General features: G+C 44.8%; 1 protein-coding gene and 1 long non-coding RNA gene across 2 annotated transcripts; one reads left to right on the forward strand and one right to left on the reverse strand.

The window, feature by feature from the left end:
* The first annotated feature begins 9,341 nt into the window (after nt 1–9,341).
* On the forward strand, nt 9,342–23,748 carry LOC109884077 (uncharacterized). Its single transcript, XR_002254292.2, has 3 exons — nt 9,342–9,433; nt 15,112–15,245; nt 23,641–23,748. It is a non-coding gene; the product is annotated as an uncharacterized LOC109884077 (long non-coding RNA).
* Nucleotides 14,201–37,868, reverse strand: LOC109884076 (5,6-dihydroxyindole-2-carboxylic acid oxidase-like). Its single transcript, XM_031815003.1, has 9 exons — nt 37,763–37,868; nt 23,635–23,993; nt 22,531–22,639; nt 21,895–22,108; nt 21,002–21,206; nt 17,419–17,586; nt 15,128–15,307; nt 14,849–14,995; nt 14,201–14,522 (listed from the first exon to the last, which is right to left on the reverse strand). The coding sequence occupies exons 1-9, from the start codon at nt 37,774–37,776 to the stop codon at nt 14,323–14,325; spliced, it is 1,596 nt and encodes a 531-aa protein (XP_031670863.1). The 5' UTR covers nt 37,777–37,868; the 3' UTR covers nt 14,201–14,322.
* Nucleotides 37,869–72,089: the final 34,221 nt, after the last annotated feature.

A 72,089-nucleotide genomic window follows, 5' to 3' on the forward strand; every position in this document is an offset into this window, starting at 1 on the left:
TACCCCACACATCCTGTCTCAGACCTTATCTCCCCCAAGGCCCAACTCAGAAGACCCCAGATAAGATTGTTCAAAAACCTCTATTCTATTCCAGAAAAACAACCATTTGATGACACAACAGTATCATTACATCATCTTGTAATTTCGCTCTCACACTGTTCCTGGACTCTCTCCCACTAACGTTGTCCTCTCAAACCCTCAGGATACAGTGTTCCTAGACTCTCTCCCACTAACGTTGTCCTCAAACCCTCAGGATACAGTGTTCCTAGACTCTCTCCCACTAACGTTGTCCTCAAACCCTCATGATACAGTGTTCCTAGACTCTCTCCCACTAACGTTGTCCTCAAACCCTCAGGATACAGTGTTCCTGGACTCTCTCCCACTAACGTTGTCCTCAAACCCTCAGGATACAGTGTTCCTAGACTCTCTCCCACTAACGTTGTCCTCAAACCCTCAGGATACAGTGTTCCTAGACTCTCTCCCACTAACGTTGTCCTCAAACCCTCAGGATACAGTGTTCCTAGACTCTCTCCCACTAACGTTGTCCTCAAACCCTCAGGATACAGTGTTCCTAGACTCTCTCCCACTAACGTTGTCCTCAAACCCTCAGGATACAGTGTTCCTAGACTCTCTCCCACTAACGTTGTCCTCAAACCCTCAGGATACAGTGTTCCTAGACTCTCTCCCACTAACGTTGTCCTCAAACCCTCAGGATACAGTGTTCCTAGACTCTCTCCCACTAACGTTGTCCTCAAACCCTCAGGATACAGTGTTCCTAGACTCTCTCCCACTAACGTTGTCCTCTCAAACCCTCAGGATACAGTGTTCCTAGACTCTCTCCCACTAACGTTGTCCTCAAACCCTCAGGATACAGTGTTCCTAGACTCTCTCCCACTAACGTTGTCCTCTCAAACCCTCAGGATACAGTGTTCCTGGACTCTCACCCACTAACGTTGTCCTCTCAAACCCTCAGGATACAGTGTTCCTGGACTCTCTCCCACTAACGTTGTCCTCAAACCCTCAGGATACAGTGTTCCTAGACTCTCTCCCACTAACGTTGTCCTCAAACCCTCAGGATACAGTGTTCCTGGACTCTCTCCCACTAACGTTGTCCTCAAACCCTCAGGATACAGTGTTCCTGGACAGGTACAGTACAGGTAGGTTACAATGTGAGCATGTTTTTGTTCCAGGCAGCCCAACACACCTGATTTAACTAATCACCATACCTTGATTTTAGGCCAGTATAGCTGAATCAGTTTAGTTAGAGCTGGTCTGCAATAATAGTCTGGATATGCACAGTAGCTTTCCAGGACCCACACACAGGGTTAACTTTCCCTCCAAGCATCCTTCTCCAACTACCCGGTCAGCGGGCGAGAGAGGGCCGGTATCACCTCTGGGTCTTCCCTCCAAGCCTCCTTCTCCAACTACCCGGTCAGCAGGCGAGAGAGGGTCGGTATCACCACTGGGTCTTCCCTCCAAGCTACCCACATCTCTCCCCTAGTGCAGACTGGACACGCTGCTTCGCCGGGGTGTAGCCTGGCCGAGAGACAGGACGCTCTCTCCTGGCTAGTCACCCGCTGCCATCCCCAACCTCAGCTACACCTCCAGGTCCCAGCGCGTCGCCTCGATGCCGTCGTTGATCGACAGGAGCTGGCACATCAGACGGACGTCCATGCCCCGCAGGTGTGACTGTGTTGTTAGGAGAGGACAGGACAAACATGAGTTAGGGCAGGTGTGACTGTGTTGTTAGGAGAGGACAGGACTAACATGAGTTAGGGCAGGTGTGACTGTGTTGTTAGGAGAGAACAAGACTAACAGATGTGACTGTGTTGTTAGGAGAGGACAGGACTAACATGAGTTAGGGCAGGTGTGACTGTGTTGTTAGGAGAGGACAGGACTAACATGAGTTAGGGCAGGTGTGACTGTGTTGTTAGGAGAGGACAGGACTAACAGGTGTGACTGTGTTGTTAGGAGAGGACAGGACTAACAGGTGTGACTGTGTTGTTAGGAGAGGACAGGACTAACAGGTGTGACTGTGTTGTTAGGAGAGAACAGGACTAACAGGTGTGACTGTGTTGTTAGGAGAGAACAGGACTAACAGGTGTGACTGTGTTGTTAGGAGAGGACAGGACTAACAGGTGTGACTGTGTTGTTAGGAGAGAACAGGACTAACAGGTGTGACTGTGTTGTTAGGAGAGAACAGGACTAACAGGTGTGACTGTGTTGTTAGGAGAGAACAGGACTAACAGGTGTGACTGTGTTGTTAGGAGAGAACAGGACTAACAGGTGTGACTGTGTTGTTAGGAGAGAACAGGACTAACAGGTGTGCCTGTGTTGTTAGGAGAGAACAGGACTAACAGGTGTGACTGTGTTGTTAGGAGAGAACAGGACTAACAGGTGTGACTGTGTTGTTAGGAGAGAACAGGACTAACAGGTGTGACTGTGTTGTTAGGAGAGAACAGGACTAACAGGTGTGACTGTGTTGTTAGGAGAGAACAGGACTAACAGGTGTGACTGTGTTGTTAGGACAGGACTAACAGGTGTGACTGTGTTGTTAGGAGAGAACAGGACTAACAGGTGTGACTGTTGTTAGGAGAGGACAGGACTAACAGGCGTGACTGTGTTGTTAGGACAGGACTAACAGGTGTGACTGTGTTGTTAGGAGAGAACAGGACTAACAGGTGTGACTGTGTTGTTAGGAGAGAACAGGACTAACAGGTGTGACTGTGTTGTTAGGACAGGACTAACAGGTGTGACTGTGTCGTTAGGAGAGAACAGGACTAACAGGTGTGACTGTGTTGTTAGGAGAGAACAGGACTAACATGTGTGACTGTGTTGTTAGGAGAGGACAGGACTAACAGGTGTGAACTTGAACAAGAACAGATTTGAATACCTGATTTTCCTCCCCTCCCACTTATTCCATTCCAATGCCCTATTTTCTCTCTCTAAACATGTAAAGTTTAAACGGTATTATAGCCTATTAATGTAACTTCTTAGTAACATTTAACTATTTATAATAATCCAATTATGAGGACAGTAATTAACGTCTTTAAAACCAACTGTCCTCATTACATGTTGTTGTTCTTATGACAATAAAGCCTGTAAACACTCTACAGGACTTGGATAGACACTCTACAGGACTTGGATAGACACTCTACAGGACTTGGATAAACACTCTACAGGACTTGGATAAACACTCTACAGGACTTGGATAGACACTCTACAGGACTTGGATAAACACTCTACAGGACTTGGATAAACACTCTACAGGACTTGGATAAACAACTAAACACTCTACAGGACTTGGATAAACACTCTACAGGACTTGGATAAACACTCTACAGGACTTGGATAAACACTCTACAGGACTTGGATAAACACTCTACAGGACTTGGATAAACACTCTCTACAGGACTTGGATAAACACTCTACAGGACTTGGATAGACACTCTACAGGACTTGGATAAACACTCTACAGGACTTGGATAAACACTCTACAGGACTTGGATAAACACTCTACAGGACTTGGATAAACACTCTACAGGACTTGGATAAACAACTAAACACTCTACAGGACTTGGATAAACACTCTACAGGACTTGGATAAACACTCTACAGGACTTGGATAAACACTCTACAGGACTTGGATAAACACTCTACAGGACTTGGATAAACAACTAAACACTCTACAGGACTTGGATAGACACTCTACAGGACTTGGATAAACAACTAAACACTCTACAGGACTTGGATAAACAACTAAACACTCTACAGGACTTGGATAAACAACTAAACACTCTACAGGACTTGGATAAACAACTAAACACTCTACAGGACTTGGATAAACACTCTACAGGACTTGGATAAACACTCTACAGGACTTGGATAAACACTCTACAGGACTTGGATAAACCCTCTACAGGACTTGGATAAACAACTAAACCCTCTACAGGACTTGGATAAACAACTAAACACTCTACAGGACTTGGATAAACACTCTACAGGACTTGGATAAACACTCTACAGGACTTGGATAAACCCTCTACAGGACTTGGATAAACAACTAAACCCTCTACAGGACTTGGATAAACAACTAAACCCTCTACAGGACTTGGATAAACACTCTACAGGACTTGGATAAACACTCTACAGGACTTGGATAAACAACCAAACCCTCTACAGGACTTGGATAAACACTCTACAGGACTTGGATAAACACTCTACAGGACTTGGATAAACAACCAAACCCTCTACAGGACTTGGATAAACACTCTACAGGACTTGGATAAACACTCTACAGGACTTGGATAAACAACTAAACCCTCTACAGGACTTGGATAAACACTCTACAGGACTTGGATAAACACTCTACAGGACTTGGATAAACAACTAAACCCTCTACAGGACTTGGATAAACACTCTACAGGACTTGGATAGACACTCTACAGGACTTGGATAAACACTCTACAGGACTTGGATAAACACTCTCTACAGGACTTGGATAAACACTCTACAGGACTTGGATAAACAACTAAACTCTCTACAGGACTTGGATAAACAACTAAACACTCTACAGGACTTGGATAAACACTCTACAGGACTTGGATAAACAACTAAACACTCTACAGGACTTGGATAAACAACTAAACTCTCTACAGGACTTGGATAAACAACTAAACACTCTACAGGACTTGGATAAACACTCTACAGGACTTGGATAAACACTCTACAGGACTTGGATAAACAACTAAACACTCTACAGGACTTGGATAGACACTCTACAGGACTTGGATAAACAACTAAACACTCTACAGGACTTGGATAAACAACTAAACACTCTACAGGACTTGGATAAACAACTAAACACTCTACAGGACTTGGATAAACACTCTACAGGACTTGGATAAACACTCTACAGGACTTGGATAAACAACTAAACCCTCTACAGGACTTGGATAAACAACTAAACCCTCTACAGGACTTGGATAAACACTCTACAGGACTTGGATAAACACTCTACAGGACTTGGATAAACAACCAAACCCTCTACAGGACTTGGATAAACACTCTACAGGACTTGGATAAACACTCTACAGGACTTGGATAAACAACCAAACCCTCTACAGGACTTGGATAAACACTCTACAGGACTTGGATAAACACTCTACAGGACTTGGATAAACAACTAAACCCTCTACAGGACTTGGATAAACACTCTACAGGACTTGGATAAACACTCTACAGGACTTGGATAAACAACTAAACCCTCTACAGGACTTGGATAAACACTCTACAGGACTTGGATGAACACTCTACAGGACTTGGATAAACACTCTCTACAGGACTTGGATAAACAACTAAACTCTCTACAGGACTTGGATAAACAACTAAACACTCTACAGGACTTGGATAAACACTCTACAGGACTTGGATAAACAACTAAACACTCTACAGGACTTGGATAAACAACTAAACACTCTACAGGACTTGGATAAACAACTAAACTCTCTACAGGACTTGGATAAACAACTAAACACTCTACAGGACTTGGATAAACACTCTACAGGACTTGGATAAACAACTAAACACTCTACAGGACTTGGATAAACAACTAAACACTCTACAGGACTTGGATAAACAACTGAACACTCTACAGGACTTGGATAAACTCTCTACAGGACTTGGATAAACAACTAAACACTCTACAGGACTTGGATAGACACTCTACAGGACTTGGATAAACAACTAAACACTCTACAGGACTTGGATAAACACTCTACAGGACTTGGATAAACACTCTACAGGACTTGAATAAACTCTCTACAGGACTTGGATAAACACTCTACAGGACTTGGATAAACAACTAAACACTCTACAGGACTTGGATAAACAACTAAACACTCTACAGGACTTGGATAAACACTCTACAGGACTTGGATAAACAACTAAACACTCTACAGGACTTGGATAAACAACTAAACACTCTACAGGACTTGGATAAACACTACAGGACTTGGATAAACAACTAAACCCTCTACAGGACTTGGATAAACAACTAAACACTCTACAGGACTTGGATAGACACTCTACAGGACTTGGATAAACACTCTACAGGACTTGGATAAACACTCTACAGGACTTGGATAAACAACTAAACACTCTACAGGACTTGGATAAACACTCTACAGGACTTGGATAAACACTCTACAGGACTTGGATAGACACTCTACAGGACTTGGATAAACACTCTCTACAGGACTTGGATAAACACTCTCTACAGGACTTGGATAAACACTCTCTACAGGACTTGGATAAACACTTAGACACAATAAAGGTGAAAATAAAATGCTTACCATTTCTTGTCTTAGGAGTCGCATGTTGCTCTGCAGACTCTGGGTGGAGGACATGTCTTCGACATGGCCAGGCCAGTGTTGATGAATAGGTATATGAGAAACGAGACCAAGTCGAGACGCTGGACAAGGCGGATACGGTATAGTAAAGGCCGTTTATTCAAGAGTAATGATATCTGGCAATTACGTGCACGGCTCCTTTCGTCAAGTTCTCATGCGAACCATTGGAAAAAGAAAGAGGCCGGTCACAATCGTACAGTTAATTTTATACATTGAAATGACGTAGGTAGATTCTAGTAGTCCTGGCTTTCTGATAGGTTGTTTGCAGATGATAGACAGTCTCCTCCAGCCTGGTGTCAGTATCCCATCGGTTCTCGACGGAGTTCTTTGTCTTTGGATCCCATCCAGAAGGGGAGGGGCTGCGTGTGTGTGCGTTCCTGTCTTGGCAATCCTGTGTGTCTTTCCAGTGAGTGCGTGTGTGAGAGATTCTGTATGGCCCTTCCATGTTTTACTGTGAAAATACGTTGCTATGTGTTGTCACAGTTATAGCAATGCAATAGCAGTATGCTGGTCATTTGCATAGGAAATAGCACTTCATTACAAATCCCCCTTTTCAACGTCTCCTAAGAGACGTGACATGAATTAAAAGCAAGTAAAATGTATAGTCCCCCTCTTTACGTCTCGAAAGAGACGTGACAACTACTCATATGTGCATGTTTCAAACTCCACCAGAGGATCCTCCTGTTGTAGGAGGGGGAACATCAGTGCAGGGTCATTATTTGGTGGAATAGCAGAAGTAATAACACGAAAAAGCAGGGAGCGGGCACATGGGATGCAACAACAGCCACAGAGGGTTAATATAGCAATGAACACAGAGATAGAGACCAGAATAGTAGATACCAAGACCTTATATTTACCAAATGCATCCATCCAGGAGTCCCACATGCTGGTATCAACCCCAGAGTGGGATTTCATTTTACCATTAAGGGTACGCAGGCCTTCTAACGCCAAAGTGAGGCTGCCATCAGAGGCTGTGTTATTAGGGATAAATGTGCAACATTGCTCCCCAAACATAAAACATATCCCACCCTTCTCAGCCAGCAACATGTCAACGGCAATGCGATTTTGAAAAGCCATAAGTGAGGTGGCAGCCAGTTGACCATGTACGGCCTCAAAACCTTGTTGAGTCCAGTTACCAAATTTTTGGACATTGAAATGTATATAGTTAATGCGGTCAACATTTTTATTCACAGTGCACCACCAGCAGAGAGATGATTCAAAACCTGCGGCGACCTGGTCCACCAGCTTGTACTCATCAGGGACCCCCCTAGGAACCCCTATGGCATCAATATATGTGGGATCCCCACCAGTCGGGGCTGCTTCCCGCTTGGTTCTGGTAGGCAGAAACTGTGGGTCCACAGCCTGTATCCGGGTCACGGCACCAATGTAACAGTATAACTTTAAACCGTCCCCTCGCCCATACCCGGGCGCGAACCAGGGACTCTCTGCACACATCAACAGTCACCCTCGAAGCATCGTTACCAATCGCTCCACAAAAGCCGCGGCCCTTGCAGAGCAAGGGGAACCACTACTTCAAGGTCTCAGAGCAAGTGACGTCACCGATTGAAACGCTATTTAGCGCACACCGCTAACTAAGCTAGCCGTTTCACATCCGTTACACTCACCCCCCTTTTGACCTCCTCCTTTTCCGCAGCAACCAGTGATCCGGGTCAACAGCATCAATGTATAAAATTAACTGTACGATTGTGACCGGCCTCTTTCTTTTTCCAATGGTTCGCATGAGAACTTGACGAAAGGAGCCGTGCACGTAATTGCCAGATATCATTACTCTTGAATAAACGGCCTTTACTATACCGTATCCGCCTTGTCCAGCGTCTCGACTTGGTCTCGTTTCTCATATACCTATTCATCAACACCAGTCCCACTCGTCTCTACCAAGTCCTGTGTGGTGTCTTTCATCATCCTTCCATCTGGGGTAAAAGGAAACAGACTCTCTGGAATCTCCCGACCCATCTTTCTCTCTATCTCGCTCAGATCCGTTCCGATGGTAATATCCATTACATAGGAAATACACACTCTTCACCTGATAATAGTCCACGGTAATATAACGTCATAGACTACTGTTACGTAAAGTTGTGCTGTTCCAGGCCACGCGTGTAATAAACGCGTCAGAGATCTGGCTGCGACCAATGGAAAGATACATTCGATTCCCTCTCGATGCCAGCTGACTTGAACGTACTTTTGAAATGCATTTATCGGCGAACATAAAGATAATGCATTAACAAACATTAAATGTGGTAGAGGAGGAGATGCATTTCCATATGAGGAATTCCAGACGGCCAGTGGCAACCACAGGAATTCATGTTAACGTCATTCAGCCAGCCAGCCCTATAACTGTGGGAACGAAGCATAGACTGACACAAAGCTCGAGGGGTGGGTGTTCAACTGTGTGTGAACACTTGACTGTAGAGGTGAGTCACCCCGCTCAACACCATTGTGCTTAAACACGCTGCTCAATTTGACACAATCTGCATACATTCTAGTAAGATTTAGGACCTTTCAGCATTCATATTATATCATTACACACAATAATAATAATAAACATATTTGAATATTGGGAAAATAGTTGACTTCCCCATAAGCGTCACACCAATCAATAACAGTGCGCACTTGTGGCGTGCGACGTTCTTTGGCCGAATCATAGAGATACATAGAGGACTCGTCTTTGTATCTCTGCTATTAGGGCATATGTGACAGCATGGGCAACGCTATTGAGGCTTTTCTAATTTTAAAGTAGTCCATTTTCTTATTCGATTGGACATGACTCCAACAGGGTCACAAGGAGGGATCAGCCAATGAAGTTGAAAGTCCCACCCGGTTGACTACATTAAAATGGTGGAATCCCTCAATGGCGCGGCCTATGTTAATACATTCCTATTGGCTACTAGAGGCCTCTATCATTCTCTATGGGCTGAGCGCGAGGAAAACAGTTGATCAGAACCAGGAAATAGTCATGAGTTTGAACTGTTTGTTAGACCGCGCTAAACAACGACAAAACACGAGTAAGTTGCAAATATATGTATGTCCCAATAAATATAGACAATAAATATAGACCCCCTATGTTAATAACAAGTATGTGTTTTCCTACTGAATTGTAGGATGTGGAAACGGTGACAAATGCAGAAAAATGATAAAAACCTAAACGCACTTTGGACTGTCACTGTAGATCCCATTGTAGCCTATTGGGCTCGAGGAAGTCCTAAATAGCGATGTTACGTAGAGTAGCCTAAGAAAACACATTTACAAGTTGTAAATAGACAGGTTATATTAAGACGGGAATGTTTTAGTCCGTGAGCGGGTTGTCAAAAGAGGAGAATTTGCATTTTTCTAAATTTAAATGCGTAAGTGATTTCAGACCTACTGGCTACGGTCCACATCGTCTCTGGCAACCGGAATATATTAGTTTTCTTATTAGCAGGCGGCCAATTTTCATTTGAATAGTTTTTCTTCCATTACTGTCACATAAAGCATGTTAATGTGGTGCCTTGGGTTCAGACTAGCAGCTACAATGTCTGTCTGATGGGTGGTGCTGTGAAATGTAGGACAGTATGTCTGTCTGATGGGTGGTGCTGTGGCCTGTCTGATGGGTGGTGCTGTGAAATGTAGGACAGTATGTCTGTCTGATGGGTGGTGTTGTGGCCTGTCTGATGGGTGGTGGTGTGAAGTGTAGGACAGTATGTCTGATGGGTGGTGTTGTGTTGTGAAGTGTAGGACAGTATGCCTGTCTGATGGGTGGTGCTGTGAAGTGTAGGACAGTATACCTGTCTGATGGGTGGTGGTGTGAAGTGTAGGACAGTATGTCTGTCTGATGGGTGGTGTTGTGTTGTGAAGTGTAGGACAGTATGTCTGTCTGATGGGTGGTGCTGTGAAGTGTAGGACAGTATGTCTGTCTGATGGGTGGTGCTGTGAAGTGTAGGACAGTATGTCTGTCTGATGGGTGTTGTGAAGCGTAGGACAGTATGTCTGTCTGATGGGTGGTGTTGTGAAGTGCAGGACAGTATGCCTGTCTGATGGGTGGTGCTGTGAAGTGTAGGACAGTATGTCTGTCTGATGGGTGGTGCTGTGAAGTGTAGGACAGTATGCCTGTCTGATGGGTGGTGTTGTGTTGTGAAGCGTAGGACAGTATGTCTCTGGTGGGCGGTGTTGTGTTCTGAAGCGTAGGACAGTATGCCTGTCTGATGGGTGGTGTTGTGTTGTGAAGCGTAGGACAGTATGTCTCTGGTGGGCGGTGTTGTGTTCTGAAGCGTAGGACAGTATGCCTGTCTGATGGGTGGTGTTGTGAAGCGTAGGACAGTATATTCTCCACCAGAGTGCGCCCCATACACTGTTATGAAGGAACTGCTGACTACAGTAGTAGTCAGAGGCCCATATCCACAAAACCCCTCAGGGTCTCAGTCTCCGTGGAAACGGGCCAAAGGGTAGTGAATGTTATGAAAACACAGACCAAGCCGCTCGGGACACCGGTTTTCAAAACCAGTACAACTTTATTAAAGGAGGGAGAAGAAATACAAACAGCATAAACTATAAACAGGGTTCTGGTTTAATAGCACCCTAACCTAAATATAGTGCACTACTGTTGACCAGAACTCTATGGGTAACCCAGGGCACCCTAACCTAAATATAGTGCACTACTGTTGACCAGACCCTATGGGTAACCCAGGGCACCCTAACCTAAATATAGTGCACTACTGTTGACCAGAACCCTATGGGTAACCCAGGGCACCCTAACCTAAATATAGTGCACTACTGTTGACCAGAACCCTATGGGTAACCCAGGGCACCCTAACCTAAATATAGTGCACTACTGTTAACCAGAACTCTATGGGTAACCCAGGGCACCCTAACCTAAATATAGTGCACTACTGTTGACCAGAACTCTATGGGTAACCCAGGGCACCCTAACCTAAATATAGTGCACTACTGTTAACCAGAACTCTATGGGTAACCCAGGGCACCCTAACCTAAATATAGTGCACTACTGTTGACCAGAACTCTATGGGTAACCCAGGGCACCCTCACCTAAATATAGTGCACTACTGTTAACCAGAACTCTATGGGTAACCCAGGGCACCCTAACCTAAATATAGTGCACTACTGTTGACCAGAACTCTATGGGTAACCCAGGGCACCCTCACCTAAATATAGTGCACTACTGTTGACCAGAACTCTATGGGTAACCCAGGGCACCCTAACCTAAATATAGTGCACTACTGTTGACCAGAACTCTATGGGTAACCCAGGGCACCCTAACCTAAATATAGTGCACTACTGTTGACCAGAACTCTATGGGTAACCCAGGGCACCCTAACCTAAATATAGTACACTACTGTTGACCAGAACTCTATGGGTAACCCAGGGCACCCTAACCTAAATATAGTGCACTACTGTTGACCAGAACTCTATGGGTAACCCAGGGCACCCTAACCTAAATATAGTACACTACTGTTGACCAGAACTCTATGGGTAACCCAGGGCACCCTAACCTAAATATAGTGCACTACTGTTGACCAGAACTCTATGGGTAACCCAGGGCACCCTAACCTAAATATAGTGCACTACTGTTGACCAGACCCTATGGGTAACCCAGGGCACCCTAACCTAAATATAGTACACTACTGTTGACCAGAACTCTATGGGTAACCCAGGGCACCCTAACCTAAATATAGTACACTACTGTTAACCAGAACTCTATGGGTAACCCAGGGCACCCTAACCTAAATATAGTGCACTACTGTTGACCAGAACTCTATGGGTAACCCAGGGCACCCTAACCTAAATATAGTGCACTACTGTTAACCAGAACTCTATGGGTAACCCAGGGCACCCTAACCTAAATATAGTGCACTACTGTTGACCAGACCCTATGGGTAACCCAGGGCACCCTAACCTAAATATAGTGCACTACTGTTGACCAGAACTCTATGGGTAACCCAGGGCACCCTAACCTAAATATAGTGCACTACTGTTAACCAGAACTCTATGGGTAACCCAGGGCACCCTAACCTAAATATAGTGCACTACTGTTAACCAGAACTCTTTGGGTAACCCAGGGCACCCTAACCTAAATATAGTGCACTACTGTTGACCAGAACTCTTTGGGTAACCCAGGGCACCCTAACCTAAATATAGTGCACTACTGTTAACCAGAACTCTTTGGGTAACCCAGGGCACCCTAACCTAAATATAGTGCACTACTGTTAACCAGAACTCTTTGGGTAACCCAGGGCACCCTAACCTAAATATAGTACACTACTGTTGACCAGAACTCTATGGGTAACCCAGGGCACCTTCACCTAAATATAGTGCACTACTGTTGACCAGAACTCTATGGGTAACCCAGGGCACCCTAACCTAAATATAGTGCACTACTGTTGACCAGAACTCTATGGGTAACCCAGGGCACCCTAACCTAAATATAGTGCACTACTGTTGACCAGAACTCTATGGGTAACCCAGGGCACCCTAACCTAAATATAGTGCACTACTTTTAACCAGAACTCTATGGGTAACCCAGGGCACCTTAACCTAAATATAGTGCACTACTGTTGATTCGAACTCTATGGGTAACCAAGGGCACCATTCCCTCTATAGTGCACTACTGTTGACCAGCACTCTATGGGTAACCAAGGGCACCATTCCCTCTATAGTGCACTACTGTTGACCAGCACTCTATGGGTAACCAAGGGCACCATTCCCTCTATAGTACACTACTGTTGACCAGGGAACGTATGCTAAAGTAGTGCACTAGCCTAGTGGTTAGAGTGTTGGGCCAGTATGCTAAAGTAGTGCACTAGCCTAGTGGTTAGAGTGTTTGGCCAGTATGCTAAAGTAGTGCACTAGCCTAGTGGTTAGAGTGTTGGGCCAGTATGCTAAAGTAGCGCATTAGCCTAGTGGTTAGAGTGTTGGGCCAGTATGCTAAAGTAGTGCACTAGCCTAGTGGTTAGAGTGTTGGGCCAGTATGCTAAAGTAGTGCACTAGCCTAGTGGTTAGAGTGTTGGGCCAGTATGCTAAAGTAGTGCACTAGCCTAGTGGTTAGAGTGTTGGGCCAGTATGCTAAAGCAGTGCATTAGCCTAGTGGTTAGAGTGTTGGGCCAGTATGCTAAAGTAGTGCATTGTAATTAAGAATTTGTTCTTAACTGACTTGCCTAGTTCAATAAAGGTTAAATAAAAATATATTATATAGGCTATGGTCCCTGGCCTAAAGTAGTGCACTACATAGGGAATAGGGCCCCGGCCTAAAGTAGTGCACTACATAGGGAATAGGGCCCTGGCCAGAAGTAGTGCACTATATAGGGAATAGGGCTCTGGTCAGAAGTAGTGCACTATATAGGGAATAGGGCCCTGGTCAGAAGTAGTGCACTACATAGGGAATAGGGCTCTGGTCTAAAGTAGTGCACTATATATAGTGAATAGGGTGCCATAGGGCTCTGGTCTAAAGTAGTGCACTATATAGGGAATAGGGCTCTGGTCTAAAGTAGTGCACTATATAGGGAATAGGGCTCTGGTCACTAGTAGTTCACTATATAGGGAATAGGGCTCTGGTCACTAGTAGTTCACTATATAGGGAATAGGGCTCTGGTCACTAGTAGTGCACTATATGGGGAATAGGGCTCTGGTCACTAGTAGTTCGCTATATAGGGAATAGGTCTCTGGTCACTAGTAGTTCACTATATAGGGAATAGGGCTCTGGTCACTAGTAGTGCACTATATAGGGAATAGGGCTCTGGTCACTAGTAGTTCACTACATAGGGAATAGGGCTCTGGTCACTAGTAGTTCACTATATAGGGAATAGGGCTCTGGTCACTAGTAGTGCACTATATAGGGAATAGGGCTCTGGTCACTAGTAGTGCACTACATAGTGAATAGGGTGCCGGTGGAGACACATGATCTCTACACGACAGACTGGCTCTTGTCCGTCTGTCTGTCTGAGTAGCGACGGAAGGTCTCCCCTAGCAACGGCTCCAGTCCCTCAGCCGAGCGGAAGTAGCGAGCACGCATGGCACACGCCATGACCCCCGACACCACCGCAGCCACCAGCACCGCGGCGATGATCGCTATGGTGATGATCTCAGACAGCGTGTAGGGGCGAGCTGTACGGGGGTAAGAGAGAGAAGCAACAGTTGGCTCAATAAGATACATAGATATGAGAACAGCTGAATGTGCAGGTTTTTGCTCTATCCCTGCGCTAGGGTTATCAATATTACAGTTAACAATTAGACTACAGTTACGTCCCAAATGGTATCCTATTCCGTGAGTAGTCCACACGATTGGGAATAGGGCCCTGGTCTAAAGTAGTGCACTATATAGGGAATAGGGGGCCATTTGGAATATAACCATAGAGTTCAAATGTCATACAGTCTCTGTGTATGACTCACTGTGCTGTGTGACCTATGTTCTGTCTGTCTGTGTGACTCACTGGGCCATGTGACCTCGTAGGTGTATCCCAGGTTCTCGGGGGCTGTGACGAACATCTCAGCGTTGGTGACGGGTGGCCAGAAGGGAACCATGTTGAACTGTCTGTTGTGACCAATAGGAGCATCCTCCTCCGGGTACACTGCCTCCCCTGGGGGGACGATATGAACCTTAGCCGAGAGCTGGCAGTGGCTGGGTGTGGGTCTTCAGACGCTTTCCCCATTGGTCTGTTTGACTGAATTGTTTGTGTTCTGTGATTGGTTGCAGGTGTGACATACTATACCTGGGGCGTGTCGGCTCAGCCACTCATCAAAGATGGCGTCAGTGAAGGTGTGGAGCAGGACAAAGATGGGGTCGTTAGGGGACAGGTGTGTCTGCCCTCCTGTCCCGTTGAGGAACAGGTGAGCCAGGTTATGGAGGCTGCGCACCACTGGGTCATAGCCACCCTGAGGGGCACTGTAGCCTGGAGGGAGGAGAGGAGAGAGGGGGAGGAGAGGAGAGAGAGAGAGAGGGAGGGGAGGGGAGGGGAGAGGAGAGGAGAGGAGAGGAGAGGAGAGGAGGAGAGGAGAGGAGAGGAGAGGAGAGGAGAGGAGAGGAGAGGAGAGGAGAGGAGAGGAGAGACAGAGAGAGAGACAGAGAGAGAGACAGAGAGAGAGACAGAGAGAGAGAGAGAGAGAGAGAGAGAGGGAGGGGAGGAGAGGAGAGAGAGAGAGAGAGAGAGAGAGAGAGAGGGAGGGGAGAGAGAGAGAGAGAGGGAAGAGAGAGAGAAGAGAAGAAGGAGAGGAGAGAGAGGAGAGGGGGAGGAGAGAGAGAGGGGGGGAGGAGAGAGAGAGGGGGAGGAGAGAGAGGGGGAGGAGAGAGAGAGGGGGGGAGGAGAGAGAGGGGGGGGGGAGAGAGAGAGGGGGAGGAGAGAGAGAGGGGAGAGAGAAGAGAGGAGAGGAGAGAGGGAGAGGAGGGTTAGGAGGTTTGGGGTGGAGGTAGAGGAGAGGAGGGTTACTTGTGGGTCAGGATAGTTCCCTCACCCTCTACTGTGTTCCCTCACCCTCTACTGTGTTCCTGAATCCTCGCCCTCTACTGTGTTCCCTCACCCTCTACTGTGTTCCTGAATCCTCACCCTCTACTGTGTTCCCTCACCCTCTACTGTGTTCCTGAATCCTCACCATCTACTGTGTTCCCTCACCTTCTACTGTGTTCCTGAATCCTCACCCTCTACTGTGTTCCTGAATCCTCTACTGTGTTCCCTCACCCTCTACTGTGTTCCTGAATCCTCACCCTCTACTGTGTTCCTGAATCCTCTACTGTGTTCCCTCACCCTCTACTGTGTTCCCTCACCCTCTACTGTGTTCCCTCACCCTCTACTGTGTTCCTGAATCCTCACCCTCTACGGTGTTCCCTCACCCTCTACTGTGTTCCCTCACCCTCTACTGTGTTCCTGAATCCTCACCCTCTACTGTGTTCCTGAATCCTCTACTGTGTTCCCTCACCCTCTACTGTGTTCCCTCACCCTCTACTGTGTTCCCTCACTCTCTACTGTGTTCCCTCACCCTCTACGGTGTTCCCTCACCCTCTACTGTGTTCCCTCACCCTCTACTGTGCTCCCTCACCCTCTACTGTGTTCCTGAATACTCACCCTGTACTGTGTTCCCTCACCCTCTACTGTGTTCCCTCACCCTCTACTGTGTTCCCTCACCCTCTACTGTGTTCCCTCACCCTCTACTGTGTTCCTGAATCCTCACCCTCTACTGTGTTCCCTCACCCTCTACTGTGTTCCCTCACCCTCTACTGTGTTCCCTCACCCTCTACTGTGTTCCTGAATCCTCACCCTCTACGGTGTTCCCTCACCCTCTACTGTGTTCCTGAATCCTCACCCTCTACTGTGTTCCTGAATCCTTACCCTCTACTGTGTTCCTGAATCCTCACCCTCTACTGCGTTCCTGAATCCTTACCCTCTACCGTGTTCCTGAATCCTCACCCTCTACCGTGTTCCTGAATCCTCACCCTCTACCGTGTTCCTGAATCCTCACCCTCTACCGTGTTCCTGAATCCTCACCCTCTACCGTGTTCCTGAATCCTCACCCTCTACCGTGTTCCCTCACCCTCTACCGTGTTCCTGAATCCTCACCCTCTACCGTGTTCCCTCACCCTCTACCGTGTTCCTGAATCCTCACCCTCTACCGTGTTCCTGAATCCTCACCCTCTACCGTGTTCCTGAATCCTCACCCTCTACCGTGTTCCCTCACCCTCTACTGTGTTCCTGAATCCTCACCCTCTACTGCGTTCCTGAATCCTTACCCTCTACGGTGTTCCTGAATCCTCACCCTCTACCGTGTTCCCTCACCCTCTACCGTGTTCCTGAATCCTCACCCTCTACCGTGTTCCCTCACCCTCTACCGTGTTCCTGAATCCTCACCCTCTACCGTGTTCCCTCACCCTCTACCGTGTTCCCTCACCCTCTACCGTGTTCCTGAATCCTCACCCTCTACCGTGTTCCTGAATCCTCACCCTCTACCGTGTTCCTGAATCCTCACCCTCTACCGTGTTCCTGAATCCTCACCCTCTACCGTGTTCCCTCACCCTCTACGGTGTTCCTGAAGCTCTCTGAAGAGGTGGAGTAGTAAGGTGGGGTATCGAAGGTTTTCAGGTCCAGACAGTCCACTACATCCTGGGGTTCAGGCAGCCTCTGCACCATGGGTCGCGCCATGTTACCGGCTGGGTTCCTCCTGATGGGACTGGTCTCTGAATCTATAGGGTCATAGGTTAGGGGTTATGGGTCACAGGTCTCTGAATCTATAGGGGTCAAAGGTTAGGTGTTAGGCATTCACAGGTCTCTGAATCTATAGGGTCATAGGTTAGGGGTTAGGCATCACAGGTCTCTGAATCTATAGGGTCATAGGTTAGGGGTTAGGCATCACAGGTCTCTGAATCTATAGGGTCATAGATTAGGTGTTATGGGTCACAGGTTTATGAATCTATAGGGTCATAGGTTAGGGGTCACAGGTCTCTGAATCTATAGGATCACAGGTTAGGGTTTAGGGGTCACAGGTCTCTGAATCTATAGGGTCATAGGTTAGGGGTTAGGGGTCACAGGTCTCTGAATCTATAGGGTCATAGGTTAGGGTTTAGGGGTCACAGGTCTTTGAATCTATAGGGTCATAGGTTAGGGTTTAGGCATCACAGGTCTCTGAATCTACAGGGGTCATAGGTTAGGGGTCACAGGTTTCCAAATCTATAGGGGTCATAGGTTAGTCTTTAGGCGTCACAGGTCTCTGAATCAATACGGGTTAGGGGTCATAGGTCTCTGAATTTATAGGGCACAGAGGGTTGACATGTCAAAAACTTAACTTAGAGATGGTCAACGTCCACATTTAACATCGATGAATCACAAATGGCACCCTATTCACAGTGTAGTGCACTTCTGTTGACAGAACTCTATGGGTACCCAAGGGCACCATTCCCTCTATAGTGCACTACTGTTGACAGAACTCTATGGGTACCCAAGGGCACCATTCCCTCTATAGTGCACTACTGTTGACAGAACTCTATGGGTACCCAAGGGCACCATTCCCTCTATAGTGCACTACTGTTGACAGAACTCTATGCGTACCCAAGGGCACCATTCCCTCTATAGTGCACTTCTGTTGACAGAACTCTATGGGTACCCAAGGGCACCATTCCCTCTATAGTGCACTTCTGTTGACAGAACTCTATGGGTACCATTCCCTCTATAGTGCACTACTGTTGACAGAACTCTATGGGTACCCAAGGGCACCATTCCCTCTATAGTGCACTTCTGTTGACAGAACTCTATGGGTACCCAAGGGCACCATTCCCTCTATAGTGCACTACTGTTGACAGAACTCTATGGGTACCCAAGGGCACCATTCCCTCTATAGTGCACTACTATTGACTAGAACTCTATGGGTACCCAAGGGCACCATTCCCTCTATAGTGCACTACTGTTGACAGAACTCTATGGGTATGGTCATGTGATCACTGGTCAGGAAACTCACACGTGAGGAGGTACTGCATAGCTGTGTGCTGTCTATCTGTCCGTTTGAGTGTAATTCCACCTGATCAAAGAGAACCAGTAGACTGGCAGACTTCTTCCTCCTTAGCCTCATAACGCCCATATTAGGAAGTCACATGACCATAATGTGTTGTTCCCTGTGTACTGAGGTAAAGAGGATCAGCTTGGAGACAGACTGGAAAGCTACTAGATATCACTGAGCAGGTCACACACCCTCACTTCTCTCATCTTCTGTCAGGTCACAATTCTAACTCAATTCTCCCCAATCGATGCAATTTTGAATCTCTAGGAAATTGTAGGACATTTACTGAGACGAAAGTAGGGAGGAAGTGAGTGGGCCAGATTACACATACCAACCAGACTAATCTCCTAATCTGGAGTCATGTGAATGTAGATTATACTACTGATTCCTTAGTCCAGACCTTCAGAACCCTGTTGTTCATTGTGTCTTAGTTATAATTCCTTCCAAAGCCCAGAGAAATCACACGTCAGCACTACTTCTAACAGGTCCAACCAAAATCACTGTTACAGATGGTTCCCTCTATCCAGAGTGGCACAGTCTGGGGTGAGTTACTGTCAGTTTCCCTGCCCCAGATCAGTCTGGGGTGTGCTACTGTCAGTTTCCCTGCCCCAGATCAGTCTGGGGCTAGTTACCGTCAGTTTCCCTGCCCCAGATCAGTCTTGGGTTAGTTACTGTCAGTTTCCCTGCCCCAGATCAGTCTGGGGTGAGTTACTGTCAGTTTCCCTGCCCCAGATCAGTCTGGGGTTAGTTACTGTCAGTTTCCCTGTCCCAGATCAGTCTGGGGTTAGTTACTGTCAGTTTCCCTGCCCCAGATCAGTCTGGGGTTAGCTACTGTCAGTTTCCCTGCCCCAGATCAGTCTGGGGTTAGCTACTGTCAGTTTCCCTGCCCCAGATCAGTCTGGGGTGTGTTACTGTCAGTTTCCCTGCCCCAGATCAGTCTGGGGTTAGTTACTGTCAGTTTCCCTGCCCCAGATCAGTCTGGGGTTAGTTACTGTCAGTTTCCCTGCCCCAGATCAGTTTGGGGTTAGTTACTGTCAGTTTCCCTGTCCCAGATCAGTCTGGGGTTAGTTACTGTCAGTTTCCCTGCCCCAGATCAGTCTGGGGTTAGCTACTGTCAGTTTCCCTGCCCCAGATCAGTCTGGGGTTAGCTACTGTCAGTTTCCCTGCCCCAGATCAGTCTGGGGTGTGTTACTGTCAGTTTCCCTGCCCCAGATCAGTCTGGGGTTAGTTACTGTCAGTTTCCCTGCCCCAGATCAGTCTGGGGTTAGTTACTGTCAGTTTCCCTGCCCCAGATCAGTTTGGGGTTAGTTACTGTCAGTTTCCCTGCCCCAGATCAGTCTGGGGTGTGTTACTGTCAGTTTCCCTGCCCCAGATCAGTCTGGGGTTAGTTACGGTCAGTTTCCCTGCCCGAGATCAGTCTGGTGTTAGTTACTGTCAGTTTCCCTGCCCCAGATCAGTCTGGGGTTAGTTACTGTCAGTTTCCCTGCCCCAGATCAGTCTGGGGTTAGTTACTGTCAGTTTCCCTGCCCCAGATCAGTTTGGGGTTAGTTACTGTCAGTTTCCCTGTCCCAGATCAGTCTGGGGTTAGTTACTGTCAGTTTCCCTGCCCCAGATCAGTCTGGGGTTAGCTACTGTCAGTTTCCCTGCCCCAGATCAGTCTGGGGTTAGCTACTGTCAGTTTCCCTGCCCCAGATCAGTCTGGGGTGTGTTACTGTCAGTTTCCCTGCCCCAGATCAGTCTGGGGTTAGTTACTGTCAGTTTCCCTGCCCCAGATCAGTCTGGGGTTAGTTACTGTCAGTTTCCCTGCCCCAGATCAGTTTGGGGTTAGTTACTGTCAGTTTCCCTGCCCAGATCAGTCTGGGGTGTGTTACTGTCAGTTTCCCTGCCCCAGATCAGTCTGGGGTTAGTTACTGTCAGTTACCCTGCATCAGATTTAGCCTAGAGCTGGACTAGAAAAGCATGCTCAGTCACCAAGCACAGGGTTAGTAAAAAGGGTTAGTCATCACTGTTACAGATGGTTCCCAGAGTGTCGTAGTGTTTACAAGGTGTTACAGATTGTTCCCAGAGTGTCGTAGTGTTGACAAGGTGTTAGGACATATAATGCTCACTGTTACAGATGGTTCCTAGAGTGTCGTAGTCCTCTACACTCTCACAGATCACCCTCCACTGGGAGAAGACAGAGTTGGGGCTGAGGCTGTTCATATCGAAGACAGACCTGGCTCCTAGGAGGTCGTCAGTACACACCTCACACTCACTGCCGCCGATGGCAAAGTTCCAGTAGGGGAGGGCAAAGGTGGCATCACCCAACATGTCCTGGAGAGGATGGAGAGATGGAGGGGATGGAGAGGATGGAGGGATGGAGAGGATGGAGAGATTGAGGCATGGAGAGATGGAGAGATGGAGAGGATGGAGAGATGGAGAGATGGAGAGATTGAGGGGATGGAGAGATGGAGAGATGGAGAGGGAGAGATGGAGAGATTGAGAGGATGGAGAGATGGAGAGATTAAGGGGGTGGAGAGATTGAGGGGGTGGAGAGATGGAGAGATTGAGGAGATGGAGAGATTAAGGGGGTGGAGAGATTGAGGAGATGGAGAGATTGAGGGGGTGGAGAGATGGAGAGATTGAGGAGATGGAGAGATTAAGGGGGTGGCGAGATACTCGATTCTGATTGGTCGAGAGAGTGTTTTACAATGTTTGAATATACGACAATATTGAACACACACACACACACACACACACACACACACACACACACACACACACACACACACACACACACACTCTCTCTCTTTCTTTTCTCTCTCTCTCACACACACACACACACACACACACACACACACACACTCTCTCTCTTTCTTTTCTCTCACACACACACACACGCACACACACTCTCTCTTTCTTTTCTCTCTCTCTCACACACACACACACACACACACACACACACTCTCTCGCTTTTCTTACACACACACACATACACTTTGTACCCCCTTCTCTCACTCACCTGCATATCTCTCTCCAGCTGCAGCAGATGGAACCTGTGCCAGGTGACGAATCCCGGGCCTTCGTGAGAAAAGTCCACACCCCCAAAGCTAGCCTGCCCCGCCCCCATGTAGGTCTTGCTGACAGAGTAGTAGTGTGTCCACACAAAGTAGTTATAGATGGTGACGTTGTCAAACTGAGGGGTGTTACCGTCCGGACCGTACACTTCCTGGTAACTGTAGAGAGGTGAGGATTTATCAATGACAATGTGGCAAAGTGGAGTTTAATGCACAACCAAGCTCCCACCCAATTCTCTAATCTCTAGCCTCTAAATCTATAACCTCTATAGCCTCCAATTCTCTAACCTCTAGCCTCCAATTCTCTAACCTCTAGCCTCCAATTCTCATACCTTTCGCCTCCAATCTGTTACCTACAGCCTCCAATTCTCTAACCTCTAGCCTCCAATTCTCTAACCTACAGCCTCCAATTCTCTAAACTCTAGCCTCCAATTCTCCAACGAATGAGATTATATTTGATCTAAACAGATGAATGTTGAATGGTGATGAAGTTTCAGTTATTTGGTTCCGATGCACAATCAGATCGAAGCAATCGATCTGCGATCATTAAGATAAGATCACAGCACCATCAAACTGGTTACCGTCGTGTGCAGATGACCAGGTCAGGGTGGACGGTCCTCTTGGCCTGGTCCAGAGAGTTCACAAACGCCTGCTTCTCTGCTGAACTCATCTGCATCACATTCCTCCTGACTGGAGAGAGAGAGGGATGGAGGGAGGCAGGGAGGATGGAGGGAGGATGGAGAGAGGGAGGGAGGGAAGCAGGGAGGGAAGCAGGGAGGGAAGCAGGGAGGGAGGGAATCAGGGAGGAGGGAGGATGGATGGAGGGAGGGAGGATGGAGGGAGGGAGGGAAGCAGGGAGGGAGGATGGAGGGAGGGAAGCAGGGAGGAGGGAGGGAGGATGGATGAAGGGAGGAGGGAGGGAGGAGGGAGGGAGGGAAGCAGGTAGGTTGGAGGGAGGGAGGGAAGCAGGGGGGAGGGAGGGAGGATGGATGGAGGGAGGGAAGCAGGGAGGAGGGAGGGAGGATGGATGAAGGGAGGAGGGAGGGAGGAGGGAGGGAGGGAAGCAGGTAGGTTGGAGGGAGGGAGGGAAGCAGGGGGAGGGAGGGAGGATGGATGGAGGGAGGGAGGGACGATGGAGGGAGGGAGGGAAGCGGGGAGGATGGATGGAGGGAGGAGGGAGGCAGGATGGAGGGAGGGAGGGAGGGGGAGGGAGGGAGGGAGGATGGATGGAAGATGGAGGGAGGGAGGAAGCAGGGAGGGAGGATGGAGGGAGGATGGAGGGAGGGACGAGGGAGGGAAGGAGGAGGGAGGAGGGATGGAGTGAGGGTGGGAGGATGGAGGGAGGGAGGGACGCAGGGAGGATGGAGGGAGGGAGGGAAGCAGCAGGAGGGAGGATGGATGGAGGGAGGGAGGAAGAGGGGAGGATGGAGGGAGGGAGGGAGGATGGAGGGAGGGAGGGAGGGAAGCAGGGAGGGAGGGAGGAATGGATGGATGGATGGATGGAGGGAGGGAGGGAGGGTGGATGGATGGAGGTGGGGAGGATGGATGGATGGAGGAGGGAGGGAGGATGGAGGATGGAGAATAAATATATTTATTATCTATTTTATTTTGAAGGAAGTAGGAACGAGAGTGAAGAAAGAGACTATATCCAATCAGATAAATAAATCCACCTCCCTCTCTCTTACCCACAGATATCCTCTGATCACAGTTCGGTCCGGTGAGTCCATACCGGCACCGGCCACAGTTATACCCCGCAAAGCTCCCGTTACACCGGCACGTCCGGTTAAAGAACCTTAACGGCCAGCGTTCCCGGTCGTCCCGGCCGTCATGTGGGTACTGGGGGCCGTGGCGGTGGCTGTCGGCAGCTACGGCCACACACTGACCCCTCGCTGTGGCAGAACCACACTCGTCGTCCAGGGCTCCAGTGGGAGAGGGGCAGCACTGGCCGCTCCGTAGCCCCGCTGAGGTGACACATTCTCTGGGGAACTGTGCCAGGGTCCACGGGGTCAGAGCCACCACCACCAGGAGACCCAGACAACACATACTGGAGCAGGGAGAGAGAGATCATTACAACTCTGTATATCTACGTAATATGACATTTGTCTTTATTCTTTTGGAACTTCTATGAGTGTAATGTTTACTCTAAACGTTTATTGTTTATTTCACTTTTGTTTATTATATTCTTCACTTTCTTTGGCAATGTAAACATATGTTTCCAAGCCCTTGAATTGAATTGAGAGATGGAGAGAGAGGAAGTGAGAGACAGAGGAGAGCAGAGCAGAGATGGAGAGAGAGGAAGTGAGAGACAGAGGAGAGCAGAGCAGAGAGAGGAAGTGAGAGACAGAGAGAGAGAGAGGAGAGCAGAGCAGAGAGAGAGAGGAAGTGAGAGACAGAGGAGAGCAGAGAGAGAGAGAGAGGAAGTGAGAGACAGAGGAGAGCAGAGAGAGAGGAGAGCGTCAACAGGGATATGCATCAACAGCAACCTTGGAAAAATCCTCTGCATTATTATTAACAGCAGACTCGTACATTTCCTCAATGAAAACAATGTACTGAGCAAATGTCAAATTGGCTTTTAACCAAATTACCGTACAACAGACCATGTATTCACCCTGCACACCCTAATGACCGTACAACAGACCATGTATTCACCCTGCACACCCTAATGACCGTACAACAGACCATGTATTCACCCTGCACACCCTAATGACCGTACAACAGACCATGTATTCACCCTGCACACCCTAATTGACAAACAAACAAACCAAAACAAAGGCAAGTCTTCTCATGCTTTGTTGATTTCAAAAAAGCCTTTGACTCAATCTGGCCTGAGGGTCTGCTATACAAACTGATGGAAAGTGGTGTTGGGGGTAAAACATACGACATTATAAAATCCATGTACACAAACAAGTGTTTTTGGGGGGGGGGGGGGGGGGGGGGATCTGGCTAAAAATACTTGAATCAGTTATAGAACCCATTGCCCTTTATGGTTGTGGGGTCTGGGGTCCTGCTCACCAACCAAGACTTCACAAAATGGGACAAACACCAAATATATATTTTTATTTTTATTTAACTAGGCAAGTCAGTTAAGAACAAATTCTTATTTTCAATGACGGCCTAGGAACAGTGGGTTAACTGCCTTGTTCAGGACAACAGATTTTTACCTTGTCAGCTCGGAGATTCGATCTTGCAACTTTTCAGTTATTAATCCAACGCTCTAACCACTAGGCTACCCTGCCGAGAGCTGCCCTGAAACTGAGACTGCATGCAGAATTCTGCAAAAATTTCCCCCATGTACAACGTAAAACACCAAATAATGCATGCAGAGCAGAATTAGGCCGATACCCACTAATTATCAAAATCCAGAAAAGTGACCTTAAATTCTACGACCACTTAAAATGAAGCGATTCCCAAACCTTCCATAACAAAGCCCTCACCTACAGAGAGATGAACCTGGATAAGAGTCTCCTAAGCAAGCTGGTCCTGGGGCTCTGTTCACAAACACAAACACACCCTACAGAGCCCCAGGACAGCAGCACAATTAGACCCAACCAAATCATGAGAAAACAAAAAGATAATTACTTGACACATTGGAAAGAATTTACAAAAAACAGAGCAAACTAGAATGCTATTTGGCCCTACACAGAGAGTACACAGCGGCAGAATACCTGACCACTGTGACTGACCCAAAATTAAGGAAAGCTTTGACTATGTACAGACTCAGTGAGTATAGCCTTGCTATTGAGAAAGGCTGCCGTAGACAGACATGGCTCTCAAGAGAAGACAGGCTATGTGCTCACTGCCCACAAAATGAGTTGGAAACTGAGCTGCACTTCCTAACCTCCTGCCCAATGTATGACCATATTAGAGAGACATATTTCCCTCAGATTACACAGATCCACAAAGAATTCCAAAACAAACCCGAATTTGATAAACTCCCATATCTACTGGGTGAAATTCCACAGTGTGCATCACAGCAGCAAGATGCTACAGGCGTCACTACAGACCCTGGTTCAAATCCAGACTGTATCACAGCGGTCTGAGTCACTGCATCTCAGTGCTACAGGCGTCACTACAGACCCTGGTTCAAATCCAGGCTGTATCACAGCGGTCTGAGACACTGCATCTCAGTAGTAGAGGCGTCACTACAGACCCTGGTTCAAATCCAGGCTGTATCACAGCGGTCTGAGACACTGCATCTCAGTACTAGAGGCGTCACTACAGACCCTGGTTCAAATCCAGGCTGTATCACAGTGGTCTGAGACACTGCATCTCAGTGTGAGGCTGTAACACCATTGTAAATACAACCCATATTTATGCTTATTTATTTTCCCTTGTGTTCTTTAACCATTTGTACATTGTTACAACACTGTATATATATATAATATGACATTTGTAATGTCTTTACTGTTTTGAAACTTCTGTATGTGTAATGTTTACTGTTAATTTTTATTGTTTACTTCACTTTATATATTATCTACCTCACTTGCTTTGGCAATGTTAACACATGTTTCCCATGCCAATAAAGCCCCTTGAATTGATTTGCATTGAGAGAGAGAGAGACACAGAGAGAGATATGTAGTTAGAGAGTTGAAACAAAGGCTGGTCCATTTTTGAGTGCCAAGCCCAGCTCAGCCTCAGACTCCACACTCATCAGATATCAGATTATCACAAAGGATTGGAGATGTTTTCTTGCCCAAACGTATGCCAGCTTCAGCACATCCCTTTTATCTCTGAAATTAACCATTCCCTTTGTTATAATTCCCTTTATGATTCCCAATAATTCCCTTTCCCTCCGAATAACTTATCGAGCCAAAGACAACGAACAAGTTCTACTTTCTAAACCATTATCAAAAGTGTTCTACAGGCGTCACTACAGACCCTGGTTCAAATCCAGGCTGTATCACAGCGGTCTAAGACACTGCATCTCAATGCTACAGGCGTCAAATCAAATCAAATTTTTATGTCACTTACACATGGTTAGCAGATGTTAATGCGAGTGTAGCGAAATGCTTGTGCTTCTAGTTCCGACAACGCAGTAATAACCAACGAGTAATCTAACTAACAATTCCAAAACTACTGTCTTATACACACAAGTGTAAAGGGATAAAGAATATGTACATAAAGATATATGAATGAGTGATGGTACAGAGCGGCATAGGCAAGATACAGTAGATGGTATCGAGTACAGTATATACATATGAGATGAGTATGTAAACATAGTGTCACTACAGACACCCTGGTTCAAATCCAGACTGTATCACAGCGGTCTGAGACACTGCATCTCAGTAGTAGAGGCGTCACTACAGACCCTGGTTCAAATCCAGACTATATCACAGCGGTCTGAGACACTGCATCTCAGTAGTAGAGGCGTCACTACAGACCCTGGTTCAAATCCAGTCTATATCACAGCGGTCTAAGACACTGCATCTCAGTGCTACAGGCGTCACTACAGACCCTGGTTCAAATCCAGTCTATATCACAGCGGTCTAAGACACTGCATCTCAGTGCTACAGGCGTCACTACAGACCCTGGTTCAAATCCAGTCTATATCACAGCGGTCTAAGACACTGCATCTCAGTGCTACAGGCATCACTACAGACCCTGGTTCAAATCCAGGCTATATCACAGCGGTCTGAGACACTGCATCTCAGTGCTACAGGCGTCACTACAGACCCTGGTTCATATCCGGGCTGTATCACAGCGGTCTGAGACACTGCAACTCAGTGCTACAGGCATCACTACAGACCCTGGTTCAAATCCAGGCTATATCACAGCGGTCTGAGACACTGCATCTCAGTGCTACAGGCGTCACTACAGACCCTGGTTCAAATCCAGGCTGTATCACAGCGGTCTGAGACACTGCATCTCAGTGCTACAGGCGTCACTACAGACCCTGGTTCAAATCCAGGCTGTATCACAGCGGTCTAAGACACTGCATCTCAGTGCTACAGGCGTCACTACAGACCCTGGTTCATATCCAGGCTGTATCACAGCGGTCTGAGACACTGCATCTCAGTAGTAGAGGCGTCACTACAGACCCTGGTTCAAATCCAGACTGTATCACAGCGGTCTGAGACACTGCATCTCAGTAGTAGAGGCGTCACTACAGACCCTGGTTCAAATCCAGAATGTATCACAGCGGTCTGAGACACTGCATCTCAGTAGTAGAGGCGTCACTACAGACCCTGGTTCAAATCCAGGCTGTATCACAGCGGTCTGAGACACTGCATCTCAGTGCTACAGGCGTCACTACAGACCCTGGTTCAAATCCAGGCTGTATCACAGCGGTCTGAGACACTGCATCTCAGTGCTACAGGCGTCACTACAGACCCTGGTTCATATCCAGGCTGTATCACAGCGGTCTGAGACACTGCATCTCAGTAGTAGAGGCGTCACTACAGACCCTGGTTCAAATCCAGACTGTATCACAGCGGTCTAAGACACTGCATCTCAGTAGTAGAGGTGTCACTACAGACCCTGGTTCAAATCCAGTCTGTATCACAGCGGTCTGAGACACTGCATCTCAGTGCTACAGGCGTCACTACAGACCCTGGTTCAAGTCCAGGCTGTATCACAGCGGTCTGAGACACTGCATCTCAGTGCTACAGGCATCACTACAGACCCTGGTTCAGCGGTCTGACACACTGCATCTCAGTGCTACAGGCGTCACTACAGACCCTGGTTCAAATCCAGTCTGTATCACAGCGGTCTAAGACACTGCATCTCAGTGCTACAGGCGTCACTACAGACCCTGGTTCAAATCCAGTCTGTATCACAGCGGTCTAAGACACTGCATCTCAGTGCTACAGGCGTCACTACAGACCCTGGTTCAAATCCAGTCTGTATCACAGCGGTCTAAGACACTGCATCTCAGTGCTACAGGCGTCACTACAGACCCTGGTTCAAATCCAGGCTGTATTAGAGTCCCATAGTGAGATCCAGCGTCGTCTGGGTTTTGTAAACCGTCAATATAAATAATCATTTGTTCTTAACTGACTTGTTCAATAAAGTTTTTTTAAATGTTTTAAAATCCCAATCGCCAATAAGATTCTCAGTTTCTCTCAGTGATGTTTCACAGAATGGAAACTAGGTCCAGCTGTCTGACGAAGGAGAATCTCCTTCACCCATAAACTCAATCCGCTGTCTTTGTAGCCTACTATAAATAAACCAGCGATCTGTTGTTCTCCCATATAATACCAGACAATTTAAATGTCTATAGACCCATAAAATAAATATCAGTATATAATTCCTTATCAAGCCTGTCGCTGTGTTTCATTAGTTCGCTAGGCAAGTCAGTAAAGAACACACAGACTAGGAACAGTGGGTTAACTGCTTTGTTCAGGAGCAGAACGACAGAGATTTACCTAGTCAACTCGGGGATTTGATCTAGCAACCTTCTGGTTCCTAGTCCAACAGTCTAACCACTAGGCTACCTGCCGCCCCTCTAACCACTAGGCTACTAGGCTACCTGCCGCCCCTCGAACCACTAGGCTAACCCTCTAACCACTAGGCTACCTGCCGCCCCTCTAACCACTAGGCTACTAGGCTACCTGCCGCCCCTCGAACCACTAGGCTAACCCTCTAACCACTAGGCTACCTGCCGCCCCTCTAACCACTAGGCTACTAGGCTACCTGCCGACAATCGAACCACTAGGCTAACCCTCTAAACCACTGGGCTACCTGCCGCCCCTCTAACCACTAGGCTACTAGGCTACCTGCCGCCCCTCTAACCACTAGGCTACTAGGCTACCTGCCGCCCCTCTAACCACTAGGCTACTAGGCTACCTGCCGCCCCTCTAACCACTAGACTACCTGCCGCCCCTCTAACCACTAGGCTACCTGCCGCCCATCTAACCACTAGGCTACCTGCCGCCCCTCTAACCACTAGGCTACCTGCCGCCCCTCTAACCACTAGGCTACCTGCCGCCCCTCTATCCACTAGGCTACTAGGCTACCTGCCGCCCCTCTATCCACTAGGCTACCTGCCGCCCCTCTAACCACTAGGCTACCTGCCGCCCCTCTAACCACTAGGCTACCTGCCGCCCCTCTAACCACTAGGCTACCTGCCGCCCCTCTAACCACTAGGCTACCTGCCGCCCCTCTAACCACTAGTCTACTAGGCTACCTGCCGCCCCTCTATCCACTAGGCTACTAGGCTACCTGCCGCCCCTCTAACCACTAGGCTACCTGCCGCCCCTCTAACCACTAGGCTACTAGGCTACCTGCCGCCCCTCTATCCACTAGGCTACATGCCGCCCCTCTATCCACTAGGCTACTAGGCTACCTGCCGCCCCATTAACCACTAGGCTACCTGCTGCCCCTCTAACCACTAGGCTACCTGCTGCCCCTCTAACCACTAGGCTACTAGGCTACCTGCCGCCCCTCTAACCACTAGGCTACTAGGCTACCTGCCGCCCCTCTATCCACTAGGCTACTAGGCTACCTGCCGCCCCTCTATCCACTAGGCTACCTGCCGCCCCTCTAACCACTAGGCTACCTGCCGCCCCTCTAACCACTAGGCTACCTGCCGCCCCTCTAACCACTAGGCTACCTGCCGCCCCTCTATCCACTAGGCTACCTGCCGCCCCTCTAACCACTAGGCTACCTGCCGCCCCTCTAACCACTAGGCTACCTGCCGCCCCTCTAACCACTAGGCTACCTGTCGCCCCTCTAACCACTAGGCTACCTGCCGCCCCTCTAACCACTAGGCTACCTGCCGCCCCTCTAACCACTAGGCTACCTGCCGCCCCTCTAACCACTAGGCTACCTGCCGCCCCTCTAACCACTAGGCTACCTGCCGCCCCTCTAACCACTAGGCTACCTGCCGCCCCTCTAACCACTAGGCTACCTGCCGCCCCTCTAACCACTAGGCTACTAGGCTACCTGCCGCCCCTCTAACCACTAGGCTACCTGCCGCCCCTCTAACCACTAGGCTACCTGCCGCCCCTCTAACCACTAGGCTACATGCCGCCCCTCTAACCACTAGGCTACCTGCCGCCCCTCTAACCACTAGGCTACCTGCCGCCCCTCTATCCACTAGGCTACATGCCGCCCCTCTAACCACTAGGCTACCTGCCGCCCCTCTAACCACTAGGCTACCTGCCGCCCCTCTATCCACTAGGCTACCTGCCGCCCCTCTAACCACTAGGCTACCTGCCGCCCCTCTAACCACTAGGCTACCTGCCGCCCCTCTAACCACTAGGCTACCTGCCGCCCCTCTATCCACTAGGCTACCTGCCGCCCCTCTAACCACTAGGCTACCTGCCGCCCCTCTAACCACTAGGCTACCTGCCGCCCCTCTAACCACTAGGCTACCTGCCGCCCCTCTAACCACTAGGCTACCTGCCGCCCCTCTAACCACTAGGCTACCTGCCGCCCCTCTAACCACTAGGCTACCTGCCGCCCCTCTAACCACTAGGCTACCTGCCGCCCCTCTAACCACTAGGCTACCTGCCGCCCCTCTAACCACTAGGCTACCTGCCGCCCCTCTAACCACTAGGCTACCTGCCGCCCCTCTAACCACTAGGCTACTAGGCTACCTGCCGCCCCTCTAACCACTAGGCTACCTGCCGCCCCTCTAACCACTAGGCTACCTGCCGCCCCTCTAACCACTAGGCTACTAGGCTACATGCCGCCCCTCTAACCACTAGGCTACCTGCCGCCCCTCTAACCACTAGGCTACCTGCCGCCCCTCTATCCACTAGGCTACATGCCGCCCCTCTAACCACTAGGCTACCTGCCGCCCCTCTAACCACTAGGCTACCTGCCGCCCCTCTAACCACTAGGCTACCTGCCGCCCCTCTAACCACTAGGCTACCTGCCGCCCCTCTAACCACTAGGCTACCTGCCGCCCCTCTAACCACTAGGGCTACCTGCCGCCCCTCTAACCACTAGGCTACCTGCCGCCCCTCTAACCACTAGGCTACCTGCCGCCCCTCTAACCACTAGGCTACCTGCCGCCCCTCTAACCACTAGGCTACCTGCCGCCCCTCTAACCACTAGGCTACCTGCCGCCCCTCTAACCACTAGGCCACTAGGCTACCTGCCGCCCTCTAACCACTAGGCTACCTGCCGCCCCTCTAACCACTAGGCTACCTGCCGCCCCTCTAACCACTAGGCTACTAGGCTACATGCCGCCCCTCTAACCACTAGGCTACCTGCCGCCCCTCTATCCACTAGGCTACATGCCGCCCCTCTAACCACTAGGCTACCTGCCGCCCCTCTAACCACTAGGCTACCTGCCGCCCTCTAACCACTAGGCTACCTGCCGCCCCTCTAACCACTAGGCTACTGCCGCCCCTCTAACCACTAGGCTACCTGCCGCCCTCTAACCACTAGGCTACCTGCCGCCCCTCTAACCACTAGGCTACCTGCCGCCCCTCTAACCACTAGGCTACCTGCCGCCCCTGTAACCACTAGGCTACCTGCCGCCCTGTAACCACTAGGCTACCTGCCGCCCTCTAACCACTAGGCTACCTGCCGCCCCTCTAACCACTAGGCTACCTGCCGCCCCTCTAACACTAGGCTACTAGGCTACCTGCCGCCCCTCTAACCACTAGGCTACCTGCCGCCCCTCTATCCACTAGGCTACCTGCCTCCCCCTCTAACCACTAGGCTACCTCCGCCCCTCTAACCACTAGGCTACCTGCCGCCCCTCTAACCACTAGGCCTACCTGCCGCCCCTCTAACCACTAGGCTACCTGCCGCCCCTGTAACCACTAGGCTACCCTGCCGCCCCTCTAACCACTAGGCTACTAGGCTACCTGCCGCCCCTCTAACCACTAGGCTAACCTGCCGCCCCTCTATCCACTAGGCTACCTGCCTCCCCTCTAACCACTAGGCTACCTGCCGCCCCTCTAACCACTAGGCTACCTGCCGCCCCCTCTAACCACTAGGCTACCTGCCGCCCCTCTATCCCACTAGGGCTACCTGCCGCCCCTCTAACCACTAGGCTACCTGCCGCCCCTCTAACCACTAGGCTACCCTGCCGCCCCTCTAACCACTAGGCTACCTGCCGCCCCTCTAACCACTAGGCTACCTGCCGCCCCTCTAAACCACTAGGCTACCTGCCCGCCCCTCTAACCACTAGGCTACCTGCCGCCCCTCTAACCACTAGGCTACCTGCCGCCCCTCTAACCACTAGGCTACCTGCCGCCCCTCTAACCACTAGGCTACCTGCCGCCCCTCTAACCACTAGGCTACCTGCCGCCCCTCTAACCACTAGGCTAAACCTGCCGCCCCTCTAACCACTAGGCTACCTGCCGCCCTCTACCACTAGGCTACCTGCCGCCCCTCTAACCACTAGGCTACCTGCCGCCCCTCTAACCACTAGGCTACCTGCCGCCCCTCTAACCACTAGGCTACCTGCCGCCCCTCTAACCACTAGGCTACCTGCCGCCCCTCTACCACTAGCTACTAGGCTACCTGCCGCCCCTCTAACCACTAGGCTACTACCTGCCGCCCCTCTAACCACTAGGCTACCTGCCGCCCCTCTAACCACTAGGCTACTAGGCTACCTGCCGCCCCTCTAACCACTAGGCTACCGGCCCGCCCCTCTAACAACTACCTGCCGCCCCCTAACACTAGGCTACCTGCCGCCCTCTATCCACTAGGCTACATGCCGCCCCTCTAACCACTAGGCTACCTGCCGCCCCTCTAACCACTAGGCTACCTGCTGCCCCCTCTAACCACTAGGCTACCTGCCGCCCCTCTAACCACTAGGCTACCTGCCGCCCCTCTAACCACTAGGCTACCTGCCGCCCCTCTAACCACTAGGCTACCTGCCGCCCCTCTAACCAATAGGCTACCTGCCGCCCCTCTAACCACTAGGCTACCTGCCGCCCCTCTAACCACTAGGCTACCTGCCGCCCCTCTAACCACTAGGCTTACCTGCCGCCCCTCTAACCACTAGGCTACCTGCCGCCCCTCTAACCACTAGGCTACCTGCCGCCCCTCTAACCACTAGGCCACTAGGCTACCTGCCGCCCCTCTAACCACTAGGCTACCTGCCGCCCCTCTAACCACTAGGCTACCTGCCGCCCCTCTAACCACTAGGCTACTAGGCTACATGCCGCCCCTCTAACCACTAGGCTACCTGCCGCCCCTCTAAACCACTAGCTACCTGCCGCCCCTCTATCCACTAGGCTACATGCCGCCCCTCTAACCACTAGGCTACCTGCCGCCCCTCTAACCACTAGGCTACCTGCCGCCCCTCTAACCACTAGGCTACCTGCCGCCCCTCTAACCACTAGGCTACCTGCCGCCCCTCTAACCACTAGGCTACCTGCCGCCCCTCTAACCACTAGGCTACCTGCCGCCCCTCTAACCACTAGGCTACCTGCCGCCCCTCTAACCACTAGGCTACCTGCCGCCCCTCTAACCACTAGGCTACTAGGCTACCTGCCGCCCCTCTAACCACTAGGCTACCTGCCGCCCCTCTAACCACTAGGCTACCTGCCGCCCATCTAACCACTAGGCTACTAGGCTACATGCCGCCCCTCTAACCACTAGGCTACCTGCCGCCCCTCTAACCACTAGGCTACCTGCCGCCCCTCTATCCACTAGGCTACATGCCGCCCCTCTAACCACTAGGCTACCTGCCGCCCCTCTAACCACTAGGCTACCTGCCGCCCCTCTAACCACTAGGCTACCTGCCGCCCCTCTAACCACTAGGCTACCTGCCGCCCCTCTAACCACTAGGCTACCTGCCGCCCCTCTAACCACTAGGCTACCTGCCGCCCCTCTAACCACTAGGCTACCTGCCGCCCCTCTAACCACTAGGCTACCTGCCGCCCCTCTAACCACTAGGCTACCTGCCGCCCCTCTAACCACTAGGCTACCTGCCGCCCCTCTAACCACTAGGCTACCTGCCGCCCCTATAACCACTAGGCTACTAGGCTACCTGCCGCCCCTCTAACCACTAGGCTACTAGGCTACATGCCGCCCCTCTAACCACTAGGCTACCTGCCGCCCCCTCTAACCACTAGGCTACCTGCCGCCCCTCTAACCACTAGGCTACCTGCCGCCCCTCTAACCACTAGGCTACTAGGCTACCTGCCGCCCCTCTAAACCAACTAGGCTACCTGCCGCCCCTCTAACCACTAGGCTACCTGCCGCCCCTCTAACCACTAGGCTACTAGGCTACCTGCCGCCCTGTATCCACTAGGCTACCTGCCGCCCCTGTATCCACTAGGCTACCTGCCGCCCCTGTATCCACTAGGCTACCTGCCGCCCCTCTATCCACTAGGCTACCTGCCGCCCCTCTAACCACTAGGCTACCTGCCGCCCCTCTAACCACTAGGCTACCTGCCGCCCCTCTAACCACTAGGCTACCTGCCGCCCCTCTATCTACTTAGGCTACCTGCCGCCCCTCTATCCACTAGACTACCTTGCCGCCCCTCTAACCACTAGGCTACCTGCCGCCCCTCTGACCACTAGGCTACCTGCCGCCCCTCTAACCACTAGGCTACCTGCCGCCCCTTAACCACTAGGCTACCTGCCCGCCCTCTAACCACTAGGCTACCTGCCGCTAACCACTAGGCTACCTGCCGCCCCTCTAACCACTAGGCTACCTGCCGCCCCTCTAACCACTAGGCTAACCTGCCGCCCCTCTAACCACTAGGCTACCTGCCGCCCCTCTACCGTGAGCTACGCCTGCGCCCTCTAACCACTAGGCTACCTGCCGCCCCTCTAACCACTAGGCTACCTGCCGCCCCTCTAACCACTAGGCTACCTGCCGCCCCTCTAACCACTAGGCTACCTGCCGCCCCTCTAACCACTAGGCTACCTGCCGCCCCTCTAACCACTAGGCTACCTGCCGCCCCTCTAACCACTAGGCTACCTGCCGCCCCTCTAACCACTAGGCTACCTGCCGCCCCTCTAACCACTAGGCTACCTCCGCCCCTCTAACCCCTAACCATAGGCTACCTGCCGCCCCTCTAACCACTAGGCTACCTGCCGCCCCTCTAACCACTAGGCTACCTGCCGCCCCTCTAACCACTAGGCTACCTGCCGCCCCTCTAACCACTAGGCTACTGCCGCCCCTCTAACCACTAGGCTACCTGCCGCCCCTCTAACCACTAGGCTACCTGCCGCCCCTCTAACCACTAGGCTACCTGCCGCCCCTCTAACCACTAGGCTACCTGCCGCCCCTCTAACCACTAGGCTACCTGCCGCCCCTCTAACCACTAGGCTACCTGCCGCCCCTCTAACCACTAGGCTACCTGCCGCCCCTCTAACCACTAGGCTACCTGCCGCCCCTGTAACCACTAGGCTACCTGCCGCCCCTGTAACCACTAGGCTACCTGCCGCCCCTCTAACCACTAGGCTACCTGCCGCCCCTCTAACCACTAGGCTACCTGCCGCCCCTCTAACCACTAGGCTACCTGCCGCCCCTCTAACCACTAGGCTACCTGCCGCCCCTCTAACCTAGTACTGCGCTACCTGCCGCCCCTCTAACCACTAGGCTACCTGCCGCCCCTCTAACCACTAGGCTACCTGCCCTGCCGCCCCTCTAACCACTAGGCTACCTGCCGCCCCTCTAACCACTAGGCTACCTGCCGCCCCTCTAACCACTAGGCTACCTGCCGCCCCTCTAACCACTAGGCTACCTGCCGCCCCTCTAACCACTAGGCTACCTGCCGCCCCTCTAACCACTAGGCTACCTGCCGCCCCTCTAACCACTAGGCTACCTGCCGCCCCTCTAACCACTAGGCTACCTGCCGCCCCTCTAACCACTAGACTACCTGCCGCCCCTCTAACCACTAGGCTACCTGCCGCCCCTCTAACCACTAGGCTACCTGCCGCCCCTGTATCGTAGTGACATATCAATAAGATACAAATATACAGATCATACAAAATCAATGATGGTAAGTCAATAAATGAGTTAAATAGATGAATTAATTAACAACTAACCTGTTGCTGTCTCCTACCTGTTGTTGGCTCCTACCTGTTGCTGTCTCCTACCTGTTGCTGTCTCCTACCTGTCGCTGTCTCCTACCTGTTGTTGTCTCCTACCTGTTGTTGCCTCCTACCTGTTGCTGTCTCCTACCTGTCGCTGTCTCCTACCTGTCGCTGTCTCCTACCTGTCGCTGTATCCTACCTGTTGTTGTCTCCTACCTGTCGCTGTCTCCTACCTGTCGCTGTCTCCTACCTGTTGTTGTCTCCTACCTGTTGCTGTCTCCTACCTGTCGCTGTCTCCTACCTGTCGTTGTCTCCTACCTGTTGTTGTCTCCTACCTGTTGCTGTCTCCTACCTGTTGCTGTCTCCTACCTGTTGCTGTCTCCTACCTGTGGTAGTGCCTACCTGTTGTTGTTTCCTACCTGTTGCTGTTTCCTACCTGTTGTTGTATCCTACCTGTTGCTGTTTCCTACCTGTTGTTGTATCCTACCTGTTGTTGTTTCCTACCTGTTGCTGTTTCCTACCTGTTGTTGTATCCTACCTGTTGCTGTTTCCTACCTGTTGCTGTCTCCTACCTGTTGTTGTTTCCTACCTGTTGCTGTTTCCTACCTGTTGTTGTATCCTACCTGTTGCTGTTTCCTACCTGTTGCTGTCTCCTACCTGTTGATGTTTCCTACCTGTGGTTGTATCCTACCTGTTGCTGTTTCCTACCTGTTGCTGTTTCCTACCTGTGGTTGTATCCTACCTGTTGCTGTCTCCTACCTGTGGTTGTATCCTACCTGTTGCTGTTTCCTACCTGTGGTTGTATCCTACCTGTTGCTGTTTCCTACCTGTGGTTGTATCCTACCTGTTGCTGTCTCCTACCTGTGGTTGTATCCTACCTGTTGCTGTTTCCTACCTGTTGCTGGTTCCTACCTGTGGTAGTGCATGCTGTTCCTCTGTCTCAGTCCAACTGATCACCCACTAGGGACGGCCCATTGGCCCCTTCTCTCTCATATAGCCTACTGCTCACACACACACACTCTGCCGCATGACTAGGCCTTTCCTCCCTGAGCCCCACACACACACACACAGACACACTCTGCCGCATGACTAGGCCTTTCCTCCCTGAGCCCCACACACACACACACACACACACACACAAACCTCGCCTCGTGATTCAACCCAACCCAGCTGGAGGCCAATCTGGGAGTTCACTCACACACGGACCGCGTTCCACACAAAACACGAAACTTAACCCAATACAGAACATCAATAGACAAGAACAGATGAAGGACAGAAATACATTTAAATAAATATATTTAAAAAGGCCCCCGTAGCCACCACTATCAATAGACATTACAGATCAATAGACATTACAGATCAATAGACATTACCTATCAATAGACATTACCTATCAATACACACTACCTATCAATACACACTACCTATCAATACACACTACCTATCAATACACACTACCTATCAATACACATTACAGATCAATAGACATTACCTATCAATACACACTACATATCAATACACATTACAGATCAATAGACATTACAGATCAATACACACTACATATCAATACACACTACCTATCAATACACACTACCTATCAATACACACTACCTATCAATACACACTACATATCAATACACACTACCTATCAATACACACTACCTATCAATACACACTACCTATCAATACACACTACATATCAATACACACTACCTATCAATACACACTACCTATCAATACACACTACCTATCTAGGTGCTAGGTGCTTTATCTGTTTTCTGAAACCAGGTTTGTTGTTTATTTCAGCGATATGAGATGGAAGGAAGTTACATACAATAAGGGCTCTATATAATACTGTAGGCTTTCTTCAATTTGTTCTGGATTAGAGAATGGGGGGATGGACACAGGAACAGGGGAGGGAGAGAAGGGGAGAGGGACACAGGAACAGGGGAGGGAGAGAAGGGGGGGAGAGGGACACAGGAACAGGGGAGGGAGAGAAGGGGAGAGGGACACAGGAACAGGGGAGGGAGAGAAGGGGGGGAGAGGGACACAGGAACAGGGGAGGGAGAGAAGGGGGGGAGAGGGACACAGGAACAGGGGAGGGAGAGAAGGGGGGGAGAGGGTCACAGGAACAGGGGAGGAAGAGAAGGGGGGGAGAGGGACACAGGAACAGGGGAGGGAGAGAAGGGGAGAGGGACACAGGAACAGGGGAGGGAGAGAAGGGGGGGAGAGGGACACAGGAACAGGGGAGGGAGAAAAGGGGAGAGGGACACAGGAACAGGGGAGGGAGAGAAGGGGGGGAGAGGGACACAGGAACAGGGGAGGGAGAGAAGGGGAGAGGGACACAGGAACAGGGGAGGGGGAGAAGGGGGGGAGAGGGACACAGGAACAGGGGAGGAAGAGAAGGGGAGAGGGACACAGGAACAGGGGAGGGAGAGAAGGGGATAGGGACACAGGAACAGGGGAGGGAGAGAAGGGGAGAGGGACACAGGAACAGGGGAGGGAGAGAAGGGGGGGAGAGGGACACAGGAACAGGGGAGGGAGAGAAAGGGGGGAGAGGGACACAGGAACAGGGGGAGGGGGTGTCAGCTGACTGTGTAGATCTATAGAACTGAAGTCTGAACATCATGTGACAGATCTACTGGTCTGTTGGTCAGGTCCTCCATGGAGGTGAGCTGTAGATCCGTAATTTCTACCTCCTCCTCCTCCTGCTGCAGCTGCTGTTGGGTTAGAGAGGGGTCCAGGTCCCACGGGTCCAGAACAGCAATTCTAGAGGAGAGAAGGAAGTAGATTAAAGAAACAATAGGAGAGACAAGTAGGGTAGAAAATACAGAGAGAGAAGGACTGGGAGAGAGGGGAGAGATGGGGAAAGAGGAGGAGAGAAAGAGAAGAGAAAGAGAGGGAGATAGTGAGAGGAGCTGGGCGAAAGAGAGAGGGGTGAGGGGGGAAAGAGGAGGAGAGAGGGGAGAGATGGGGAAAGAGGAGGAGAGAGAGAGGGAGAAGAGAAAGAGAGGGAGATAGTGAGAGGAGCTGGGCGAGAGAGAGAGAGAGAGAGAGAGAGAGGAGAGGGGGTACAAGGAGGGGGAAGGAAGAGGGAGGATCAGAGAGAAAAAGTGAGGGAGAAGGAGAAAGAGAGAAAAATATAGAAAGAGGGAGAGAGAGAAAATGAAAGACAGAAAGAGACTACTTTTTCCAAATCTCTAACCTTCTTTCTTAGTGTACTTTCCTTGATGTGGATTAGGTCTGCAGTAAGGCAGTATAATACTCTGACTTCAGCTGGACTGAGGTCTGCAGTAAGGCAGTATAATACTCTGACTTCAGCTGGACTGAGGTCTGCAGTAAGGCAGTATAATACTCTGGTTTCAGCTGGACCGAGGTCTGCAGTAAGGCAGTATAATACTCTGACTTCAGCTGGACTGAGGTCTGCAGTAAGGCAGTATAATACTCTGGTTTCAGCTGGACCGAGGTCTGCAGTAAGGCAGTATAATACTCTGGTTTCAGCTGGACTGAGGTCGGCAGTAAGGCAGTATAATACTCTGGCTTCAGCTGGACTGAGGTCTGCAGTAAGGCAGTATAATACTCTGGTTTCAGCTGGACTGAGGTCTGCAGTAAGGCAGTATAATACTCTGGTTTCAGCTGGACTGAGGTCTGCAGTAAGGCAGTATAATACTCTGGTTTCAGCTGGACTGAGGTCTGCAGTAAGGCAGTATATTACTCTGACTTCAGCTGGACCGAGGTCTGCAGTAAGGCAGTATAATACTCTGGTTTCAGCTGGACTGAGGTCTGCAGTAAGGCAGTTTAATACTCTGGCTTCAGCTGGACTGAGGTAAGGCAGTATAATACTCTGGCTTCAGCTGGACTGAGGTCTGCAGTAAGGCAGTATAATACTCTGGTTTCAGCTGGACTGAGGTCTGTAGTAAGGCAGTATAATACTGTGGCTTCAGCTGGACTGAGGTAAGGCAGTATAATACTCTGGCTTCAGCTGGACCAACTAACTCATGTCATGTGACCTCCTGGGCACTGACTACAGATCAACAGGCCTAGAACAGACTTTACCCAAGACTCAGAGGCAGGAAACCATGTTGAGACACACAGGTAATAGATACAATGTCCACTGATATACACTGAGTTTATAAAACATTAAGAACACCTTCCTAATGTTGAGTTGTTACTTTTTAAAACTTTTATATAATTATATATTATATTTTATATTTTTTTATAAATAGCATTTGTTGGTTAAGGGCTTGTCAATAAGTATTTCACAGTGAAGTCTACACCTGTTGTATTCTGCACCTCACTATGTTGTTGTTGTTGTTGTTGTGTTGGGCGGTGGTCAAAAATGCTGGTTCTGAAGAGCTACAGGGCTGTGCAGGCTTTTGTTACAGCCCAACACTAACACTCTTGATTCAGCTTATTATTGTTATCTTGAGGACCGGTTGAATCGGGTGGTCTTCAGTGCAGGGTTGGAACTAAAGCCTGCACTCCCTGTACCTCTTCAGGACCAGGTTAGGAAACCAACATATCTGTATTGAGTAAAACACAGACTGCAGGTTTTAATTTTTTTTTACTACCCAACAATAAAATACAGACTGCAGGGTTTTGTTAGTAGCAAAACAACCTTTTTCTCTACTCTGATAAACCACAAAATGTTAAGCAAAGAATCATGGGTAATGTAGTTGCATGCACAATTCTTGAGATGAGTAAAAAAAAAAAGCTATGTAAATCGACATTCTCAGCCTCTTCTAGCCTTCTCACACTGCCCGGTAGAGCTCTTTCAATTCCAGCGTAAACATTGTTGTAAAAGAAGAAGAAGAAGAAGTATTGGAAGTAATTTTTTTGCGTCGTTAGCAAATAGGAATTTAAGGTGGGATATTTGTTTCAACGGTTAAAGGGTTGATGGGGGTATTATTTATTTTGTTTAACCTTTATTTAACTAGGCAAGTCAGGAACAAATTCTGATTTACAATGACGGCCTACCCCGGCCAAACCTGGACGATGCTGTGCCAATTGTGTACCATCATATGGGACTCCCAATCACGGCCTTGATGTGACACAGCCGGGATAATGTTAAGGTAATGTAGCTTCAGGACTCACTGTTGGCATTGTCCATCTCCGGCTGGTAGAGTCTCTTCATTACCCAGTGCTGTACGTGTCCCCTCCTCACACAGCCTGGCTGGGGCTGGGCTGCTACACAGAGACGCAGTTTCACACATCAACCCTGCATCCGAACCAGACACTTTACAGAAACCTCAACCCTCATTTTAACTCAAACCTCAATGTCCAAGAAAGAGAAGACATTTAAAGAAGGTGTTCCAGAATGGATATATTTCATAGTTCTAAGGTATAATGTTAAGGTGTTCCAGAATGGATATATTTCATAGTTCTAAGGTAGAATGTTAAGGTGTTCCAGAATGGATATATTTCATAGTTCTAAGGTAGAATGTTAAGGTGTTCCAGAATGGATATATTTCATAGTTCTAAGGTATAATGTTAAGGTGTTCCAGAATGGGTATATTTCATAGTTCTAAGGTAGAATGTTAAGGTGTTCCAGAATGGATATATTTCATAGTTCTAAGGTAGAATGTTAAGGTGTTCCAGAATGGGTATATTTCATAGTTCTAAGGTAGAACGTTAAGATGTTCCAGAATGGATATATTTCATAGTTCTAAGGTAGAATGTTAAGGTGTTCCAGAATGGATATATTTCATAGTTCTAAGGTAGAATGTTAAGGTGTTCCAGAATGGGTATATTTCATAGTTCTAAGGTAGAATGTTAAGGTGTTCCAGAATGGATATATTTCATAGTTCTAAGGTAGAATGTTAAGATGTTCCAGAATGGATATATTTCATAGTTCTAAGGTAGAATGTTAAGATGTTCCAGAATGGATATATTTCATAGTTCTAAGGTAGAATGTTAAGGTGTTCCAGAATGGATATATTTCATAGTTCTAAGGTAGAATGTTAAGATGTTCCAGAATGGATATATTTCATAGTTCTAAGGTAGAACGTTAAGATGTTCCAGAATGGATATATTTCATAGTTCTAAGGTAGAATGTTAAGATGTTCCAGAATGGATATATTTCATAGTTCTAAGGTAGAATGTTAAGATGTTCCAGAATGGATATATTTCATAGTTCTAAGGTAGAATGTTAAGATGTTCCAGAATGGATATATTTCATAGTTCTAAGGTAGAATGTTAAGGTGTTCCAGAATGGATATATTTCATAGTTCTAAGGTAGAATGTTAAGGTGTTCCAGAATGGATATATTTCATAGTTCTAAGGTAGAATGTTAAGGTGTTCCAGAATGGGTATATTTCATAGTTCTAAGGTAGAATGTTAAGGTGTTCCAGAATGGATATATTTCATAGTTCTAAGGTAGAATGTTAAGATGTTCCAGAATGGATATATTTCATAGTTCTAAGGTAGAATGTTTAATGTATTTCACATTCTTTACTAGTCCCTCATCTCTACCTCTTGTTCCAGGCTTAGTACAGTACCTACAGACCCACCTGTTAGTTTGGTTTCTACCTACAGACCCACCTGTTAGTTTGGTTTCTACCTACAGACCCACCTGTTAGTTTTGTCACGACACTTGAGGACGTAGACAAGGATGACAATGGTCTCTAGCACCAGAAACACAGCAGCAGAGATGGCTCCTATCTTCCAGGCTTCCAGACCTGATTCTGAACAGGAGATGAGAGGAGGAGAGGAGGAGAGGAGAAGAGAGGAGAGAGAGGTACGTTAACACAGCAGCAGAGATGGCTCCTATCTTCCAGGCTTCCAGACCTGATTCTGAACAGAGGAGGAGAGGAGAAGAGAGAAGAGGAGAGGAGAGGAGAAGAGAGGAGAGAGAGGTACGTTAACACAGCAGCAGAGATGGCTCCTATCTTCCAGGCTTCCAGACCTGATTCTGAACAGAGGAGGAGAGGAGAAGAGAGGAGAGGAGAGGAGAAGAGAGGAGAGAGAGGTACATTAACACAGCAGCAGAGATGGCTCCTATCTTCCAGGCTTCCAGACCTGATTCTGAACAGGAGATGAGAGGAGGAGAGGAGAGAAGAGAAGAGAAGAGAGGAGAGGAGAAGAGAGGAGAAGAGAGGAGAGGAGAAGAGAAGAGGAGAGGAGAGGAGAAGAGAGGAGATGAGAGGAGGAGAGGAGAAGAGAGGAGAGAGAGGTACATTAACACTGCAGCAGAGATGGCTCCTATCTTCCAGGCTTCCAGACCTGATTCTGAACAGGAGGAGAGGAGGAGAGGAGAGGAGAGGAGAAGAGAGGAGAGAGAGGTACATTAACACAGCAGCAGAGATGGCTCCTATCTTCCAGGCTTCCAGACCTGATTCTGAACAGAGGAGGAGAGGAGAAGAGAGAAGAGGAGAGGAGAGGAGAAGAGAGGAGAGAGAGGTACGTTAACGCAGCAGCAGAGATGGCTCCTATCTTCCAGGCTTCCAGACCTGATTCTGAACAGAGGAGGAGAGGAGAAGAGGAGAGGAGAGAAGAGAAGAGAAGAGAAGAGAGGAGAGGAGAAGAGAGGAGAAGAGAGGAGAGGAGAAGAGAAGAGGAGAGGAGAAGAGAGGAGATGAGAGGAGGAGAGGAGAAGAGAGGAGAGAGAGGTACATTAACACTGCAGCAGAGATGGCTCCTATCTTCCAGGCTTCCAGACCTGATTCTGAACAGGAGGAGAGGAGGAGAGGAGAAGAGAGGAGGGGAGATGAGAGGAGAGGAGAAGAGAGGAGAGGAGAAGAGAGGAGATGAGAGGAGGAGAGGAGAAGAGAGGAGAGAGAGGTACATTAACACAGCAGCAGAGATGGCTCCAATCGTACAAGCTTCCAAGCATCAGATTTTTACAATGTTATGTAGATGGGTAAAAAGCTGCTCTTGAAATATTTTTGCTATGTTTGTCAAAAGAGTAACGCAGAGGTCCTTCACAGTTTAATTGAGACTACAGCACAATCTTTCGAGATTCATTGTAAGATCTGATAACTGATCTCTTTGTTTCTTGGGGCCTAAAACTAGCAAATCCATTTGTCTGAGTTTGAAAGTAATACATTAGCCTCCATCCTCATTATGACTGAAACACCGGACACTAGTATATCTCCTGTTTCTGTAGGGAGACAGCTTGATGTACAGGACACCCCCTGGACAGGACACTAGTCTATATCCTGTTTCTGTAGGGAGACAGCTTGATGTACCAGGACACCCAATGGACAGGACACTAGTCTGTCTCCTGTTTATGTAGTGAGACAGCTTGATGTACCAGGACACCCCCTGGACAGGACACTAGTCTATATCCTGTTTCTGCAGGGAGACAGCTTTATGTACCAGGACACCCCCTGGACAGGACACTAGTCTATCTCCTGTTTCTGTAGGGAGACAGCTTGATGTACCAGGACACCCCCTGGACAGGACACTAGTCTATATCCTGTTTCTGCAGGGAGACAGCTTGATGTACCAGTACACCCCCTGGACAGGACACTAGTCTATCTCCTGTTTCTGTAGTGAGACAGCTTGATGTACAGGACACTCCCTGGACAGGACACTAGTCTATCTCCTGTTTCTGTAATGAGACAGCTTGATGTACAGGACACCCCCTGGACAGGACACTAGTCTATCTCCTGTTTATGTAGTGAGACAGCTTGATGTACCAGTACACCCCCTGGACAGGACACTAGTCTATATCTTGTTTCTGCAAGGAGACAGCTTTATGTACCAGGACACCCCCTGGACAGGACACTAGTCTATCTCCTGTTTCTGTAGTGAGACAGCTTGATGTACAGGACACTCCCTGGACAGGACACTAGTCTATCTCCTGTTTCTGTAATGAGACAGCTTGATGTACAGGACACCCCCTGGACAGGACACTAGTCTATATCCTGTTTCTGTCGGGAGACAGCTTGATGTACCAGGACACCCCCTGGACAGGACACTAGTCTATCTCCTGTTTATGTAGTGAGACAGCTTGATGTACAGTACACCCCCTGGACAGGACACTAGTCTATATCCTGTTTCTGTAGTGAGACAGCTTGATGTACAGGACACCCCCTGGACAGGACACTAGTCTATATCCTGTTTCTGTCGGGAGACAGCTTGATGTACCAGGACACCCCCTGGACAGGACACAAGTCTATCTCCTGTTTCTGTAGTGAGACAGCTTGATGTACAGTACACCCCCTGGACAGGACACTAGTCTATATCCTGTTTCTGCAGGGAGACAGCTTGATGTACCAGTACACCCCCTGGACAGGACACTAGTCTATCTCCTGTTTCTGTAGTGAGACAGCTTGATGTACAGGACACTCCCTGGACAGGACACTAGTCTATCTCCTGTTTCTGTAATGAGACAGCTTGATGTACAGGACACCCCCTGGACAGGACACTAGTCTATCTCCTGTTTATGTAGTGAGACAGCTTGATGTACCAGTACACCCCCTGGACAGGACACTAGTCTATATCTTGTTTCTGCAAGGAGACAGCTTTATGTACCAGGACACCCCCTGGACAGGACACTAGTCTATCTCCTGTTTCTGTAGTGAGACAGCTTGATGTACAGGACACTCCCTGGACAGGACACTAGTCTATCTCCTGTTTCTGTAATGAGACAGCTTGATGTACAGGACACCCCCTGGACAGGACACTAGTTTATATCCTGTTTCTATCGGGAGACAGCTTGATGTACCAGGACACCCCCTGGACAGGACACTAGTCTATCTCCTGTTTCTGTAGTGAGACAGCTTGATGTACAGGACACCCCCTGGACAGGACACTAGTCTATATCCTGTTTCTGTAATAATACAGTTAGTTACCTGTAGTCTGTAGTTATAATACAGGATACAGTTACCTGTTGTCAGTAGTTATAATACAGTTAGTTACCTGTTGTCAGTGGTTATAATACAGTTAGTTACCTGTTGTCTGTAGTTATAATACAGTTAGTTACCTGTTGTCAGTAGTTATAATACAGGATACAGTTACCTGTTGTCAGTAGTTATAATACAGTTAGTTACCTGTTGTCAGTAGTTATAATACAGTTAGTTACCTGTTGTCAGTAGTTATAATACAGGATACAGTTACCTGTTGTCTGTAGTTATAATACAGTTACCTGTTGTCAGTAGTTATAATACAGGATACAGTTACCTGTTGTCTGTAGTTATAATACAGGATACAGTTACCTGTTGTCAGTAGTTATAATACAGTTAGTTACCTGTTGTCAGTAGTTATAATACAGTTAGTTACCTGTTGTCAGTAGTTATAATACAGGATACAGTTACCTGTTGTCGGTAGTTATAATACAGTTAGTTACCTGTTGTCAGTAGTTATAATACAGTTAGTTACCTGTTGTCAGTAGTTATAATACAGGATACAGTTACCTGTTGTCAGTAGTTATAATACAGTTAGTTACCTGTTGTCAGTAGTTATAATACAGTTAGTTACCTGTTGTCAGTAGTTATAATACAGTTAGTTACCTGTTGTCAGTAGTTATAATACAGGATACAGTTACCTGTTGTCAGTAGTTATAATACAGTTAGTTACCTGTTGTCAGTAGTTATAATACAGGATACAGTTACCTGTTGTCAGTAGTTATAATACAGGATACAGTTACCTGTTGTCAGTAGTTATAATACAGGATACAGTTACCTGTTGTCAGTAGTTATAATACAGGATACAGTTACCTGTTGTCAGTAGTTATAATACAGTTACCTGTTGTCAGTAGTTATAATACAGGATACAGTTACCTGTTGTCAGTGGTTATAATACAGGATACAGTTACCTGTTGTCTGTAGTTATAATACAGTTAGTTACCTGTTGTCAGTAGTTATAATACAGTTAGTTACCTGTTGTCAGTAGTTATAATACAGGATACAGTTACCTGTTGTCTGTAGTTATAATACAGGATACAGTTACCTGTTGTCAGTAGTTATAATACAGTTAGTTACCTGTTGTCAGTAGTTATAATACAGTTAGTTACCTGTTGTCAGTAGTTATAATACAGGATACAGTTACCTGTTGTCAGTAGTTATAATACAGTTAGTTACCTGTTGTCAGTAGTTATAATACAGTTAGTTACCTGTTGTCAGTGGTTATAATACAGGATACAGTTCCCTGTTGTCAGTAGTTATAATACAGGATACAGTTACCTGTTGTCAGTAGTTATAATACAGTTAGTTACCTGTTGTCAGTAGTTATAATACAGGATACAGTTACCTGTTGTCAGTGGTTATAATACAGGATACAGTTCCCTGTTGTCAGTAGTTATAATACAGGATACAGTTCCCTGTTGTCAGTAGTTATAATACAGTTAGTTACCTGTTGTCAGTAGTTATAATACAGGATACAGTTACCTGTTGTCAGTGGTTATAATACAGGATACAGTTACCTGTTGTCAGTAGTTATAATACAGGATACAGTTACCTGTTGTCTGTAGTTATAATACAGTTAGTTACCTGTTGTCAGTAGTTATAATACAGGATACAGTTACCTGTTGTCAGTAGTTATAATACAGTTACCTGTTGTCAGTAGTTATAATACAGTTAGTTACCTGTTGTCAGTAGTTATAATACAGTTAGTTACCTGTTGTCAGTAGTTATAATACAGGATACAGTTACCTGTTGTCAGTAGTTATAATACAGTTAGTTACCTGTTGTCAGTAGTTATAATACAGGATACAGTTACCTGTTGTCAGTAGTTATAATACAGGATACAGTTACCTGTTGTCAGTAGTTATAATACAGTTAGTTACCTGTTGTCTGTAGTTATAATACAGGATACAGTTACCTGTTGTCAGTAGTTATAATACAGTTAGTTACCTGTTGTCAGTAGTTATAATACAGTTAGTTACCTGTTGTCAGTAGTTATAATACAGGATACAGTTCCCTGTTGTCAGTAGTTATAATACAGTTAGTTACCTGTTGTCTGTAGTTATAATACAGGATACAGTTACCTGTTGTCAGTAGTTATAATACAGGATACAGTTACCTGTTGTCAGTAGTTATAATACAGGATACAGTTACCTGTTGTCTGTAGTTATAATACAGGATACAGTTACCTGTTGTCAGTAGTTATAATACAGTTAGTTACCTGTTGTCAGTAGTTATAATACAGTTAGTTACCTGTTGTCTGTAGTTATAATACAGTTAGTTACCTGTTGTCAGTAGTTATAATACAGGATACAGTTACCTGTTGTCAGTAGTTATAATACAGTTAGTTACCTGTTGTCAGTAGTTATAATACAGTTAGTTACCTGTTGTCAGTAGTTATAATACAGGATACAGTTACCTGTTGTCTGTAGTTATAATACAGGATACAGTTACCTGTTGTCTGTAGTTATAATACAGTTAGTTACCTGTTGTCTGTAGTTATAAAACAGGATACAGTTACCTGTTGTCAGTAGTTATAATACAGTTAGTTACCTGTTGTCAGTAGTTATAATACAGGATACAGTTACCTGTTGTCTGTAGTTATAATACAGTTAGTTACCTGTTGTCTGTAGTTATAATACAGTTAGTTACCTGTTGTCAGTAGTTATAATACAGTTAGTTACCTGTTGTCAGTAGTTATAATACAGTTAGTTACCTGTTGTCAGTAGTTATAATACAGGATACAGTTACCTGTTGTCAGTAGTTATAATACAGTTAGTTACCTGTTGTCAGTAGTTATAATACAGGATACAGTTACCTGTTGTCAGTAGTTATAATACAGGATACAGTTACCTGTTGTCAGTAGTTATAATACAGGATACAGTTACCTGTTGTCAGTAGTTATAATACAGGATACAGTTCCCTGTTGTCAGTAGTTATAATACAGTTAGTTACCTGTTGTCTGTAGTTATAATACAGGATACAGTTACCTGTTGTCAGTAGTTATAATACAGGATACAGTTACCTGTTGTCAGTAGTTATAATACAGGATACAGTTACCTGTTGTCTGTAGTTATAATACAGGATACAGTTACCTGTTGTCAGTAGTTATAATACAGTTAGTTACCTGTTGTCAGTGGTTATAATACAGTTAGTTACCTGTTGTCTGTAGTTATAATACAGTTAGTTACCTGTTGTCAGTAGTTATAATACAGGATACAGTTACCTGTTGTCAGTAGTTATAATACAGTTAGTTACCTGTTGTCAGTAGTTATAATACAGTTAGTTACCTGTTGTCAGTAGTTATAATACAGGATACAGTTACCTGTTGTCTGTAGTTATAATACAGGATACAGTTACCTGTTGTCTGTAGTTATAATACAGTTAGTTACCTGTTGTCTGTAGTTATAAAACAGGATACAGTTACCTGTTGTCAGTAGTTATAATACAGTTAGTTACCTGTTGTCAGTAGTTATAATACAGGATACAGTTACCTGTTGTCTGTAGTTATAATACAGTTAGTTACCTGTTGTCTGTAGTTATAATACAGTTAGTTACCTGTTGTCAGTAGTTATAATACAGTTAGTTACCTGTTGTCAGTAGTTATAATACAGTTAGTTACCTGTTGTCAGTAGTTATAATACAGGATACAGTTACCTGTTGTCAGTAGTTATAATACAGTTAGTTACCTGTTGTCAGTAGTTATAATACAGTTAGTTACCTGTTGTCAGTAGTTATAATACAGTTAGTTACCTGTTGTCAGTAGTTATAATACAGGATACAGTTACCTGTTGTCAGTAGTTATAATACAGTTAGTTACCTGTTGTCAGTAGTTATAATACAGGATACAGTTACCTGTTGTCAGTAGTTATAATACAGGATACAGTTACCTGTTGTCAGTAGTTATAATACAGGATACAGTTACCTGTTGTCAGTAGTTATAATACAGGATACAGTTACCTGTTGTCAGTAGTTATAATACAGTTACCTGTTGTCAGTAGTTATAATACAGGATACAGTTACCTGTTGTCAGTGGTTATAATACAGGATACAGTTACCTGTTGTCTGTAGTTATAATACAGGATACAGTTACCTGTTGTCAGTGGTTATAATACAGGATACAGTTACCTGTTGTCAGTAGTTATAATACAGTTAGTTACCTGTTGTCAGTAGTTATAATACAGTTAGTTACCTGTTGTCAGTAGTTATAATACAGGATACAGTTACCTGTTGTCTGTAGTTATAATACAGGATACAGTTACCTGTTGTCAGTAGTTATAATACAGTTAGTTACCTGTTGTCAGTAGTTATAATACAGTTAGTTACCTGTTGTCAGTAGTTATAATACAGGATACAGTTACCTGTTGTCAGTAGTTATAATACAGTTAGTTACCTGTTGTCAGTAGTTATAATACAGTTAGTTACCTGTTGTCAGTGGTTATAATACAGGATACAGTTCCCTGTTGTCAGTAGTTATAATACAGGATACAGTTACCTGTTGTCAGTAGTTATAATACAGTTAGTTACCTCTTGTCAGTAGTTATAATACAGGATACAGTTACCTGTTGTCAGTGGTTATAATACAGGATACAGTTCCCTGTTGTCAGTAGTTATAATACAGGATACAGTTCCCTGTTGTCAGTAGTTATAATACAGTTAGTTACATGTTGTCAGTAGTTATAATACAGGATACAGTTACCTGTTGTCAGTAGTTATAATACAGTTAGTTACCTGTTGTCAGTAGTTATAATACAGTTAGTTACCTGTTGTCTGTAGTTATAATACAGTTAGTTACCTGTTGTCAGTAGTTATAATACAGGATACAGTTACCTGTTGTCAGTAGTTATAATACAGTTAGTTACCTGTTGTCAGTAGTTATAATACAGTTAGTTACCTGTTGTCAGTAGTTATAATACAGGATACAGTTACCTGTTGTCTGTAGTTATAATACAGGATACAGTTACCTGTTGTCTGTAGTTATAATACAGTTAGTTACCTGTTGTCTGTAGTTATAATACAGGATACAGTTACCTGTTGTCAGTAGTTATAATACAGTTAGTTACCTGTTGTCAGTAGTTATAATACAGGATACAGTTACCTGTTGTCTGTAGTTATAATACAGTTAGTTACCTGTTGTCTGTAGTTATAATACAGTTAGTTACCTGTTGTCAGTAGTTATAATACAGGATACAGTTACCTGTTGTCAGTAGTTATAATACAGTTAGTTACCTGTTGTCAGTGGTTATAATACAGGATACAGTTACCTGTTGTCAGTAGTTATAATACAGGATACAGTTACCTGTTGTCAGTAGTTATAATACAGTTAGTTACCTGTTGTCAGTAGTTATAATACAGTTAGTTACCTGTTGTCAGTAGTTATAATACAGTTAGTTACCTGTTGTCAGTAGTTATAATACAGGATACAGTTACCTGTTGTCTGTAGTTATAATACAGGATACAGTTACCTGTTGTCAGTAGTTATAATACAGTCAGTTACCTGTTGTCTGTAGTTATAATACAGTTAGTTACCTGTTGTCTGTAGTTATAATACAGTTAGTTACCTGTTGTCTGTAGTTATAATACAGGATACAGTTAGCTGTTGTCTGTAGTTATAATACAGTTAGTTACCTGTTGTCAGTAGTTATAATACAGTTAGTTACCTGTTGTCTGTAGTTATAATACAGGATACAGTTACCTGTTGTCTGTAGTTATAATACAGTTAGTTACCTGTTGTCAGTAGTTATAATACAGTTAGTTACCTGTTGTCAGTAAGTTATAATACAGGATACAGTTACCTGTTGTCAGTAGTTATAATACAGGATACAGTTCCCTGTTGTCAGTAGTTATAATACAGTTAGTTACCTGTTGTCAGTAGTTATAATACAGTAGTTACCTGTTGTCAGTAGTTATAATACAGTTAGTTACCTGTTGTCTGTAGTTATAATACAGTTAGTTACCTGTTGTCAGTAGTTATAATACAGTTAGTTACCTGTTGTCAGTAGTTATAATACAGTTAGTTACCTGTTGTCAGTAGTTATAATACAGGATACAGTTACCTGTTGTCAGTAGTTATAATACAGTTAGTTACCTGTTGTCAGTAGTTATAATACAGTTAGTTACCTGTTGTCAGTAGTTATAATACAGTTAGTTACCTGTTGTCAGTAGTTATAATACAGGATACAGTTACCTGTTGTCTGTAGTTATAATACAGGATACAGTTACCTGTTGTCAGTAGTTATAATACAGTTAGTTACCTGTTGTCAGTAGTTATAATACAGGATACAGTTACCTGTTGTCAGTAGTTATAATACAGTTAGTTACCTGTTGTCAGTAGTTATAATACAGATACAGTTACCTGTTGTCAGTAGTTATAATACAGGATACAGTTACCTGTTGTCAGTAGTTTATAATACAGGATACAGTTACCTGTTGTCAGTAGTTATAATACAGGATACAGTTACCTGTTGTCAGTAGTTATAATACAGTTACCTGTTGTCAGTAGTTATAATACAGGATACAGTTACCTGTTGTCAGTGGTTATAATACAGGATACAGTTACCTGTTGTCTGTAGTTATAATACAGGATACAGTTACCTGTTGTCAGTGGGTTATAATACAGGATACAGTTACCTGTTGTCAGTAGTTTATAATACAGTTAGTTACCTGTTGTCAGTAGTTATAATACAGTTAGTTACTGTTGTACAGGATACAGTTACCTGTTGTCTGTAGTTATAATACAGGATACAGTTACCTGTTGTCAGTAGTTATAATACAGTTAGTTACCTGTTGTCAGTATTTATAATACAGTTAGTTACCTGTTGTCAGTAGTTATAATACAGGATACAGTTACCTGTTGTCAGTAGTTATAATACAGTTAGTTACCTGTTGTCAGTAGTTATAATACAGTTAGTTACCTGTTGTCAGTGGTTATAATACAGGATCAGTTCCCTGTTGTCAGTAGTTATAATACAGGATACAGTTACCTGTTGTCAGTAGTATAATACAGTTAGTTACCCTCTTGTCAGTAGTTTATAATACAGGATACAGTTACCTGTTGTCAGTGGTTATAATACAGGATACAGTCCCTGTTGTCAGTAGTTATAATACAGGATACAGTTCCCCTGTTGTCAGTAGTTATAATACAGTTAGTTACCTGTTGTCAGTAGTTATAATACAGGATACAGTTACCTGTTGCAGTGGTTATAATACAGGATACAGTTACCTGTTGTCAGTAGTTATAATACAGGATACAGTTTACCTGTTGTCTGTAGTTATAATACAGTTAGTTACCTGTTGTCAGTAGTTATAATACAGGATACAGTTACCTGTTGTCAGTAGTTATAAATACAGTTACCTGTTGTCAGTAGTTATAATACAGTTAGTTACCTGTTGTCAGTAGTTATAATACAGTTAGTTACCTGTTGTCAGTAGTTATAATACAGGATACAGTTACCTGTTGTCAGTAGTTATAATACAGTTAGTTACCTGTTGTCAGTAGTTATAATACAGGATACAGTTACCTGTTGTCAGTAGTTATAATACAGGATACAGTTACCTGTTGTCAGTAGTTATAATACAGTTAGTTACCTGTTGTCTGTAGTTATAATACAGGATACAGTTACCTGTTGTCAGTAGTTATAATACAGTTAGTTACCTGTTGTCAGTAGTTATAATACAGTTAGTTACCTGTTGTCAGTAGTTATAATACAGGATACAGTTCCCTGTTGTCAGTAGTTATAATACAGTTAGTTACCTGTTTGTCTGTAGTTATAATACAGGATACAGTTACCTGTTGTCAGTAGTTATAATACAGGATACAGTTACCTGTTGTCAGTAGTTATAATACAGGATACAGTTACCTGTGTCTGTAGTTATAATACAGGATACAGTTACCTGTTGTCAGTAGTTATAATACAGTTAGTTACCTGTTGTCAGTAGTTATAATACAGTTAGTTACCTGTTGTCTGTAGTTATAATACAGTTAGTTACCTGTTGTCAGTAGTTATAATACAGGATACAGTTACCTGTTGTCAGTAGTTATAATACAGTTAGTTACCTGTTGTCAGTAGTTATAATACAGTTAGTTACCTGTTGTCAGTAGTTATAATACAGGATACAGTTACCTGTTGTCTGTAGTTATAATACAGGAGACAGTTACCTGTTGTCTGTAGTTATAATACAGTTAGTTACCTGTTGTCTGTAATTATAATAAAGGATACAGTTACCTGTTGTCAGTAGTTATAATACAGTTAGTTACCTGTTGTCAGTAGTTATAATACAGGATACAGTTACCTGTTGTCTGTAGTTATAATACAGTTAGTTACCTGTTGTCTGTAGTTATAATACAGTTAGTTACCTGTTGTCAGTAGTTATAATACAGGGATACAGTTACCTGTTGTCAGTAGTTATAATACAGTTAGTTACCTGTTGTCAGTGGTTATAATACAGGATACAGTTACCTGTTGTCAGTAGTTATAATACAGGATACAGTTACCTGTTGTCAGTAGTTATAATACAGTTAGTTACCTGTTGTCAAGTAGTTATAATACAGTTAGTTACCTGTTGTCAGTAGTTATAATACAGTTAGTTACCTGTTGTCAGTAGTTATAATACAGGATACAGTTACCTGTTGTCTGTAGTTATAATACAGGATACAGTTACCTGTTGTCAGTAGTTATAATACAGTCAGTTACCTGTTGTCTGTAGTTATAATACAGTTAGTTACCTGTTGTCTGTAGTTATAATACAGTTAGTTACCTGTTGTCTGTAGTTATAATACAGGATACAGTTAGCTGTTGTCTGTAGTTATAATACAGTTAGTTACCTGTTGTCAGTAGTTATAATACAGTTAGTTACCTGTTGTCTGTAGTTATAATACAGGATACAGTTACCTGTTGTCTGTAGTTATAATACAGTTAGTTACCTGTTGTCAGTAGTTATAATACAGTTAGTTACCTGTTGTCAGTAGTTATAATACAGGATACAGTTACCTGTTGTCAGTAGTTATAATACAGGATACAGTTACCTGTTGTCAGTAGTTATAAATACAGTTGGTTACCTGTTGTCAGTGGTTATAATACAGGATACAGTTACCTGTTGTCAGTAGTTATAATACAGGATACAGTTCCCTGTTGTCAGTAGTTATAATACAGTTAGTTACCTGTTGTCAGTAGTTATAATACAGTTAGTTACCTGTTGTCAGTAGTTATAATACAGTTAGTTACCTGTTGTCAGTAGTTATAATACAGGATACAGTTCCCTGTTGTCAGTGGTTATAATACAGTTAGTTACCTGTTGTCAGTAGTTATAATACAGTTAGTTACCTGTTGTCTGTAGTATAATACAGGATACAGTTACCTGTTGTCTGTAGTTATAATACAGTTAGTTACCTGTTGTCAGTAGTTATAATACAGTTAGTTACCTGTTGTCCAGTAGTTATAATACAGGATACAGTTCCCTGTTTGTCAGTGGTTATATACAGTTAGTTACCTTTGTCAGTAGTTATAATACAGGATACAGTTACCTGTTGTCAGTAGTTATAATACAGTTACCTGTTGTCAGTAGTTATAATACAGGATACAGTTACCTGTTGTCAGTAGTTATAATACAGTTAGTTACCTGTTGTCAGTAGTTATAATACAGTTAGTTACCTGTTGTCAGTAGTTATAATACAGCTAGTTACCTGTTGTCAGTAGTTATAATACAGGATACAGTTCCCTGTTGTCAGTAGTTATAATACAGGATACAGTTACATGTTGTCAGTAGTTATAATACAGTTAGTTACCTGTTGTCAGTAGTTATAATACAGGATACAGTTCCCTGTTGTCAGTAGTTATAATACAGGATACAGTTTACCTGTTGTCAGTAGTTATAATACAGGGATACAGTTCCCTGTTGTCAGTAGTTATAATACAGTTACCTGTTTGTCAGTAGTTAGAATACAGGATACAGTTACCTGTTGTCAGTAGTTATAATACAGTTACCTGTTGTCAGTAGTTATAATACAGGATACAGTTACCTGTTTGTCAGTAGTTATAATACAGTTAGTTACCTGTTGTCAGTAGTTATAATACAGTTAGTTACCTGTTGTCAGTAGTTATAATACAGTTAGTTACCTGTTGTCAGTAGTTATATACAGGATACAGTTACCTGTTGTCTGTAGTTATAATACAGGATACAGTTACCTGTTGTCAGTAGGTATAATACAGTCAGTACCTGTTGTCTGTAGTTATAAACAGTTAGTTACCTGTTGTCTGTAGTTAATAATACAGTTAGTTACCTGTTGTCTGTAGTTATAATACAGGATACAGTTAGCTGTTGTCTGTAGTTATAATACAGTTAGTTACCTGTTGTCAGTAGTTATAATACAGTTAGTTACCTGTTTGTCTGTAGTTATAATACAGGATACAGTTACCTGTTGTCTGTAGTTAAATACCGTTAGTTACCTGTTGTTCAGTAGTTATAATACCAGTTAGTTACCTGTTGTCAGTAGTTATAATACAGGATGACAGTTACCTGTGGGTCAGTAGTTATACTACAGGATACAGTTACCTGTTGTCAGTAGTTATATACAGTTGGTTACCTGTTGTCAGTGGTTATAATAAGGATACAGTTACCTGTTGTCAGTAGTATAATACAGGATACAGTTCCCTGTTGGTCAGTAGTGATAATGACAGTTAGTTACCTGTGTCGTCAGTAAAGTTAGTAATACAGTTAGTTACCTGTTGTCAGTAGTTATATACAGTTAGTTTACCTGTTGTCAGTAGTTATAATACAGGATACAGTTCCCTGTTGTCAGGTGGTTATAATACAGTTAGTTACCTGTTGTCAGTAGTTTATAATACAGTAGTTACCTGTTTGTCTGTAGTTATAATACAGGATACAGTTACCTGTATGTCTGTAGTTATAATACAGTTAGTTACCTGTTTCAGTAGTTATAATACAGTTAGTTACCTGTTGTCAGTAGTATAATACAGGATACAGTTCCCTGTTGTCAGTGGTTATAATACAGTTAGTTACACTGTTGTCAGTAGTTATAATACAGTTAGTTACCTGTTGTCTGTAGTTATAATACAGGATACAGTTACCCTGTTGTCTGTAGTTATAATACAGTTAGTTACCTGTTGTCAGTAGTTATAATACAGTTAGTTACCTGTTGTCAGTAGTTATAATACAGGATACAGTTCCCTGTTGTCAGTGGTTTATAATACAGTTAGTTACCTGTTGTCAGTAGTTATAATACAGATACAGTTACCTGTTGGTCAGTAGTTTAATACAGTTACCTGTTGTCAGTAGTTATAAATAAAGGATACAGTTACCTGTTGTCAGTAGTTATAATACAGTTAGTTACCTGTTGTCAGTAGTGGTTATAAATACAGTTAGTTACCTGTTGTTCCGTAGTTATAATACAGTTAGTTACCTGTTGTCAGTAGTTATAATACAGGATACAGTTCCCTGTTGTCAGTAGTTATAATACAGGATACAGTTACATGTTGTCAGTAGTTATAATACAGTTAGTTACCTGTTGTCAGTAGTTTATATACAGGATCCAGTTCCCTGTTGTCAGTAGTTATAATACAGGATACAGTTACCTGTTGTCAGTAGTTATAATACAGGATACAGTTCCCTGTTGTCAGTAGTTATAATACAGTTACCGGTTGTCAGTAGTTAGAATACAGGATACAGTTACCTGTTGTCAGTAGTTATAATACAGTTACCTGTTGTCAGTAGTTATAATACAGGATACAGTTACCTGTTGTCAGTAGTTATAATACAGTTAGTTACCTGTTGTCAGTAGTTATAATACAGTTAGTTACCTGTTGTCAGTAGTTATAATACAGTTAGTTACCTGTTGTCAGTAGTTATAATACAGGATACAGTTACCTGTTGTCTGTAGTTATAATACAGGATACAGTTACCTGTTGTCAGTAGTTTATAATACAGTCGTTACCTGTTGTCTGTAGTTATATACAGTTAGTTACCTGTTGTCTGTAGTTATAATACCAGTTAGTTACCTGTTGTCTGTAGTTATAATACAGGATACGTTGCTGTTGTCTGTAGTTATAATACAGTTAGTTACCTGTGGTCGTAGTTATAATAACAGTTAGTTACCTGTTGTCTGTAGTTATAATACAGGATACAGTTTACCTGTGTGTCTGTAGTTATAATACAGTTAGTTACCTGTTGTCAGTAGTTATAATACAGTTAGTTACCTGTTGTCAGTAGTATATACAGGATACAGTTACCTGTTGTCAGTAGTTATAATACAGGATACAGTTACCTGTTGTCAGTAGTTATAATACAGTTGGTTACCTGTTGTCAGTGGTTATATACAGGATACAGTTACCTGTTGTCAGTAGTTATAATACAGGATTACAGTTCCCTGTTGTCAGTAGTTATAATACAGTTAGTTACCTGTTGTCAGTAGTTATAATACAGTTAGTTACCTGTTGTCAGTAGTTATAATACAGTTAGTTACCTGTTGGTCAGTAGTTATAATACAGGATACAGTTCCCTGTTGTCAGTGGTTATAATACAGTTAGTTACCTGTTGTCAGTAGTTATAATACAGTTAGTTACCTGTTGTCTGTAGTTATAATACAGGATACAGTTACCTGTTGTCTGTAGTTATAATACAGTTAGTTACCTGTTGTCAGTAGTTATAATACAGTTAGTTACCTGTTGTCAGTAGTTATAATACAGGATACAGTTCCCTGTTGTCAGTGGTTTATAATACAGTTAGTTACCTGTTGTCAGTAGTTATAATACAGGATACAGTTACCTGTTGTCAGTAGTTATAATACAGTTACCTGTTGTCAGTAGTTATAATACAGGATACAGTTACCTGTTGTCAGTAGTTATAATACAGTTAGTTACCTGTTGTCAGTAGTTATAATACAGTTAGTTACCTGTTGTCAGTAGTTATAATACAGTTAGTTACCTGTTGTCAGTAGTTATAATACAGGATACAGTTCCCTGTTGTCAGTAGTTATAATACAGGATACAGTTACCTGTTGTCAGTAGTTATAATACAGGATACAGTTCCCTGTTGTCAGTAGTTATAATACAGTTACCTGTTGTCAGTAGTTAGAATACAGGATACAGTTACCTGTTGTCAGTAGTTATAATACAGTTAGTTACCTGTTGTCAGTAGTTATAATACAGTTAGTTACCTGTTGTCAGTAGTTATAATACAGTTATTTACCTGTTTGTCAGTAGTTATAATACAGTTACCTGTTGTCAGTAGTTATAATACAGGATACAGTTACCTGTTGTCAGTAGTTATAATACACTTAGTTACCTGTTGTCTGTAGTTATAATACAGTTAGTTACCTGTTGTCAGTGGTTATAATACAGGATACAGTTACCCTGTTGTCAGTAGTTATAATACAGGATACAGTTCCCTGTTGTCAGTAGTTATAATACAGTTAGTTACCTGTTGTCAGTAGTTATAATACAGTTAGTTACCTGTTGTCAGTAGTTATAATACAGTTAGTTACCTGTTGTCAGTAGTTATAATACAGGATACAGTTCCCTGTTGTCAGTGGTTATAATACAGTTAGTTACCTGTTGTCAGTAGTTATAATACAGTTAGTTACCTGTTGTCTGTAGTTATAATACAGGATACAGTTACCTGTTGTCTGTAGTTATAATACAGTTAGTTACCTGTTGTCAGTAGTTATAATACAGTTACCTGTTGTCAGTAGTTATAATACAGGATACAGTTACCTGTTGTCAGTAGTTATAATACAGTTAGTTACCTGTTGTCAGTAGTTATAATACAGTTAGTTACCTGTTGTCAGTAGTTATAATACAGGATACAGTTACCTGTTGTCAGTGGTTATAATACAGGATACAGTTCCCTGTTGTCAGTAGTTATAATACAGTTAGTTACCTGTTGTCAGTAGTTATAATACAGTTAGTTACCTGTTGTCAGTAGTTAATACAGGATACAGTTACCTGTTGTCTGTAGTTATAATACAGTACCTGTTGTCAGTAGTTATAATACAGGATACAGTTACCTGTTGTCTGTAGTTATAATACAGGATACAGTTACCTGTTGTCAGTAGTTATAATACAGTTAGTTACCTGTTGTCAGTAGTTATAATACAGTTAGTTACCTGTTGTCAGTAGTTATAATACAGGATACAGTTACCTGTTGTATCGGTAGTTATAATACCGTTAGTTACCTGTTGTCAGTAGTTATAATACAGTTAGTTACCTGTTGTCAGTAAGTTATAATACAGGATACAGTTTACCTGTTGTCAGTAGTTATAATACAGTTAGTTACCTGTTGTCAGTAGTTATAATACAGTTAGTTACCTGTTGTCAGTAGTTATAATACAGTTAGTTACCTGTTTGTCAGTAGTTATAATACAGGATACAGTACCTGTTGTCAGTAGTTATAATACAGTTAGTTACCTGTTGTCAGTAGTTATAATACAGGATACAGTTACCTGTTGTCAGTAGTTATAATACAGGATACAGTTACCTGTTGTCAGTAGTTATAATACAGGATACAGTTACCTGTTGTCAGTAGTTATAATACAGGATACAGTTACCTGTTTGTCAGTAGTTATAATACAGTTACCTGTTGTCAGTAGTTATAATACAGGATACAGTTACCTGTTGTCAGTGGTTATAATACAGGATACAGTTACCTGTTGTCTGTAGTTATAATACAGTTAGTTACCTGTTGTCAGTAGTTATAATACAGTTAGTTACCTGTTGTCAGTAGTTATATACAGGATACAGTTACCTGTTGTCTGTAGTTATAATACAGGATACAGTTACCTGTTGTCAGTAGTTATAATACAGTTAGTTACCTGTTGTCAGTAGTTATAATACAGTTAGTTACCTGTTGTCAGTAGTTATAATACAGGATACAGTTACCTGTTGTCAGTAGTTATAATACAGTTAGTTCCTGTTGTCAGTAGTTATAATACAGTTAGTTACCTGTTGTCAGTGGTTATAATACGGATACAGTTCCCTGTTGTCCAGTAGTTATAATACAGGATACAGTTACCTGTTGTCAGTAGTTATAATACAGGATACAGTACCTGTTGTCAGTAGTTATAATACAGGATACAGTTACCCTGTTGTCAGTGGTTAATAATACAGGATACAGTTCCCTGTTGTCAGTAGTTTATCATACAGGATACAGTTCCCTGTGTCAGTAGTTTATAATACGTTAGTTACCCTGTTGTCAGTAGTTATAATACAGGATACAGTTACCTGTTGTCAGTGGTTATAATACAGGATACAGTTACCTGTTGTCAGTAGTTATAATACAGGATACAGTTACCTGTTGTCTGTAGTTATAATACAGTTAGTTACCTGTTGTCAGTAGTTATAATACAGGATACAGTTACCTGTTGTCAGTAGTTATAATACAGTTACCTGTTGTCAGTAGTTATAATACAGTTAGTTACCTGTTGTCAGTAGTTATAATACAGTTAGTTACCTGTTGTCAGTAGTTATAATACAGGATACAGTTACCTGTTGTCAGTAGTTATAATACAGTTAGTTACCTGTTGTCAGTAGTTATAATACAGGATACAGTTACCTGTTGTCAGTAGTTATAATACAGGATACAGTTACCTGTTGTCAGTAGTTATAATACAGTTAGTTACCTGTTGTCAGTAGTTATAATACAGTTAGTTACCTGTTGTCAGTAGTTATAATACAGGATACAGTTCCCTGTTGTCAGTAGTTATAATACAGTTAGTTACCTGTGTCTGTAGTTATAATACAGGATACAGTTACCTGTTGTCAGTAGTTATAATACAGGATACAGTTACCTGTTGTCAGTAGTTATAATACAGGATACAGTTACCTGTTGTCTGTAGTTATAATACAGGATACAGTTAGCCTGTTGTCAGTAGTTAATAAATACAGTTAGTTACCTGTTGTCAGTAGTTATAATACAGTAGTTACCTGTTGTCTGTAGTTATAATACAGTTAGTTACCTGTTGTCAGTAGTTATAATACAGGATACAGTTACCTGTTGTCAGTAGTTATAATACAGTTAGTTACCTGTTGTCAGTAGTTATAATACAGTTAGTTACCTGTTGTCAGTAGTTATAATACAGGATACAGTTACCTGTTGTCTGTAGTTATAATACAGGATACAGTTACCTGTTGTCTGTAGTTATAATACAGTTAGTTACCTGTTGTCTGTAGTTATAAAACAGGATACAGTTACCTGTTGTCAGTAGTTATAATACAGTTAGTTACCTGTTGTCAGTAGTTATAATACAGGATACAGTTACCTGTTGTCTGTAGTTATAATACAGTTAGTTACCTGTTGTCAGGTAGTTATAATACAGTTAGTTACCTGTTGTCAGTAGTTATATACAGTTAGTTACCTGTTGTCAGTAGTTATAATACAGGATACAGTTACCTGTTGTCAGTAGTTATAATACAGTTAGTTACCTGTTGTCAGTAGTTATAATACAGTTAGTTACCTGTTGTCAGTAGTTATAATACAGTTAGTTACCTGTTGTCAGTAGTTATAATACAGGATACAGTTACCTGTTGTCAGTAGTTATAATACAGTTAGTTACCTGTTGTCAGTAGTTATAATACAGGATACAGTTACCTGTTGTCAGTAGTTATAATACAGGATACAGTTACCTGTTGTCAGTAGTTATAATACAGGATACAGTTACCTGTTGTCAGTAGTTATAATACAGGATACAGTTACCTGTTGTCAGTAGTTATAATACAGTTACCTGTTGTCAGTAGTTATAATACAGGATACAGTTACCTGTTGTCAGTGGTTATAATACAGGATATAGTTACCTGGTGTCAGTAGTTATAATACAGTTAGTTACCTGTTGTCTGTAGTTATAATACAGGATACAGTTACCTGTTGTCAGTAGTTATAATACAGTTAGTTACCTGTTGTCAGTAGTTATAATACAGTTAGTTACCTGTTGTCAGTAGTTATAATACAGGATACAGTTCCCTGTTGTCAGTAGTTATAATACAGTTAGTTACCTGTTGTCTGTAGTTATAATACAGGATACAGTTACCTGTTGTCAGTAGTTATAATACAGGATACAGTTACCTGTTGTCAGTAGTTATAATACAGGATACAGTTACCTGTTGTCTGTAGTTATAATACAGGATACAGTTACCTGTTGTCAGTAGTTATAATACAGTTAGTTACCTGTTGTCAGTGTTATAATACAGTTAGTTACCTGTTGTCTGTAGTTATAATACAGTTAGTTACCTGTTGTCAGTAGTTATAATACAGGATACAGTTACCTGTTGTCAGTAGTTATAATACAGTTAGTTACCTGTTGTCAGTAGTTATAATACAGTTAGTTACCTGTTGTCAGTAGTTATAATACAGGATACAGTTACCTGTTGTCTGTAGTTATAATACAGGATACAGTTACCTGTTGTCTGTAGTTATAATACAGTTAGTTACCTGTTGTCTGTAGTTATAAAACAGGATACAGTTACCTGTTGTCAGTAGTTATAATACAGTTAGTTACCTGTTGTCAGTAGTTATAATACAGGATACAGTTACCTGTTGTCTGTAGTTATAATACAGTTAGTTACCTGTTGTCTGTAGTTATAATACAGTTAGTTACCTGTTGTCAGTAGTTATAATACAGTTAGTTACCTGTTGTCAGTAGTTATAATACAGTTAGTTACCTGTTGTCAGTAGTTATAATACAGGATACAGTTACCTGTTGTCAGTAGTTATAATACAGTTAGTTACCTGTTGTCAGTAGTTATAATACAGTTAGTTACCTGTTGTCAGTAGTTATAATACAGTTAGTTACCTGTTGTCAGTAGTTATAATACAGGATACAGTTACCTGTTGTCAGTAGTTATAATACAGTTAGTTACCTGTTGTCAGTAGTTATAATACAGGATACAGTTACCTGTTGTCAGTAGTTATAATACAGGATACAGTTACCTGTTGTCAGTAGTTATAATACAGGATACAGTTACCTGTTGTCAGTAGTTATAATACAGGATACAGTTACCTGTTGTCAGTAGTTATAATACAGTTACCTGTTGTCAGTAGTTATAATACAGGATACAGTTACCTGTTGTCAGTGGTTATAATACAGGATACAGTTACCTGTTGTCAGTAGTTATAATACAGGATACAGTTCCCTGTTGTCAGTAGTTATAATACAGTTAGTTACCTGTTGTCAGTAGTTATAATACAGTTAGTTACCTGTTGTCAGTAGTTATAATACAGTTAGTTACCTGTTGTCAGTAGTTATAATACAGGATACAGTTCCCTGTTGTCAGTGGTTATAATACAGTTAGTTACCTGTTGTCAGTAGTTATAATACAGTTAGTTACCTGTTGTCTGTAGTTATAATACAGGATACAGTTACCTGTTGTCTGTAGTTATAATACAGTTAGTTACCTGTTGTCAGTAGTTATAATACAGTTAGTTACCTGTTGTCAGTAGTTATAATACAGGATACAGTTCCCTGTTGTCAGTGGTTATAATACAGTTAGTTACCTGTTGTCAGTAGTTATAATACAGGATACAGTTACCTGTTGTCAGTAGTTATAATACAGTTACCTGTTGTCAGTAGTTATAATACAGGATACAGTTACCTGTTGTCAGTAGTTATAATACAGTTAGTTACCTGTTGTCAGTAGTTATAATACAGTTAGTTACCTGTTGTCAGTAGTTATAATACAGTTAGTTACCTGTTGTCAGTAGTTATAATACAGGATACAGTTCCATGTTGTCAGTAGTTATAATACAGGATACAGTTACCTGTTGTCAGTAGTTATAATACAGGATACAGTTCCCTGTTGTCAGTAGTTATAATACAGTTACCTGTTGTCAGTAGTTAGAATACAGGATACAGTTACCTGTTGTCAGTAGTTATAATACAGTTAGTTACCTGTTGTCAGTAGTTATAATACAGTTAGTTACCTGTTGTCAGTAGTTATAATACAGTTAGTTACCTGTTGTCAGTAGTTATAATACAGTTACCTGTTGTCAGTAGTTATAATACAGGATACAGTTACCTGTTGTCAGTAGTTATAATACAGTTAGTTACCTGTTGTCTGTAGTTATAATACAGTTAGTTACCTGTTGTCAGTGGTTATAATACAGGATACAGTTACCTGTTGTCAGTAGTTATAATACAGGATACAGTTCCCTGTTGTCAGTAGTTATAATACAGTTAGTTACCTGTTGTCAGTAGTTATAATACAGTTAGTTACCTGTTGTCAGTAGTTATAATACAGTTAGTTACCTGTTGTCAGTAGTTATAATACAGGATACAGTTCCCTGTTGTCAGTGGTTATAATACAGTTAGTTACCTGTTGTCAGTAGTTATAATACAGTTAGTTACCTGTTGTCTGTAGTTATAATACAGGATACAGTTACCTGTTGTCTGTAGTTATAATACAGTTAGTTACCTGTTGTCAGTAGTTATAATACAGTTACCTGTTGTCAGTAGTTATAATACAGGATACAGTTACCTGTTGTCAGTAGTTATAATACAGTTAGTTACCTGTTGTCAGTAGTTATAATACAGTTAGTTACCTGTTGTCAGTAGTTATAATACAGGATACAGTTACCTGTTGTCAGTGGTTATAATACAGGATACAGTTCCCTGTTGTCAGTAGTTATAATACAGTTAGTTACCTGTTGTCAGTGGTTATAATACAGGATACAGTTACCTGTTGTCAGTAGTTATAATACAGGATACAGTTCCCTGAGTTGTCAGTACCTGTAGGGACCTCCACCACCTTATTGGTCTCTCCTGGCTCCTCCTCATTGGCCATGGCAGGAATGTCCTCCACAAAGTTATCCAGAGTAGAAATGACCTCATCAGGGTCAATGTTTAAAAGGTTGTCCTTAAACGTGATGATCTTGTTGGCGTCGTTCGACTCCAGATCAACACCCTCCAGGATCTCCTCCCCTCCCATGGTGTTGCTCTCCGTCTCTCCCCGAGGACGGTGGGGGCTGAGTGGACTAGCGGGGTCCTGAGACTTCCCTGGGATGGATCTCATGGAGCTCTCAACTGGGTCCAGCAGCACTTCTAGAGGAGGGGTCAGATATTTGGCACACATGTGTGAATGAGAGTAAGAAGGGCCCAAACCTGAGGGTAAGAGGGACTATAGAGTGGACCTATGGAATGTAGGGGCTAACGTGTGTGTGTGTGTGTGTGTGTATGTGTGTATGTGTGTATGTGTGTGTGTGTGTGTGTGTGTGTGTGTGTGTGTGTATGTGTGTATGTGTGTGTGTGTGTGTGTGTGTGTGTGTGTGTGTGTGTGTGTGTGTGTGTGTGTGTGTGTGTGTGTGTGGAGTAATCTCAGTCAGAAAATTCAATGCCTTATGAATGACTACATCGTCTCTGTAACCAACACATACGGTCCCTCAGTCAAGCAGTGAATTTCAAACACAGATTCAAACACAAAGACCAGGGAGGTTTTCCAATGCCTCACAAAGGGCACCTGCATATTTTCAAGAATAGTGTTGGCTGCATCATGTTATGGGTATGCTTGTAATCGTTAAGTACTGGGGAGTTTTTTAGGATAAAAAAAGAAACGGAATGGAGCTTAACAGGCAAAATCCTAGATGAAAACCTGGATCAGTCTGCTTTCCAACAGACACGGGGAGATGAATTCACATTTCAGATTCACACCTAAAACACAAGTCCAAATCTACAGTGGAGTCGATTACGAAGAAGGCTGTGAATGTTCATGAGCGGCCGAGTTACAGTTTTGACTCAAATCTACTTGAAAATCTATGGCAAGACCTGAAAATGGTTGTCTAACAATGATCAACAACCAATTTGACAGAACTTGAAGAAGTTTGGAAAGAATAATGGGCACAATCCAGGTGTGTAAATCTCTTAGAAACTTTTCCAGAGACTTCCGGCTGTAATGGCTGCCGAAGGTGATTCTAACATGTATTGACTCAGGGGGTTGAATACTTATCTAATCAAGATATTTTTCTTTTGTTTTTCATGTTCCACTATAGTTTACCTTGGTTCTCTGTTTGACTGGTTTCTGGTGTCTTCTCTTCAATGGCCTCTCCTCCTTCTCCTCCTCCTGCTGCACCTCCTCCTCCTTCTCCTCCTCCTGCTTCACCTCCTCCTCCTTCTCCTCCTCCTGCTGCACCTCCCAGCTGGTCTGCAGCTCCTACCATCACTCCTTCATCTCCCTCTTCCTCTTCCACACTCTCTCCATCCCTTTCATCCTCTCCCCCTATCGCCTCACCCCCTGCATCCCCAATCACTACTTCAGCTCCAGCCTCTTCCTCCTCCACAACCACCACATGTTCCTCCATCCTTCCCTCCTCCCCCTCTCCTCCCACCACCACCACCACCACCTCCTCCTTCCCTCCCTCCTCTTCGACTGGCTCCCCCACTACCGACTGAGTAGTATTCATTTCCTCATAGTCTTCCACCTCCACCTCCCCACCTAACCCCTCACCTCCCTCATCTTCCACCTCCACCTCCCCCTCTCGCTCCTTCTCTCCTCCAGCCTCCTCAGTCACAGTCTCCTGTTCTGTCTGCACCTCGTCCTCCTCCACCATTTCGGCTGCTAATTTCTCCTCTATCGCCTCCTCCTCTCCCGTTGCCTCCTCCTCCTCTCGCTCCGTCTCCTCTACGTCTACCTCTCTTCCTCCCTCCTCCTCTTCTTCTGGGAGGGTAGTTTCCTCCTCCTCCTTTTCTAGGAAGGTAGTATCCTGCACAACCTTTCCCTCAGTGAGGGGAAAAACAGGGGCCTCCACTAGTTGATCTTCCACCTCCTCTGCTATACTCTCCTCCTCAGACTCAGCTGCTGTCTCTCCCAGCACCTCCTCTCTCCCCGCCTCCTCCTCTACAGACACAGCTTCAGTGGCCTCCCCTACTCCTCCAACCTCCTCTTCCACCACTTCAGTCAAGGCATCCTCCTGTTCTCCTTGCTCCTCCACCTCTCCTTCCTCCTCTACCTCCACCACCTCCCGCTCCCCTCCTCCTCCTCCAAACTCCTCCTCCACTCCATCCTCTACCTCCACCACCTCCTCCTTCCCCTTCCCTTGTACCTCCTTCAGCACTTCTCCCATAGCGGCCTCCACCACCCTCTCTACCAGCTCCTTCAGCACCTCCTCGACCCCCGGCTCCTCGGCCAGCTCCGAGGCCTCCTGAACGGCGTCCTCCACCTCCTTCAGGCTGGGCGTAGCACCCTCCGGTAGCACCTCCTCCTGCTCTGGTTCCGGAGGAATCTCTGATGCCTCTTGAAGGGTTACTACCATAGAGGGCAAGGTGGATGTTGACAGGTCTGCATAGGGGAAATACACATATATTTGACATGTATAAATGTACTTTATAATATACAGTACCAGTCAAAAGTTTGGACACACCTACTCATTCAAGGGTTTTTCTTTATTTTGACTATGTTCTACATTGTAGATTAATAGTGAAGACATCAGAACTATGAAATAACACATATGGAATCATGTAGTAACCAAAAAAAGTGTTAAACAAATCAAAATATATTTTATATTCTTCAAAGTAGCCACCCTTGATGACAGCTTTGCACACTCTTTCTATATTTTCAAAAGATTGCTACTTACATATATTTTATACACGTATAAACATATTTTACAATATATATCTATATTTCAAAAGATTGATACTGAGAAGTCTGTGTGTGAGTGAACATGTCTGCACGGAGAAATAAAGCTCTGTAGTATATTTGGAGGTTATTGAGGATACTGATACAACACGTCTAGTGGTTGAGCTGGGTTGGACCCTGGGTCTTTGTTGGCTTGGGAGAGAAATAAAGCTCTGTAGTATATTTGGAGGTTATTGAGGATACTGATACAACACGTCTAGTGGTTGAGCTGGGTTGGACCCTGGGTCTTTGTTGGCTTGGGAGAGAAATAAAGCTCTGTAGTATATTTGGAGGTTATTGAGGATACTGATACAACACGTCTAGTGGTTGAGCTGGGTTGGACCCTGGGTCTTTGTTGGCTTGGGAGAGAAATAAAGCTCTGTAGTATATTTGGAGGTTATTGAGGATACTGATACAACACGTCTAGTGGTTGAGCTGGGTTGGACCCTGGGTCTTTGTTGGCTTGGGAGAGAAATAAAGCTCTGTAGTATATTTGGAGGTTATTGAGGATACTGATACAACACGTCTAGTGGTTGAGCTGGGTTGGACCCTGGGTCTTTGTTGGCTTGGGAGAGAAATAAAGCTCTGTAGTATATTTGGAGGTTATTGAGGATACTGATACAACACGTCTAGTGGTTGAGCTGGGTTGGACCCTGGGTCTTTGTTGGCTTGGGAGAGAAATAAAGCTCTGTAGTATATTTGGAGGTTATTGAGGATACTGATACAACACGTCTAGTGGTTGAGCTGGGTTGGACCCTGGGTCTTTGTTGGCTTGGGAGAGAAATAAAGCTCTGTAGTATATTTGGAGGTTATTGAGGATACTGATACAACACGTCTAGTGGTTGAGCTGGGTTGGACCCTGGGTCTTTGTTGGCTTGGGAGAGAAATGCCAACAGTAAGATATAAATAGTAGTAGTTGACTAGCTGGTACAAAGTATCGTGTTGCCTGACTCTCGCCAGTCTCTCTGCTGGAAAAGGCTGGGTTGGTATAAATAGTAGTAGTTGACTAGCTGGTACAAAGTATCGTGTTGCCTGACTCTCGCCAGTCTCTCTGCTGGAAAAGGCTGGGTTGGTATAAATAGTAGTAGTTGACTAGCTGGTACAAAGTATCGTGTTGCCTGACTCTCGCCAGTCTCTCTGCTGGAAAAGGCTGGGTTGGTATAAATAGTAGTAGTTGACTAGCTAGTACAAAGTATCGTGTTGCCTGACTCTCGCCAGTCTCTCTGCTGGAAAAGGCTGGGTTGGTATAAATAGTAGTAGTTGACTAGCTAGTACAAAGTATCGTGTTGCCTGACTCTCGCCAGTCTCTCTGCTGGAAAAGGCTGGGTTGGTATAAATAGTAGTAGTTGACTAGCTAGTACAAAGTATCGTGTTGCCTGACTCTCGCCAGTCTCTCTGCTGGAAAAGGCTGGGTTGGTATAAATAGTAGTAGTTGACTAGCTAGTACAAAGTATCGTGTTGCCTGACTCTCGCCAGTCTCTCTGCTGGAAAAGGCTGGGTTGGTATAAATAGTAGTAGTTGACTAGCTGGTACAAAGTATCGTGTTGCCTGACTCTCGCCAGTCTCTCTGCTGGAAAAGGCTGGGTTGGTATAAATAGTAGTAGTTGACTAGCTAGTACAAAGTATCGTGTTGCCTGACTCTCGCCAGTCTCTCTGCTGGAAAAGGCTGGGTTGATATAAATAGTAGTAGTTGACTAGCTAGTACAAAGTATCGTGTTGCCTGACTCTCGCCAGTCTCTCTGCTGGAAAAGGCTGGGTTGGTATAAATAGTAGTAGTTGACTAGCTAGTACAAAGTATCGTGTTGCCTGACTCTCGCCAGTCTCTCTGCTGGAAAAGGCTGGGTTGGTATAAATAGTAGTAGTTGACTAGCTAGTACAAAGTATCGTGTTGCCTGACTCTCGCCAGTCTCTCTGCTGGAAAAGGCTGGTTGGTATAAATAGTAGTAGTTGACTAGCTAGTACAAAGTATCGTGTTGCCTGACTCTCGCCAGTCTCTCTGCTGGAAAAGGCTGGGTTGGTATAAATAGTAGTAGTTGACTAGCTAGTACAAAGTATCGTGTTGCCTGACTCTCGCCAGTCTCTCTGCTGGAAAAGGCTGGGTTGGTATAAATAGTAGTAGTTGACTAGCTAGTACAAAGTATCGTGTTGCCTGACTCTCGCCAGTCTCTCTGCTGGAAAAGGCTGGGTTGGTATAAATAGTAGTAGTTGACTAGCTGGTACAAAGTATCGTGTTGCCTGACTCTCGCCAGTCTCTCTGCTGGAAAAGGCTGGGTTGGTATAAATAGTAGTAGTTGACTAGCTAGTACAAAGTATCGTGTTGCCTGACTCTCGCCAGTCTCTCTGCTGGAAAAGGCTGGGTTGGTATAAATAGTAGTAGTTGACTAGCTAGTACAAAGTATCGTGTTGCCTGACTCTCGCCAGTCTCTCTGCTGGAAAAGGCTGGGTTGGTATAAATAGTAGTAGTTGACTAGCTAGTACAAAGTATCGTGTTGCCTGACTCTCGCCAGTCTCTCTGCTGGAAAAGGCTGGGTTGGTATAAATAGTAGTAGTTGACTAGCTAGTACAAAGTATCGTGTTGCCTGACTCTCGCCAGTCTCTCTGCTGGAAAAGGCTGGGTTGGTATAAATAGTAGTAGTTGACTAGCTAGTACAAAGTATCGTGTTGCCTGACTCTCGCCAGTCTCTCTGCTGGAAAAGGCTGGGTTGGTATAAATAGTAGTAGTTGACTAGCTGGTACAAAGTATCGTGTTGCCTGACTCTCGCCAGTCTCTCTGCTGGAAAAGGCTGG

The sequence above is a fragment of the Oncorhynchus kisutch genome, unplaced genomic scaffold, assembly GCF_002021735.2.
Source record: "Oncorhynchus kisutch isolate 150728-3 unplaced genomic scaffold, Okis_V2 Okis07a-Okis12b_hom, whole genome shotgun sequence".
Classification (NCBI taxonomy): domain Eukaryota; kingdom Metazoa; phylum Chordata; class Actinopteri; order Salmoniformes; family Salmonidae; genus Oncorhynchus; species Oncorhynchus kisutch.

What these genes read in the sequence shown, in the direction of transcription:
- LOC109884076 (XM_031815003.1), bottom strand. An exon ending in TGATCAGAGGATATCTGTGG is followed by an intron (nt 22,640 to 23,634) that starts GTAAGAGAGAGG and finishes CTCTCTCTCCAG; the next exon opens with TCAGGAGGAATGTGATGCAG. An exon ending in CTACGAGGTCACATGGCCCA is followed by an intron (nt 14,523 to 14,848) that starts GTGAGTCACACA and finishes ACCCCCGTACAG; the next exon opens with CTCGCCCCTACACGCTGTCT.